General features: G+C 41.9%; 4 protein-coding genes across 8 annotated transcripts; 3 read left to right on the plus strand and 1 right to left on the minus strand.

Moving 5' to 3' along the window:
- The first annotated feature begins 17,138 nt into the window (after positions 1 to 17,138).
- On the plus strand, positions 17,139 to 23,035 carry katnbl1 (katanin p80 subunit B-like 1). 2 transcript variants are annotated; one of them, XM_034527559.1, is made up of 10 exons: positions 17,139 to 17,352; positions 17,923 to 18,036; positions 18,181 to 18,218; positions 18,422 to 18,704; positions 18,793 to 18,908; positions 19,003 to 19,053; positions 19,653 to 19,742; positions 19,987 to 20,091; positions 20,698 to 20,791; positions 22,445 to 23,035. In XM_034527559.1, the coding sequence occupies exons 2-10, from the start codon at positions 18,028 to 18,030 to the stop codon at positions 22,475 to 22,477; spliced, it is 819 nt and encodes a 272-aa protein (XP_034383450.1). In that variant the 5' UTR covers positions 17,139 to 17,352; positions 17,923 to 18,027; the 3' UTR covers positions 22,478 to 23,035. The 2 variants fall into 2 exon arrangements, with proteins under 2 accessions (XP_034383450.1, XP_034383449.1); XM_034527558.1 differs by having other exon boundaries at positions 17,191 to 17,352; positions 18,181 to 18,704.
- A 555-nt stretch (positions 23,036 to 23,590) lies between these two features.
- On the plus strand, positions 23,591 to 25,957 carry emc7 (ER membrane protein complex subunit 7). The gene is made up of 5 exons (XM_034527560.1): positions 23,591 to 23,951; positions 24,585 to 24,704; positions 24,825 to 24,963; positions 25,121 to 25,201; positions 25,361 to 25,957. The coding sequence occupies exons 1-5, from the start codon at positions 23,710 to 23,712 to the stop codon at positions 25,508 to 25,510; spliced, it is 732 nt and encodes a 243-aa protein (XP_034383451.1). The 5' UTR covers positions 23,591 to 23,709; the 3' UTR covers positions 25,511 to 25,957.
- Positions 25,958 to 32,305: 6,348 nt separating this feature from the next.
- On the minus strand, positions 32,306 to 33,847 carry LOC117727897 (muscarinic acetylcholine receptor M5-like). The gene has a single exon (XM_034528447.1). It carries the CDS (start codon positions 33,845 to 33,847, stop codon positions 32,306 to 32,308), a length of 1,542 nt encoding a protein of 513 aa, XP_034384338.1.
- Positions 33,848 to 34,142: 295 nt separating this feature from the next.
- On the plus strand, positions 34,143 to 58,504 carry aven (apoptosis, caspase activation inhibitor). 4 transcript variants are annotated; one of them, XM_034528450.1, is made up of 7 exons: positions 34,271 to 34,384; positions 34,728 to 34,911; positions 35,765 to 35,936; positions 55,799 to 55,869; positions 56,623 to 56,718; positions 56,822 to 57,146; positions 58,022 to 58,504. In XM_034528450.1, exons 2-7 carry the CDS (start codon positions 34,909 to 34,911, stop codon positions 58,177 to 58,179), a joined length of 825 nt encoding a protein of 274 aa, XP_034384341.1. In that variant the 5' UTR covers positions 34,271 to 34,384; positions 34,728 to 34,908; the 3' UTR covers positions 58,180 to 58,504. The 4 variants fall into 4 exon arrangements, with proteins under 4 accessions (XP_034384340.1, XP_034384341.1, XP_034384343.1 ...); XM_034528452.1 differs by lacking the exons at positions 34,271 to 34,384; positions 34,728 to 34,911 and adding exons at positions 53,114 to 53,651; positions 55,136 to 55,230 and having other exon boundaries at positions 35,830 to 35,936; XM_034528451.1 differs by lacking the exons at positions 34,271 to 34,384; positions 34,728 to 34,911; positions 35,765 to 35,936 and adding exons at positions 50,418 to 50,570; positions 53,114 to 53,651; positions 55,136 to 55,230.
- Positions 58,505 to 71,257: the final 12,753 nt, after the last annotated feature.

Here is a 71,257-nt window from a genome sequence, read left to right on the forward strand (position 1 = left end):
AGTGTTGTTATTATGCAGTTTGTCTGATTTTAGTGCCCATGAGTGACAACTGTGGTCTTGCATGTGCACGTGTTTTTCTTTGCACGTGTGCAAGTCTGTAGCATCTGTTTGAGGCAACAATGAGGAACTGTCAGTGTGCACAATCATACTGTCAGTCAATCTTAGGCCAGTTAATTATAAGTACTGTAATTAAGGGATGGACTCACAAGGGTAGACGATTGCACCGGGAGGAATTTGGAGGCTTTAAACGAGCTGTTAACTTGTTTACTGGTGACTAAATTAACCAAAACATCACGAAACATGTGTGAAATTGCTAAAACGGATACGTCTTTGATCCAAGTTTGGCATTTTAATAATTCATTGGACGTTCATTGAGTCATCAGTGGACAGCAAGAGGAATATTTCTACAATGAGCCTTTGTGTGAATTCATGGCACATTTTCACACTACGAGTTCCAGGAAAACTCTAAACGTCCAATTAAAACCACAAATAACTTTTGGGGATCAAGTAAATATGGATTTCAAATCAGCATTAAATCCCAGATTGTTTCGACACACCACGATCCAAAATTCCACCAGGCTGCAAAACGTTGCTCTGCCAATCACATATAAATGATGTATTATTTAATCGCAGCCTGTAAACCACAGACTGCAGCCGTCCAACGACCATTCTTCTCATGGCTTGGTGATTCACGGCATTAACATACAGAAGCGAACAGAGGGGACGACGGGGGATCCAGAGGGCAGGAATTTGCTCAAGTCTCAAGACCTGAGATACTCTTGCAATAATAACAGAGTGAAAGGCTTAGTGACTAATCAGGGCCAGCAGGAATGTAGGACAGCTAAAGTGTGAGAAGGGGGAAGTGTTGGCAGGTCTGTAAATATAATTCACCACGATGGATGCAGTTGTGATGTAAACAATGGCTCATTAATATATTCCTCATTATCATCGAGATCAGATCTGTGTGTTTGTATTTTATTAGAAGCAGGTTTTCCACTCGCTAATGGTGAATTTTGAGTGATTCTTAAGATGATGAACACATAGATGAGGAGGCATTAAATCTCCTGAACAGACGGAGGGGGCGCTTACGTGTTCACTACCCAGTGAGGATATAAACCCTCTAAACACACATGCTGACCAACACATAGGTGGTTTGTTTCACTCCTGGGGGGTTCTGATGCTGAGAGATTAACTTGTGCAACAGTTCTAACAGTTCTGTTTATTTCTATACTGGGTCACCAACAGTGTGGAAACATTTTCCCAGTAAATGAATCATCTCTTTAGGACTGGAATTCTTTCCACTGGGTGATTAAATTTCTCTGGCTTTTTAAAAATTGTGATTTTTTGCTGATAGTCTCCAACTACCCATCACCTTTAATTCCAATGGAAATAGTCCCAAATCTTTCCAATGACTTTTTCTTTTTTTTTCCCTGCTTACCTGTCGTTCCCCACCATTGCCATTAGTGTGTCGCCGACAATCCCAGTAACAAGTACACCTGTTGCCCATTCCCTCATCATGTCACCTGCAATAGCAGCTCCCTTTCAAACAACTGCTCTTCCTCTGAGTTACTGTGTTCCCCCCAAATGTCTGTACACAATATGAGCTCCACTGGTACAAATGCTCCCTGCCTGAGCAGGAAGGCTTCAAATGCCACATCCTAACCTCATAGAACAGTCAAAATATGCCACATGATGCAGCTTTTTTGAATGGATTTTGTTATCTCCTGCTTCTTTTCAGGCAAAATTGCTATTTGTATAGTCACTACTTCTGTGCTTGCATCAACATGAAAATCAGCGACATTTGAGCTTGATTTTTGTATAAAAACAGTCATTTATTTCTCTACATTGAAACGCGGCCCAACAGAGAGGCAAGAAACGCAAATGTGTTTGCGCCTTAATGTGTTGATGCTGCATTAAATCCACCGGAATTTGCCATGAATCATAATTTGTTCTCAAATGTAATGGGGCCTGTTATCACTCAACATAGTTATTGCGAAACAGTCCGCACTCTGTACTGCAACTTCTGGAAGCATAATGTGCTGTACGCTGGGCCCAAAAAGCAGTTTTCCACACGCGATAATTAGAAAAATAGTAACTGTAAAACGTTTTTTATCGTTCCAAACACCCCCAAAATGAATCTATTATCAAAACGTGTCTCTTTTCAGATGGAGGTGTCTGTGTTCTCAACAGGTCATGTAACCAAGAGGACAACCCAGTAGAAACCTGTCATTCTGCTCGTGAAGAATCCGGGTTTAAAGGGACCGCCAGATGCTTTCACTACCTCAGCCTGACTTTCTCCCAGCATGCATTTCCACGCCGTGGGACAGGAGCTCGGCATGCTGCGGAGAACGTGATTGGGCGAGTGTTGTTTTCTTCTTCACATGGCGGTGTGCTGAGGTGCAGAGTGTTATTCCTGCAGCACGGGGAGCCACAGACGGGTTTCTCACATCAGCTCAGCATGTTGCTGTGTGCTCAGTTCCAGTTGGAGTCTGGGCTGTCCTCTCACTAGTATATACTGCATGTCGAAATACTTTTTTCTATTTTTCATCCGACAAAAGTAAAGCTGCAATCTGTTCCTGGTATTTCCGTGTGGCTCATTGACAGAGCTGTATAGTTCTGCATGGGAAGTTGTATTCGCTGTGTGTTCCCCCTCTCCCCTCAGCTATTTATTCTCTTTATATCTGCCTTTTGGCTCAAATTGTAGTTTGTAGTGTATATTTTTGGGTTGAATGGTCAGTGATTTGTGCTCTCTCAAGGTTTGTCCAATTACTTCTCATTGAGCGTTGAAGGGTGAGTAAGAGAGCAGTGGAACTTGTTATAGTCCAGATGTGGTCGGGTGGTACATTGGAAAGAGGGAGGAGGAGGAGGAGGAGGAGGAGGAGGAGGAGGAGGAGGAGGAGGAGGAGAGTTTGTAAGTCCGTCATCCATCAAAACTAATTTGGAGCTCCTAATGACACACAGGTAATATGCAGAAAGTTAGTGCAGTGAATATGTAAATGTTGTCTGTGTGGTTTATGGGCAGTTCCCTATAACATAATGAATTTGTTATGAAAAAACTGCAAAGTACTAGTCTATTCCTGCTCAAAATGGGAAAATTAGCTATTTGTCATGTTACTAAAAACTGAATATAAATTATAGTCTGACAAAACAGTCTCGTTTCAATCTGGCACATTGAAATTGTGAGGCGTATGATAAATGACTTGTGTCCATCTCTTCTGACTTCGGTCTTTGAGAAATAAAGCAGCAGTTGATGACACTTTTATTTTTATTTGAACGCATATAGCTTCAGCTTCACAGCTTCGATAGAGACATTACACCAGAAAGTTGTGTAACATCACATCTTGAATGTAAAAAAAACTTTTTTTAAGGATATTTCCTAGATCCCCAAACAGCATGTTGCTCCTTCATAGTGACATGAACAGGAATCCGAGAATAGAATATGACATACACATGTGTTTTTCTTGTGTTGAGAAGTGATTTTCCATCAGGTTGAAGATTTGACTGGTTGCTGACTAGTATATCAGCCTTCCATGGCTCCCGTTTGGACCTCAGTGCTCAAAACTCTCGTGGAGTTTGAGAATAAACTCAGCCAAAGAAATTGGCTCTTGAACATGCAGAAGGTAGCTCCCCCCAGAGACCCGGTGGAGCTGTCAGGCAAGGCACGTAGCACCATGGGGGTATCCATAAAGTGGTAACACTTTATAATAACTGCACAGTATAAAGCATTTAGGCTATTAAGTATGAGCAAACACTTCATCCATCATTTAGAATATATATATATATATTCAGATCATTGAGGAACAAGTACTAATTCCTATTAAACTAACACATCAGGGGGCAACCGCATAAGATAAAACAAAAATAGAAAGAAATAGGAAAATATCTCAGGCAGACATTTCTAATTGTTAAATACAGTTCACAAGCATTGAATGTCTTTTCAGTTTTTATTGCCTTTTTGTGAGTATAGCATTTAATAGTTCTTATGGACAGTTTAACATCTTTGTATAAAACACTAAAAAGGGTCACTTTGCTTGTAAACTTAGACATATGACTTATAGATACACTTATATAGATTTTCGTGAGAATAAACTGTAAACAATCAATAACATATTCATTAAAAAAATGCAAGATATCGATAATATATTTTAGAACTTCTTCCCATAACAAGTACTTACAATGCCAGAAAATGAGGAACAGTTTCAGGTTGAGCTGTGGAAAAAGTTCACATTCAGAGCACTGGACACAAATACCATCGCGTCAGCTGTTTCAAAGGGTTGCACCGTGCGACGCATGTTTGCTACATCCATCAGAAGGAATGCAAACAGCAGCAACTAGCAGGGTGATCTGCCCCTGAGGATGTAGACTGCCTTTCTTTTAACTTAACCGTAAACCAAGTGTTCACCCTAAAAGGAAGGCGAGTCCCCACAATATGACTGTGTCAACAGATTTATGTCCCCACGACTTGATTAATACATGTACTGAGTAACTGGCTGACAGACTCACTCACTCACACTCCCAAACATGTTCTGGCTCTGGACGAGTGTCTGGACTTGGAATAAGAGCGGTCATGGCTCAGGCACGCTTTTACTTCCTTTCATAACATTTTTTTCTTTGTGCTCTCTTCTCTTTTTTTTACTGAGGTCTGTACTCTATCCTTTCTCCACCTATGCTTCTCTTTTTTTCATTTTTTTTCTCCCTTCTTTCAGTGTCTGCATATTAATCAAACTGTCCTTAGCACACTCGTTGTTTCTGAGTGACAAGATGTGACCGGCTGTTCCTGGACGTGACTTTGGTCGGCATCCTTCTGAGAGCCGAGTGGAGATCAAAGTTCCGCTTATCACCATAAACTGACAGCGTCCAGTATTGTTTTGTCTTCATGATTAATGGACAGTTAACATCTCAGATGTTTCTCTCGGTTTGTTTCATTACATCAGGTTGCGTTAATCACATCTTTAAAGTATACAACCTGAAGCTGATAAAGTGGCTTCATATTTATAAATGCTTTGTAAGGCTCACTTTAGATGAGGTCACACAAAATACTTAACTAACGACTAGTAACTAGCTGAATTAATTATGAATTGCAGTATTAATACACGTTTATAAAGCACATAGTACCTAACCATTAGTGCATTTCTAAATCATATGTAGAAATGCATGAATCATTTACATTGAAATAATTTCTTAATCATTTACTAACACTTTATAAATTATCTTTTTAATCATCTACAAGTCCTTAATAATGGGTTTGTAATATATATAGTACTTTATTTACAAATGGGGAATCCATAATTTATCACATTATAGACCTGCTCGTTAATCAAGAATAAAACATTTCTAATGAGTTTACGAATTGCATACGAATGAGTTTTAATGTTGGTACAATGCTTTATAAATGATGAATTAAGTGTTTACTCATACTTAACTAATGCTTCATAGCGTGGATCTATTATAAAGTGTTACCCATAAAGTAGGCAAATGGAAACTTTTATCAATTAGCTAGCAATGTTTTGTGACACACACACACACACTCACACTCACACTCACACTCACATTCACACACACACACACACTCACACACTTAGGCCACATGGTGAGGGGTGTAATGTGACATGGAGGTGAGACCCCTGACGGTGCCAGGCTCTACTTAAAACATCTTCAGCTCAACATGAATCTTCTTTATTGCTTTTACATACCTCCACTCGCAGCAAATTATCCAGCTGTGCATGACTCCCGTGAACATTATATGCAAGTCATATTTCATTTTGTAGAGTATAAATGCATAAAGTTTGGGTTGCTTTTAAAAATAAGAATGGCATTTTTGAGTCGATTTTTGAGTTTCTGTTTGTTCTTTAGGGCTGCAAGAATGATCATTTTCTTCCTCAATTTATTTTATTAATATTAAAACAATAGTACAAGTATTATCAGATCAGTACAATATACCTCATCTAGCACTTCTAAATGTTCTACTCTTAAAATGTCTTCTTTTGAATAACAAATTAACAAACTAAATACAACCCGCTGAACGAAACCCTAATATAATCAATGTATCAGTTACATTGTTGTTAATTGAATGAATAATTGATCATCAAAATTGTTGCTCAATCATTTACTGTAAAAGCTTGTTTTCCTTACTTTTGTTTTGGATGGAGTGCATGTTGAGTTTCAAAATGCACTTCATAAATATAGTTTTGCATGTACTTAACGTTATTGTGAGGAACTTTTTAATTTGATACTGATGTCCCCTTAATATGTAAACAAGACCATCTTTGTTGTTATTCTTAATGCTTATTATTTGTGCCACAGGGTCGGATTCCTCTCAAAATCAGATGAAACCATGCAGGTTCACCAGAAGGACTCCAGCGGGGTCTCAGGCTGCGACCGGCCCACCACGGACAGACCCAGATCCGGCTTCGCCGACACCTTCAACTTACTCTTGGAAGCTCTGGCGGGAGGAGGAGACCCTCTGCAGCAGGAGACCCAGGCCGTATTGCTGGACTCACTGGAGGGAAGGAGGGCATGGTAGAACCAGAACCAGGACTGAGCGGGGCTACTGTCCGACCCTGCTGCAGTACAATGAGAAGTTTTCAAATGGGACTTTGAAACAATCCCACTTTGTACCACAAGGGAGGCCAAAATCAACACAAAGTTTCTAGTAGCTTTAAGCTCACGGCTAGAAAAAAAAGGAACAAATGATTGCATTGCAAACTGGTGAGCTATGAAAGTATCATGCCTCAAATATGGCAACGTGTACCACCTGGCCACATCCCGGTAGACTGCAACGCAATACATAGACGTCTTCCTGCAGGAACCATACTCGGCCTTTGTACAGGACCTCGATGCCATTGTGTAAAGCTCTTAATACTGTGTACTGTGTGTGTGTCAGGCTTCTGACAGGGAGCCATTCCAGAAGGGGTTAAGCTGCACAATAAACTACTCTTGTAAATTGCTAAAGAGCAAAAGGTAGCTGGTTCATCCTGGGTGACAACAAGTTGCTCCTTCACCTCAGCTCTGTGTTTGAAATGCACAGTGGAAAACTTTGAGCGACAGATTATATTCAAACTTTGAGGATGTCGGACTTCAAGCGATGTGTATGTAAACTCTGAGCTGCAGATTGTTCATGCTGTCAAATCTCCGTCTGGTTGGGAACCTCTTGTGTCAAGTGACAACCTCAAGATTGAGGTGAAGGACAGAGGAGTCCTAACGAATGCCATGCTATTCACCAAATTTCCAAATGAATTGAATGCAAATTAGCTTCTTTTTTTAAATTTTTATTAAATGTCTTAATTGAGAAATACAGATTTAACAGACAAGGTAAATTCAGTCGTATTACCTTATTCCTTGAAGCGTGAGATCTATCACATCTGTCCTTTACATCTGGATATATTTCAGTCCGCCAGACTTTAAAGAAATGTGGTCAGGTAACATTGCATTCTAATTACAACCCCTAGCTTGAAGAAGTCACATCTTTTGGTAAATGCAAAACTGGTGATGTGGAAGGTCTGCCATAGATTAGCAAAAGTCTCCAACCTCTTGGGTTGATTAAACCCTCGAGGTACAGGAAATAAAAGCAAATAATATTCAAAGGAATCAAAGAAAATCTATGTTTTATGTTACAATGTTATTGTAGACCAATACAACCTCTGACCAGAGTTATGAAAATAAAAAGCCCATGTGTAATAAATGAATGATTTCCTGAAAAAAGTGGATTTATTTCCAGCCATATCCTCTCACACAGCTCAACTCTGGTCCCTGTTCAAAATGAGTGTCGAAGCACGAAGGTCAATCTGCAATCCAAATAGACCTGCCCTTTCCAGACATTCCCGAGGTGCAGCACAGAGATGCATCTATTTCCTGTCAATTTCGTGTGCTCTGCTATGAACGGCCAAAGTGGAGAACATTTCAAAAGACCTCAAGCCAAAACATATCGTTCAACCAATTTGATCCATAAATCTCTGGCTGACAAAATATATAAATCTCACGAGAAACTTCCATACATGCTGAGAAACGTGGTCTGCAGTCTCCAGTTTGAAAGCACTTTATCATCATTGGGTTTGTGCGCCTGTCGTGAGGTTGCACAAGTGTATTTTGACTGGCGTGGCTTGAGTTTTACATCCTGAATTCAAATGATTATAGTGACTAATGTCAACGTTTGATAGTGGTATACTCCCCGGTAGCACTCGGGCAAGTGCTCAAAGTGAGATGTGTTAGCATAGAATAATAAGCAGATGTAGCAGCTCCCTAAAAAAATGGAACATGTAAAAGTTATAGACTTGAATGACAGCTCAAGGTCAAAGGTCAAATGTGAAGGGGGCAGCTGAGAATCAGGGTTAATATGCCAGAGTCAGGATGCCTGTGATGGTTTGACGGAGGTTAGGCTCTGAGTTATCACTTGTCAGGAGTTGTTCTCATGTTGTGTTTTGATGTGATTTTAATTGTTGTGCTGCAGTCTAATTCAATTACTGAAACCTTTGCCCTTTGCCTGGTTGTAAATTATAATGTGAGACATCCGCTTCCTAAAGGACATTTCACACATGCCTGATTAATGGCTTCTTATTCTTTCAAATACTGAGAAGTGCAAATGTAGCTCTGAGGGAAAGTACACCTGATGCTTTGTTGCTGAGCACATGTTCTTTCTATAGTTAGCAAAGGAAAAGTTGTTTATATAGGAGGATAACGGTGCACTTTTTCAGACATTCTTTCCTGCAAGGCAAAAACATGAAAAGTGCCAGAAATGGTTGTGTCAAGAATGTGAAAAAAAGCAATTAAAAGATAAGGCCGAAGTCTGGCTTCTTTCTTTTTGTTGTCAGGTTTGGAGATTTACAAAAGTTGTCTGAAACCATTCTTTGTCAGAGAAGTGTGGGGGGTTTCCCTAGCTACTCGACTATCTTCTGAGAGCTTCACTCCAGTTTGTTTTGTTCTCCGAGATGTCACCAATAGGTTTCCGAAAATCAAAATTAGCCAAAATGAATACCAACACAGCCTGACTCCTGGGCCGGCTGATCTGAGGATGGGCACAGAATTGGAGCTCAGACGGGCCAAGTGAAGCCTGGTTGCTAAATCCCGCCACGCCCACCTAGCGCGAAGCTACCCAGCTATGTTAAGGCTAACAAAGCTAGGCTGTTGCTAACCGGCTAACTATGTGAACGTGTTGCTCACGGTCTACATATAAATAAAACAATCCTAATGTTAATATATAACTCATTAATAAAAAGAAAACTGGAGCACATGACTTCACCATTCAATCAATCAATTTCACAACCATTAAAGCTCTTGATATCCCGTTGATTGAGGGTGGTCATCCAGAAATATTCAAATATCATAAAGAATCTTAGACCCGTGAGAGAACAAACCACACACCACCTTTTTCCTGCCATGTCTTTCACTCTGTACACTCAGTGTGTGATTTTATTTGCGTAATCTTTCTGGCTTCTTGGGGATAGAGACTTTGGCAGCCCTGCAAAAGGTGTAAAAAGACCATCCGAGGCAGACTGAAGGGCTAGATCCTGCAGCCGCTGGCATCAAACCCGTCTGTCTAGACAGCCGGCCAGATGTCCAGCCGCTACAGACACACACTGCCATCTAGTGTTGCAATGAACTCTGAAAGGATGTCTGGGTTCATATCAGCATCTGTTTGCTGTAAAGGGCCACCTACAAGAAGATCTGTATGTCCTGACTTAGAGAAACAAAAGGAATCTGCCACTTATCCAAACGTGCCTTCTCGGCCGACTCGCGGCTCAAATTAATCAGCACTTCGGCCTGAAATTGTAAACAGGCCTGGCAGATCCAGACAAGCTGGATAACCAGCCACTCTTACGGCATGAAATAAACATACAAACTGTACTTTGTGGCCTTGCTATGGATGTTTTGAAGCTGCGTGTACTTGCTTTCTCGATGAAATGATTGCGGTTGGTTGAAATCTTTAGAACATGACGGACTGTGTGGTCAAAAGTACATATAAATCTGTCAGATAACAACACAGTGTTTGTATTTAATAAACAAATGCCAAAATAGATTTTTGAATAAATCAAACACAAATCCAGATTGTGTGAGGTTCTGAGAACACTGCAGAGTGACAATTATTTTTCTTTCCCAAACAATAGCCCTTCTTTGCCATGAGGTAACACAACTCAGAGGACGGGGTAATGCTTAGAAAGAGAGAGACGGTGCTTGAAATCTGTGAGATAAAATCTGATTCCAAAGAACTCCCCGAAGGCCTCGGTTATTTAACAACGTATAGACTTATTCCTAGTCAGCCATACAGCTGACGCGTGTTAGATGTCATCACTTCATTTAAATGACATAAGCATGTCTCCTGCTGGTCCTCTGTGGAAGGCCGTACGATGTACATACTACAGAGGCTGAGGTGCAGTGATATGGTTAGTGGGGTTATTAGACGATTCCCCAGGAATTATGAATCAAAACACGAGCTTGGTTTGAGAAACCCATGAATCCTATGACAGGAATGCTCAAATCGCTGCCACCTCTCTCTTCCTGACATCTTTGCCATCCCTTTGATTTTATTTGGTTTGCGGCTTGTGAACGAGAAGCTCAAATCATTCGTCGTGGCAGAGAGCCGCTCTGAGAACAGAGATGCTGTGTGTGAAGCACCTCTCAAAACAGTCTTACATAATGTCAACACAATTACCCACATTAAGCTCTAGTGGCTACAAGTAGATTCAAGGGCATCAGGCCAGAGCTTTTTATGAAGGGGAAGGGGAGGGGGGGCAGGAAAAGACAGATTAGGGTGAAAAGTTGATTGGTCTTCAGTACCGTGTCCTCTCCCCCTCTTGATAAAAGAAATAGCAGATTATTTTTCTTATTTGCTGTCGATCCCGAGGGAAGGTGCTCTTTGCTTAAAGTAGGTAATGGCTTCCACACCGTTTCACACTTTGCAAAGCACTTTATGCTGACTTAAGATCCGAGATCTGGTTGTATATAAGCAGGACTTTGACCTGCAGGGAAATCTCAGAGCAATGAGTTAACAGCCTTAATGACTGGTGAGTTATTGCTTATTAACAAAGCACACAACAGCATCTGATAGGTCACTTGAATTAATTAACTTGAATAACACTGATTGAGAGTCTTGAGCTGACCATGCTGATGTGGAAGCAGGTTTTGTTTACTATCTTCAACATCTTGGTTTTAGCGCACATGCAAACATTTGGTAATAAGCAGTACAGCTGAGGCTAATGGGAATGTCATTTGTTTTGCAGGTAAATATTGAACAAATCCAAATTTGACTCAGACGTTGGTTCTCCATGAAAAGAGATCTCCCAAGTTACTACGATGTATCCTGAGGGGTAAATGTCCCACATTTAATGACAGCAAAATCCAATAGTTGCCGAGACATTTCCCTCAAAGTCACTGTGGTGGCTGGGGCGTGGTTAGGCTCAGCTGCAGGGGGGGAGCGGGGGAGTGGCTCAGGGAACCGGTGCCGGGAAGAGGCTTAATTAGCCTCAGCTGCATTAGATCAGAGGGAATGCGTCTTGGACCCTATATCAGGGTGTGTTGCAGATGGAGCAGGAGACCGGCAGAGCAGGATCACAATAAAGAATATTGCCAAACGTTACACAACGTGTGCTCATTCCTTGGTGCAGGGGGGGGGAAACCCGGGGATTGTGACAGGACTTGTTACAATCACAAATGTCAACATCATGGTGGCACAATCGTAAGATTCTTAAAAGGTCACGAGAATTCACTGTCCATACGGGAACGTCCGTATGAAAATGTGTGCCATTCCGTCTTGGAGATGTTTCACTGGATATATGAACACTTTGACCCACTTGTTGCTTTAGATGAGATCTCAGTGCGACACTAAAGTCGTTAGGACTCATCCTTTAGGAACCACAAATGTTTATAGGATATTTCACAATCCAATAGTTGGTGTGGTCAATCAACTAAATGAGTCCAAAATCCCTCTTGCTTCCACTTTCACACTTCTGTGATGATTCTAGGGGATTATTTGGCATGTTGTATGCTAAAGAATTAACACGAGCTCTTGAGTTTCATGCCAGACCCCCTGAAAGTTGGACCGGCTCATGGACTGGATTGGATTTATTTATAAAACAAAAAACGATTTGGCTGAATAACACAGTTTCATTCATGTTTCACTGCAAACAAAAGCTTTTCTATCATCGCAAGTCATGCTGCTTCTTAGCAATAAGCACATCCTGCTTCAAGAGACTTAACCTTTTATGAATATGAAGAGAATTTTCCTTTCACCTCAAAGTAATTCCAGCTTAAATTTTTAACAAGCACTATGTTTTCATCTGCAGGAAACCTTGTCATATTAATCCTACCTCGCTAATGTAAATCTCCTAATACTCTTACTGACTTTGTGGGTGGTTGCTTTTGTCTGAGAAATGCAGATTTAGCAGTTCATGTTTATCTTTAAAGAGGAAATATGTTTACAAAAAGGCCCCAGATGACTGAAATGGACACAGTCTGTGGCTTCTCAAGTTTTTTTGAGAGCTGATATATGATTAGTTTCAATTCATCAAACACATTCTAAATATGTATCCAATTAACATATTCAGTAGTTATCTGACCGAACCCTCTGTGCAATTAGTAAATATTTTTGCGTTGTATAATTTTTTACAACTTGGACAGATGTATTAATAATCCATCTCAAATGGACCATAAAGTATGACTAATGTTTGAATGTGCATATTAGAATGTACTTTTAGTCTATACAAGATATAAGACCTTTTATTGTCTTATACATATTGTTCTACTCTCAAATTCAAAAGGCATGCCCTTCTACATTGCTGAGGGTCACGAAGATTACATCTGCCTCAATTTCAAGCTAAAACATCCGTGTGCTAATTTGTTTTAAAGCAAAACGATGCATTGTGTAATAACTAACACATGCTATATGTCAAATAACCCCTCCTCCCCCACTGTGAAGTATACAATGGGTGGACACAATATTATGAACACCTGCACATCAAATGCAACAGCGGTGGGCTTTCTAATGCCGTGTCATGTGGGCTGGACGAGAAAGAGTTTACATCATCAGAAAACTCGAGAGTTGTTTTATGATTGCAGTGTTGGTGGCGTGAAAGTTAAAATCCTTAAAAATGTTGGTTTAATTACCTTAAACTGCAGACTTAGGCTGTATTAATTACCATATCATTTGTGATAGTTTCCCACTGGTCATGTTGGTATCTCCCTACATGACATGAGCGCAACATAGCACACTAGCATAGCATAGCATAGCTTCAGCATGTTAGCATTGTGAGCATGTTAGCATTCAGCTCAAAGGCTGTAGCCTCTGGGCCTGTGTACTGACGGTGAACCACAGTACAGCAAAGATAATGCCATTTGTGTGACCACATCAGATGGTATAATCTCTCTCCAGACCTAACTTGTTTTTGGAGTCTGAATGTGTAGTAGCATGCCTGTAGAAGCAGTGTAGTCTCAAATATCCACAGCATTTGATGGCGGCTTGAATGTGATTTAGTTTCTAGACTGCCATTGCACAACACAATTCACCAAAGATTGACCAAAATCTAATTACGCTTCCATCAAACGACTGGTACATTTTGTTTGTCTGTTGTTCACATACACCACAATGATTTGAATTAATATTTGGTTTATTTTAACATATGCATTGGTATGTTTGGGTTGGTACATGCAACTACACTCTGATTTGTAGACGTAAACAAAAACAGCCACCAGGCCTTTTCATTTCTGTGACAGCCATGATTACAAAGGTAATCGCAGGTAACTGTCAAATCAAGAAAACATCATCATTAAGTCTTTGAGTAGTGTTGGACCACGAAGGACGTCTTCTCCACGCTATATGGCACGGATTCTAGAAGTTTCACAATTGCTTTAACACCAATACACTTTGTAGGAAATCATATTTTTCAGTGTTTGGCTTGTAATTATGAAGCATTCTGTTTTCCATTGATGCTGAACTGAGTAGAGACGGGGTGATTCGCGTTGTTTTCATTGTCATCCTCCTCTCAATGACCACTCACAGCCTGAAAAGACAATATCACCCTGAGAACATTCCACTTCCATCAGGAAAGAAATAATTCACCATAAGGTGATGAACGCAATCACTCCAAATTGCTTTGTATTTTTTGGCATCTAAGGTTTTCAGTCTACCTAAAACGTGCCAGGAAGTGTTCCTCCTTTGTAACATAACAGAGCAGCCAGAAACCACTCACTCAGCCTTGTGAAATCAAAGATATTGTGAAATGGATCTTCAAATAAATAGCGCTGGATCAAGGTTGTGCAGCTCCAGCAACTTATTTACCTTACAGACTTATCTTATGTCCCAAAATGGAAATTATTACTTTAAGAAATCACAATGCACACCTCTTGCGGTGCCTGAGATACCCAGGTCCTGGAGGGAGGACATGAGGATCTGGTGGTTCACTGTGTCAAAGGCAGCGGAAAGATCTAGAAGGATAAGGACAGAGGAGAGAGAGGCTGCTCTAGCAGTGTGAAGCTGCTCAGAGACAGCAAGGAGGGCAGTCTCTGTTGAGTGGCCGGCCTTGAATCCAGACTGGTGGGGGTCTAGAAGGTTGTTGCTGTGGAGATAGGAGGAGACTTGGTTAAAGATAGCTCGCTCTAGAGTTTTGGAAAGGAAGGGAAGGAGAGAGACAGGTCTGTAGTTGTTGACTTCAGATGGGTCGAGAGTGGGTTTCTTCAGGAGAGGGTTGACTCTTGCCTCCTTCAGAGAGTTAGGGAAACAGCCGGTTGAGAGGGAGGGGTTAATAAGATGGGTGAGAAAGGGAAGAAGGTCAGGAGCAATAGGCTGGAGAATATGAGACGGGATGGGGTCAAGGGGGCAGGTGGTTGGGCGGGCAGAGGTTACCAAGGTAAGAACTTGATTAGGAGACAGGAGGATGAAAGAGGAAAACGAGGGGGAAGAAGATGAAGTTACTGGAGGTGTAGTTATGGAAGATGGATTAGTAAATGAGGAGCGTATGTCGTCTATCTTTTTTGTAAAGTAGTCAACAAAGTGGCTTGGTAGAAGGGTGGAGGGGGGGGGGGGGGGGGGGGGGACCAGGGGGGTCAAGGAGGTTGGAAAAAATAGAGAAGAGCTTTTGGGGGTTAGACAAAGAGGATTCGATTCTGGATTGGTAATATATTTCCAAAACAAAATACTGCCCACAGCAGATTTAACTCATTTTTGAAGAATAGCACTCAGATAAATTCATAAGCTCTGTCAATATCTATTTACGATTTAAACTCTGCTCAGGGAAGTTGATGACTTAATAAAGCAAAGAAGATTAAACCAGACCACCTCGAAGGTGAGATGCTGAAAAGATGATGTTGCCATGGCTCCGTATTTGATCTGTTGTGTAACTTGTGTTTCCTTTTCAAGGAATATTGTTTTGGGTGCTGTATTGTTTGCAAAAAAGACCGGATCATTCAATTGTGAATATTCAAATATGAATGATCCGTACGGAAAAAACGTTGTCAACAGCAGAAATTAAATTCTGTGCGTATGACATGAAACAGGCCAATGCAGTCGTGGGGTTGAAGAGGCAGGTAAGTTTGAGCACGCTTAAAACTGAATGTTAATGCAACCTTTTAATTCTCTACTCAACACTGTCATGCTTAATATATATTGTGCAGACAATATACGTTATGCTTTTCAACTTTCATACATGTTCCGCTGCCCTTTAAGGGGGAAGTCAATCAGGGGTGGAAAAATAAACTGTAGTTTTTCAATATTTGTTTAATAGAGTTTTTAAAGAAGAAAACAGGTAGAAGACAAGAAGGAGGCTGGCTGCATTATCGTGTTCAATTCTGAGATCTTTTGTGCAGTACCTGCACTGTCTAATGTAACTGCTGCTGTATATATATCTTGATGTACTCCTCTACCCCTTACTATAAATGATATTACACCATATATGTACACCCCTCGGCACTAAAAGGCTTTTTTGCACTTCTGGTTCGATTATTTAATCTAATCTGAAAAAAAGAAAATCGCTCAAAATGATTAATGAACTAATTATTGCAGCTCCAACATAGCATCTAAATTATTTTAAGACCACATTCATTGGAATGAAAGAAATAGGAGATATCCACTGACACGAGAGACCATAGGAAAGAATCAGGTTGTTTGTGACCCTGATTCCCAGGGATTTAAAACTGCTCCCTTGCTCCACCTGCGCTCCATCGATGTAGACAGAGGTGTGTGTCCCTGAGGGTGGAGGACGTGTGGCTGTCAATCCGAGCTGCCTGAGGTCTGTTTGTGAGGAAGTCTAATAACCAGTGGGAGGTACCCAAGCCCAACGTGTTACCAATCAGTCTCATGGCGGGGAGATTGTGTTCAATGCTGAATACAGTGGATTGACAGTGGACGGTCCTCTGTAGAAAGGGCCGACTACATCTCAATGGAACACATTGTACTTTTTACTACATTACATTTTCTGAACAGCGCTACTTGCCAGATTGTAATTCCTCATACCGTTCTTGTCCCGTGAAAGACATGCGTCTTCAAAGTTGGCCATTTTGAATTTGAATATTCCTGATGAACTGAAAGATGAAGCATATAGTAGTTCAAATTTATAAAAAAACTTTAAAATGCGACGTATAAGCCGGTCTCTTTAGGTGTTTTTAAAAATAGATTGAAAGAGTTGGAGGAAGGTTCATCTGGTAGTAGATGTTTTTTTTGACTGAGCTCTATGATCCTGTTCCCGCTAAGGTTGAGGTATGGTCAGGTTGTGAACTGGGATGTGATGACTTGAGTCTTCGTTTTGGTTTTACTCATTTCTTATTTATTTTTTATTGTATGTGACTGTTTTATGTTGTATGTCTGAAACTGTGTTTAATGTGCTACTGCTGTCTTGGTCAGGACACTCTTGTAAAGGAGATTTTTTTTCCTGGTTAAATTAAAAATGACAAATGGAGCAGTCTCATTAATCCCAAAACATAATGTCTATTTTAAGAACATTTTGCTGATACATAATTGTACTCAAGTAAGGTTTTGAATGTAGGACTTGTACTTGTAGTGGAGTATTTTCTCAGTGTGGTATAAGTATTAATACTTCTCCCTCTCCACTGGAAGCCTGTCAGCTTTCTCGAATTAAAACGTGACCGCATAACGCAGCACGCCTTTCTGCGATACAGCCTTCTCGACACCAGATGGCGATACCGGTGCTCTTTGGGTTTAAATTTCCTTTCGTAATGTCCAGCAGTCGTCGCTAAATATCAATCCCACAATCCCCACACACCGGGCGGTGTATTCATTTGAATGGTGTGACTCTCAAACGCCAGCGGGACCGACACAGAGAAGAGTGCTCCTGGGTTGGACCAGTTTTTCACGTTTTGGATTTACAAACCCGAGGAGACCCGGTGGGTCTTCACAAAAAAACACACGAACAGGTTTGTATGCAACCTTCGTGATTTAAACGGTGACCACGAGCGGCACTTTGCGAAGCCATATGTTCCCCGAGTTGAGAGGGCTAACTAGCTCAGTTAGCTCGCGCTAGCGGCCCAGCTCGTCACTTCTTGTGTCTCCTTGCCTCCTTGTCAGCGGAGCTACACGCTAACAGTTCCGGCTAACCACTTGGTTGCGAGCTAACTAGCGAGGAGCAGACGCTACCTTTCAGCTAACGGACTGCTCAGTTCGTTAGTTGTCCACTTTGTTGCCAGACGCAATACCGTCAACTTTGTGGGACATTTGACGTTTGTTGTCGCCCACCTAACTGCCGTCAACTCTCGCACCGCAGCAGCCGACGCCTTTGTAGCTCAAACATAGCGTGTTTTGTTTATCTAACTTGAACCTCTGCTTTTTAGTCTTTTTTTTTAATTCTTTTTTTTTTTTAATCGCACTACTGCAGGTTAAGTCCCATGTTGAAATGAAGGAGGCCAACCTGTTAGAGGTTCTGCCACTCGGTGACTTTGACTCCTGAGTTGTTCCCTTCTGTTTTCCCACAATTGTTTATCCAACAGTGTCTGCTGGTCAGCGTGTGTGACCACGAGACGTCTTCGAGACCAACCACAATACATCCATATGGCTTTCTGCAATCCTGCCTGCATTTTTCTCCTCAAAAGAACATGAAGCAGGTATGGAGACGCGAGGGCAAATGTCACATCTTATTGTGTAAATAATGATGTTTCTTAAATCCTTGTGACTGTGAAGTACAGTTCAGTGGTGTTTTAGAAGTAGATATTGTAGTAGTGGCTTCACCCCCTATCCTTTCGTTTTAGGTGGATATTATAAATAAGGAAGAATTAGATAAAGAAAGGTGAGTCTCTGATCCACATCTGTGGGATTCATCTAATTACGATCACTCACTCGCTCTCTGTCCGACAGATCCTCTCCCTCAGTCACTGGACCATTAAGGCACCTTTACTTAACCATTATCACCATGTCTGTGGCTATGAATTTAATGGATTTCCAGACTGTGACAGCTTTGCATCGGATCCATGACATCTTTGCTCTTGGCAGATTTCAAGTCCATTACGGAGTACAGAGCCCAAGCAAAGCAAAGCGATTGTCATCTTGCAAGAGGAAGGGTTGTCCATTGGTGGAGGTGGGCTTAAAGCTGCACCGCAAAACCTCAGATGTAGGTCGTGCCCGTGAACCCGGCATGGCCAACAAAGAAAATGAGCTGACATGCACCGATGACGTGCGGGGCACGCACTACAATGACCTCCGCGGGCTCCCTATAAACTCTACAGAGGCCTCCAAGATGGCAGAGGCCAGCTCCAAGTACAGAGACTTCACTGAGGTGAGTTACAACTGATGCGCCGTTCATACAATTTGCAACACTTTTGCAGACTAAATACCTGTTGTGCATTGTTTGTCTTTACATACAGCTATCAAAGGACCATGAAGCCATGACTCACGTCCTTTTCGGAAGGAACCTGCGACTAAAAGTGGCCCAAACACTATGGCGAAAAAATGCCAGTGAATTAGTGGCCTACCTAATAAGGTAAATCAGTGACTGATGATACTGCCTGATTGTAGTTTGTGTAAATCCCTCAATCACATGACATGCATCTTTTAATCATTTGTTGGTTTTACAGAATTGAAGACACAGGTGTGCTGCTTGACTGCTTACCTGTCTTCACCAATAAGTGAGTCTCATCTGGGTGTTTCAAATATTCATTAAAAAAAATATTCAGCTTTGCCTGCAATGACTCTATTGATTGATAGCTCCGACCTGTATTAAACAATATCATTTTATTGATTAATCTTATTCTTAATTAATCTGAAAGTCTGTAGACTGGCTGTGCAGCATATGGTTTTTCTTAGTCTAGGGTCACGTCTCAAATTACAACAATATCAAACAGAGAAAAGCAGCAATTCCTCACTTTTGAGAAACTATTTATTTAGTATTTTTGCTTGCTAAACTATGAATTTTTCTGTTAATCAATTGTTTTACCTCCAAGCAAGATAATCATGTCTTTTGGAAGTATGTTCTTATGAATACATATAAAATACAAATACACAATTGATCATATGAAAAAAACACCAACCAGTCCAAAGTGAGTTTGAAGTTGCAAAACTTTTAGTTCACAGAAAGGAAAATCCCAAGTCCCAAATACCCTCTTGTATCTGTCTTTTGTATGCTTACTTGAATTAAGACGGTTGCAGCCTTGGTTTTTTCTGTGCCTACATTACTGACAATCAGCTCACTTTCTTTCATCTTGTGTTTTCTTGTTTTCTTTGTCAGCCTTCAAACTGAAGCACCATGTTTGTCACTTGGCTGCTGCGTTGACCTCATGCCCCTAGTGAAAGTGATTCTTGCCAGTAAATATGAAGAGTAAGTGTCACTGAGTACATTTTCTTTTTTTTACTATTTTAGTCTTGAAGACAATTTTCCATTCGTTGAAGATATTTTAGCCATTGATATGAATAAGTAATAAACTGAAGTGAGAACTAATGAAGCCTCTCAGCTGAGTCACGACATCTCTTTAACTTAGCACTTGTGACCTACGACCTGGGGAAGTTTAAATTATATCTTTTGACTTTATGATTTGACTAACTTCCTCCTTCTTTCTTTCCAGGAACATTATGGTGGCTTTACACTGGGTTCAATCCGTCATCAGGAAATGGTGGCCAGAACTTTCTAAGAATGAGAAAAGACTGCAGGACAGTTGTTCAGAAGACAGGTGGGCAGTGCTCTCTTAAATACAACACATATATATATATATATATATATATATATATATATATATATATATATTTATTTATTTATTTATTTATTTTACAGGTTGTGTTACATGCATAACTTTCGCAGAACAGTTTACAATCACTTGCTGTGTCTTGTCAAAGACGGAAAAATAAAACTCAAAATGACACCAAAGCAGTTTATTCATATCCTCCATGGTTTGTCTAGTGATTTGACTATTGTGCACTTCTGAACAAAGTTTTCAGTGTTATCCTCATTGAACTTTGTAAAAGACGTTCATGTGCCTCGCATGTGAACTGAATATTGATGCTGGGATCATAATGGGTACAAAATGGTCGCGAACACTCTTAGTCGTACAGTAGGTATTCATTAACTCAAGCATTTGAGTTAATTCATATTTGAGTAATATCCAAGTTTGTAAACTCGGAAGCACTACACCATCAACTCTAACCAGAAAAATCACCATGTACCTGTTTTGAGTTTGTGAATCAAAGTCTTGGCTCCGTGTGTTGGTGTGTCTACGGTCGCTTCCTCTGGGCTTTGTGTGCAGTCACCACATGTGTGTGTGTGTGTGTGTTTATTGCAGGAATATTGAAGTCATGAAGCAGAGGCTTCAGGACTTGTGGAAGGAAGGGGCCCGGTTATGTTCGGTTCCAGGATCTACAGGAGTACTGGCAAAGGTGAGAAGTATGACATGGTAGTACATATCAGGGATTTCTTTTACGAGTGCCCGTTCAGAACAGGCTGCTCGGCCGAAGCTTTCTAGAGAACCCTTCATACACACAACTTAACGCTCGAGGCTTTGCTTCCTTGGGGTCCTGAGATATACACCTGACACGACAGAGTTGGGTCACACACCCAGGTTCCTACTACTCGTGGTTAAGAACACTGGTGAAATACTCTCTGGATCAGGATAAAATACCAGGGTCAGTCTTTACCGTTAACCAAGGTAGGCACCCTCTGCCTGGGGCCCCAAACAGCTATAGACTTAATATAAGATATGAAAGATACCAAAAGATGTTACTATTCTAAGTCATTGTGCTTTGAAATAACTTACAAAAGGCCCCCAAAGAACTTCAAAGATATGGAAGCTACTGTCTGTATTTCTTCAATGCACAGAGAAATGCTGCTGATAACGCTGATAACCGTTAACGCTGATGCATTATTTATTGAACTATCCAGCATTATATTTTACTCCACCTTGAACAGATGTTAAGTCCCTTGTGGTAATCATTTGAATACAGGACATTTACTGTGTGGTATTGATAGTTGTACTCTTTATGGTTCATAAATAACATTTTGAGTAGCCCATTTCTTTTACCAATACCAACATTCCCAGTTAGAGAATGGGTGAAAAGTAGAGCAAGACCATGTTTGCGTACGGCCCCCAAACTGGGGGCACGCCCAAGTCGTGGCTTACGCCCCGTAACACCGGGGAAATGCACTCGGGTTTGATTCTGCCATCTGGTCGCGTTGACTCCCAGCGGACAATATGCTGGACTCGTAGCCCTGAAGCCCCGCCCCCACTGCTGAACGCAGTGCTGTTTGTTAAAATGTTAGTAATACAGAATGTCTTTCGTGTCTTGGTTGCACCAAATGTGACAAAAGTACTTCCCCTGAGTCCCCAGCAAAACAGACGGATTACTTGCTTTAGAGTTGGATCCAGTAGTTGTTAAATGTAATAATGAAAAAAAGCCACACATGTCAAGTTTCATTTGATCTTCACCATATGAATTATTGGCTTTCTCTAGGTTGCTTGTTTGATGGTTTCATGAAAAGTGCTTGTTCTGTTTGTTTGTTTGTTTGTTTGTTTTTTTAGCTTTAGCACACGTTGTTTTCCTGTTATGGGCAATACTAAAAGAAAACAATTGTAAATGGTTTTAGATGAACATTGTGGTACACATGCGCCTTCTGTTTTGTTTTTTCCCCACCCTCTGTTTACTTTGGGTGGACACTCAACCACTCCCATAGAAAAAAATCTATGTCCACCGTAAACTGACGCATAAGCCTTTTGTATGAGTTGAATTTGTTTTGTGGTTGCGGTTCATTTGTTATCGTCACATCCTGCTTCCTCCTGCCATTTCATGATGTTTTTAAAAGGAATTACTGATTTGTACGTTTTAAGTATTCGTTGCAGAAAGCCAAATCACAGTCTGTGTTTTATAAATGTGTAATCCAGTATGCTGTGATGTTTGTAATGGGGAACTCATGGATGGTTTTAGCGGTTGATGCAATGTAAACCAAAGATGAGTTTAATGTATGCAGAGTACTGTTTCACTGGCTGCTACAACAACTTATGTCTTGTTTTTTTTCTTCTCCACATCATGTTGCAGGCCATCGAGTCTTATCTATCGCAGCTGCCCTGACGGTCGTCAATGTGGCTGCCTGAGGATGTGACCACTACTGCCGGATCATGGCTGTGTTTTGAACTGATAATGACGCCCAAGAGCGATGGACTGGTTCATTCTGTCACCTTAAACTCCACCCCTTACCAGGGCTGAACTTGACAATTCAGACAACTCCCTCAGTTGGAGCTGGAGATGGGGCAGAGAGTCACAGAGAAACACACACAGCAAATGACTGCTTCACATTGAAGTGGACCTTGTGAAGGGGCATATTTAGTGGACCTCCATGAGACTGGGTGTAACGTCGCTCTATGAAGTGCCAAGCTCTTCGTCTCTCACTACATCACTCTTTGCCATGGAATTTAAATGCACTTGTGGAAGTAATGAATGCTCGGCTGTTTTAATGTTTTTTGCGACTGGGTTCTCTGGAATCATGAACATAAATCTGCAACAGTCTTAAGTTATTAGAACTCATCTTGTTTTCACTTTGCCTCTTCATATTGTATTTGATTGTATAATATAAATTGTAAAAACAAGTGATTCTTTTAATCTTCTTTTAAATAAATTTGATAAAAATCAGATTTGTGTGTGTGCGTGCGCAAAAAGGTACACTTAAGAATAGAGTAATTGCTATTCTCTTATGATCTAGCTTAATTGTAAAGTAATTCAAAGTGGCCTACTACTTCTTAAAAAACTACTTTTTTAAAAAAAAGCGTTTTCTTTATGTAGTTAGTGCCAAAGCCATGTACTCTGGTGCGCTTCCTTTTTTAAATAACTATTAATCAAATTATGTTCCGTTTTGCAAAACTAAAGTTTCTATAGTTGCATTAATGGAAGGCCCAGTTATTAAATAAAATAAGACAAAAGTAGTAAGGGATACAGCTAAAGGCAGATTAAATTATAGGAGTAAATAAAACGTGGGTATTCCTCATTGTTAGTCCTAGAAAAACTGCATTTGGAAATTAAAGAAACATTACAAAATCATAAAAATGTACCACAAAATACTTAATTAGATCATCTCTAACTCACAGCTTTAAATTGTGTTTATAATTACCACGGGGAAAATGTACTGTACGTCAGACAACCGAGTGCGACTGTCGATTTGTACAATAAAGTTGTGCTTTTTTTTCTCAATGTGACGTCATTTCCGTCGCCACAGCTGATGTGCTGAGTCCGCTCCTTCTCCAAACGGCTCTTGAATATCTCTTGGCCGTACAGTTAGACCTCCTTTTACCTCGATAACGACAGACGAGATGATTTACAGGGACAGGATGCCGCTGTTACGGGTGTTCGTGCAGGCCGCCCTTGTCGCAGCAGCGTGGTGTTTCATCGACATCGAAACCGGGCCTGGCGCAGGTGTAACGCTATCGACGCAGGCGAACGGAGATCGGTTCAAAATCGAGGGAAGGGCGATAGTTCCGGGGGTGAAAACACAAGACTGGGTCTCCGAGGCCAGAATCCTCGTAGAAGGCGAAGAGTACGTGGGATTTGTGAGGTAAGAAACCAAAGAAACGGCAGCGGTTGTACCGGCTAGCCTGTTAGCGAGGACCGGCAGCATTAGCATGGATAGCTAGCGCGAGCGGTTGCCTGACGTGACAGTGACCGCGAGGCGGCTGCTGTCGGCAGTTGGCACGTCCTGACTAATTAACAGCTTAATAACCGTGGACGTGACTCGTGCCAACCGAGAGAACAACACGGTTCTTTCGTTATGAACTTAATTACCTGTCACTGAACGTACCTGTCGTCTTCAGCCAGGCCTGTCGCTCTCATGGTAACTTGCGTTAGCTGTGATCATAACAAACCTGGGCCACAGGAGACTCGTCTGTTGTGGTTGCAGTCTAAAAAGCACTGAGTTACTTGACAGGAATTTGGGAGATGGGTGGTCCCATTTCCTAAGGCAGAGCCTCAAATGTTAACCTAGATAAACGCAATCAGTTGCTAGTTTATTATGTACACCGATCTTTATATATAATGTATATAAACGGGCTGGACAAAATACACACTTTATTATGCAATCTATTTCAATAGCTCCACATACGACACTGTCAAACATGTAAATAAAGTCAAATTAACTCCTCTCTTTCTCCCTAAACCTACTAAACTATACAAAATCCTATTCGTGTTCCAGAACTGATGGAAGTTTTGCTGTGAATGACGTCCCTTCAGGATCCTACGTTGTGGAAGTTGTCACCCCGACCTATAGATTTGAGCCAGTACGTGTTGATATCACATCCAAGGGCAAAATGAGGTAAGACTATTCTTTAAAAAAAAACAAAAGGCATACTAAAATGTGTCACATTGGCCAGCATTGCATACTTTTCAGTTTACGGTTTAGAGTCATCTCTAACCCCAGTGTGTCCTTTCACAGGGCACGTCTTGTGAACTACATCAAGACTTCAGAAGTAATTCGCCAGGCATATCCTCTTCAAATGAGAGCTAATGGCCCCCACACCTACTTCATGAAGAGAGAAACTTGGGGCTGGACAGATTTTCTCATGAACCCAATGGTAAAAAAAAAATGTTTTAACTAGGAATTAATCTGTATAATGTAACCCCCACTTTTTAGCAGACTTTTTCAGTTCAGACTACTCTATACAATATGTAAACGTTAGGTCTCTTGTCACGATCTCTTGTTTAAATGTGTTGTCTGTGTTGCTCCTCCAGGTCATGATGATGGTTCTGCCCCTGCTGATCATTGTTCTACTGCCCAAGGTGGTCAACACTAATGACCCAGAGATGAGAAAGGTAAAGAATCTATTTAATTATAGCATCAAGGAACACGTGTATTAAATTCATAATGCCTTGTCCTGGCCTCAACTTGGAGTGTGAGTGTATCTTAACGCTGAGAAATCAGTCGGTCCCACTTCATCTCCAGCTGTTTTCATTTCACTGCCGTTTTTACAGGAAATGGAGCAGTCCATGAACATGCTGAACCCCAACCCCGAGCTTCCAGACGTCTCTGAGCTCATGACCAAGCTCTTCTCCGGCTCCAAGGGCTCTAGCAAGGCAGGCAGCAGCAGCAAGGGCACCAGGCCGGCCGTCAAGAGGAGGTAGTACTGTACGCGTCCCTTCGATCTGCCTAAGGAAGCTCCAGTTATGCCATGGAAGCAAGATTTTTAAGTGTAATTTTTCTCCCCTGGGTCTATTGTACAGTTTTTCTTTATTAGATGTTTTAAGCACATCTTGATTTCTAATATGCTATTGGAAACGTTCTTACTGCACTGATAGACATTTCTTAACCCCTGCTAAAGCTCCTTCATTTGCTCTATACTTTCTACCTGTGGCTCCTCTACTCCATCTTTTCTGTGCTAACCCTCCGGTGTGCATTTTTCCACTGCTGCTAATTCCACTACCTGAAAGAGAAAATATATACAGAGATTCTTTTTTTTTTTCGTCTTTTCTTTTCAGTAATATGACTGTGAATGAAGATTAATTGAATTTTAAGACTGATAAATTCTTATTTAAAAACCTAGATGAATAAATTGCAATGGTATATAACAACTGTGTTTTTATTTCCATTTTATTTATTTTGTGAGTGAACACATGGTCTTTTCCTTTCTTTTTTTTTTTTTTTTATCATTGTGTGGCTACTGTGTGACCAGGATTCACATACTGTAAATTACAATGGTAATGATTGGCAGTTCAAAGGAAGAAAGAGCTGTGTGGTTGCTTCAAGATCTCTAGAGTGTAACTTAACTTTTAATAAAGCGGACAGTAAAGTCCATATTGAAATAATAATAACATGTGTTTGTGATAAATGTTCTCACGGCATGCCAAATCACACTTAGTTGCTGATACGACAGATATAAGTTAAGTTCAATTATAATATTTCACAAACAAGCCCAACTCCAGCTTCTTATTTTTCCAGAGATTTCAGTGACATTATCAACGTCCTCATCAGCAACGGGTTGTCATGGAGTGTAATCTGTTGTCATGTGGTCACAATAGCTGTTGTGATTTTTGGAGTTAAAGTTACATTTTAACGGACCAATCATTAAAGTGGATGTAATCATAATTGCAACTGAGCTGACACGTCAAGATATTAATCTCCATTACAACTGAGCAAACTCCAATTTGCTGATGAAGACCCGGTTTTGAGGTGGCTGTAGCTCAGTGGGGAGAGTGGTCGTCCCGTAACCACAAGGTAGCCGGTTCGATCCCCGCTAGTTCATGTTGAAGTGTCCTTGAGCAAGGCACTGAACCCCCAGTTGCTCCCTGGGCGCTTCACTGCAGCCCACTGCTCCTTAATAACTAAGGATGGGTCAAATGCAGAGAACAATTTCCCCACTGTAGAATCAATAAAGGATATACTATTATTATTATTATTTTTAATTTTATATGGTAGACATCTCAGGAAAAAGCTAGGAAGTGGACATTGAGTTGGGATTTTTTTGTTGTGGCTAAGAATGAACTTTGATGGTTTGATACCTGTTGCAGGGTCCCCAGACTAAGATAAGTCTTTTTTTACTTACTTCTTATGAAAGGGATAAGAAACATTTTTCACTTCTTCAGGCTTCTAAAAATCCATTAAATCAAACAATCTGAAAAATCTCTTTTTGGTTGACCTGCTCCAAACTGATGTCCTCAGTAAGACGAGCAGAGTGCACAACCAACAATACTTACGCTGCTGCTTCAACAAACAAACCAGGCAGACAAAAGAGCTACACTCTGTAAAGATCTTATTTTACAGATCTCCGTCAAGCAACCTGTGACGAGGCGGTCATTTTAAAGGGCCAATGCATAGGATTTAGGGACCTCTGGCTGCGAGGTTGCAGACTTCCACCATGTGAATACCCCTCCGCTCACTGCTCCCTTTCCGAGGCTGCAGCCACGGGAGCAGCAGAATGCTAAACTGAGCAACTGAAACCACAATCTTGCACTCTGCGGATCACGTTACCGCAGTAGAAAGGGAGGAGGGAGCGCGGGGGTATTTACGGAAAGCATACATTTGTTAGGATTGTCCGGACTACTGGAGAAACATGGCGGTGCAACATTGTGGACTCCCGTGAAAAGGACACACTCACTATGTAGATATTTATGAAAACACCATTTTTAGTTACAGGTTGATTACACACTAATGAACAAGTAGATACATTACATTCATTTTCTGCCAATAGATTCTACTAAATGCTACGTACTGTCCCTTTAAAAGGTCGCGATCCAAAAAGGTTGGGAACCACTGCTTTAAGCAAGGATGCTGGCGATTATAGTTCATATCGTCAACAAATCCTATAATAAGACCAAAGCTTTCTCAATATGTTATATTTCTCAGCTCCAAGCCCACTCGATACATGACGATATAGATCTTTTAAAACAATGGATCATGAAAATATATATGGACTTGACATTTTGTTTTTCAAGCTGAATAATTTATTGAAAGTGGATTGTAGTTTTCAGTACACACGACTCAAACATGAGAAAATTGACTATTTTCAATTGTGTGCAGGTTAACATTCACAGCAGCAGGACTGTGAGTGCCCATTTTCATAATAATGGAGGAATACTTCCCCCGGTGGACCTGTGTGGTCTATTCAAGAGTTTATTCAAGGATGGTGGTATGACAGAGGAATACATTATATCAAGTTTTGACTACCCAGCTTGTTTCTGGGATTGACTTGCTGTAGATTTAGGTCTTTTCACAGTTTTTGTTGACAATAAGAAAAACTATAGAATACCACCAGACTGATCCTTTAATAATTAAGACTGAAGTAGCATTACATCTGCAATAACATGGAGTTTTGGGAACAGTGAGACCTCTGATGACCTCCGGGAGGTCTGAGCTCTGTTCTGCACTCGGCAACAGTCATATTTGTACATGTCATCCATGGCACGTTTGAATGGGTGATGATTGGCATAATTTAATGAGAACCAAATCACATCAGATTCAACACATATGATGTTCAAAATGTTCATGCTGACAAAAGTATAATTCTGCCTTTGAGTTTGTATTTCACTGTTCAAATCAGTACACACAGACTCACTTTCACATAACTGCACAGACGGACAATGAGCAAAAATGCATTCACAACGCTCTTTTGCCTCTGAGCAGAACAAAAGGCACAGAGTTCAGGGAAACAACATTTGACATTACATCGTTAAAAGACAAAGAAGAGCAATAATTTACAATAGGATCACTCATCCATTAGAAAGACAGGTTGGTAGTCAGGCTTCATTATGTTGAAATACCATGTGTCCCTATTCTCTAGTTTTTTTTTGGTGCAGTATTATGAAAAGTGACAGGAATAAAGATGTGATCCATAAATGATCTCATGTGTCATGTTACCACCGTGAAACTAATTCAGCTTTAAATGCACATGTACAGATTAGCCCTTCAACACAAGATCAAACGTCAATTTCAAGAGCCAAGATAGAAAACTAAAACATTCACTATACACTGATATACACTAAGCAATTTACATTTACTATTTGAGAGGCGTAAAATCCAACAGAATAAATGAAATATAATTGTTATACTATAGACTACTTTGGAATGTGTATGCCTACAATATGTCTTTCATATACAGTGCAAGTGAACAATACAAATAGGATTTGTACTGTAGGAGATTTAAAGGACTGGTTCCTGTGTTTTTATCCACATGCTTACACAAAAATGCTCACGTACGTTAAAAGTATGTTGTTAATAATTCCTCCTTTTCACATTTGTGAAGAAGTGATTCCTTCATAGTGACTAAAACTAGAATATGGCTTCAACAAATGTGCAGTGTTTTTAGGGGGGAAAAAAAGCCATTGTCTCTCAGAATGTAGATTCAAGAAAATGAGCCCGACTATATTAGAAATGTGCTGACATGGCTGCGGTGGGTTTGGTCAGCTCGTTCTCATTTCCAGGCAACAAATAGCAACACTTTGCCACGCCCCTTTGTCTGTTCCCACCACACGAGGCACCTTGAAGCGCCTGTATGAGACGCGCGGGGCAATATAAACCCAGCCATAGCATTATTAAACACTCAAAGTGCAGCTCATATTAACCCCTTCAGACAATAAATAATGGTTGGTTTTAGTTAAGATTTTTGCACCAAAAAAGTTAAATGACCCCTTCAAAAATTCTTGAAATGACATGTACTCCTCCCTCATTAGGAAAAAAAAGAGACATAATCTATGAACATGCTAATATGTCTTTTAATTTGAGTCATGACATAGATTTAAAGAGATTACTTGTTTGCCACTAGGGAGAAGAGGACAGCTACAAATAACTCCTTCAACGTACATATTGGCATGTAAGTGTTGTATTAAAGGAGTACTCCATCTATTTGGTGTGGCACTCCTCTGTGACATCGTTGATGATGGACAGTTTCAATATTGATACAGCAGAACCAGATATATCAACCTTTTCTAACGTAACCTGGTGCCTACATTACCCACAATGCAACTTGACCCTGTGTGTTATGCTAGTAGCTGCTAACGTAGCCTGAAGCCGCTATAGCCTGTAGCTGAGATCAGGAGCGAGCCACAGACGTCTGATAAGATCACTTCTTTCTCACAGCACACCCGCAAATCTTTTTTCATTTCCAAACTTGCAGTCTTCAGTACCTAATTGCTGACCCGAGTGACATCATTTGAGGCAGTTTACAAGCCTTTGTGCAGCTTCGTATGCAGCGACGACACACTTTATACAACTTCTTTGACATGTAATACTGCAATTTTTTTTAAACCATTGAAGAATTTGTCGCCACCTTTGTCAGGTTTCTTTTCTGTAATTATCTGCAACAGGCTCTGCTCATTTTCCACGACATGTACTCCTCCTATGAATCGCCACCTTAACGTGGTGGAGGAGTTTGAGTGGCTCAGTGATCCTGGGAGCTATATTGTCCGGGGCATCAGCCCCTGGTAGGGTCTCCCAAGGCAAACAGGTCTCAGGGGAGAGCCCAGACTAAGAGCGGTTCAATAAACCCTGATGATAAGCAGCCCACGGACTGAAGCTACCTTGCCCGGACAAGGGAAACCGGGGCACCCTCCCGGAGCCAGATCCAGGAGGGGAGCTCGTCGGCGAGCGTCTGGTGGCCAGGCTTTCGCCCATGGGGCCCGGTCGGGCTCAGCCCGAAAAAACATCATGGAGCAGCAGTCATCCTGTGGACCCACCACCCGCAGGGAGAATTATCGGGGTCGGGTGCTATGTAGACCGGGCGGCAGGCCAGGCGGGAGACCTGGGCGAGCCGATCGCCGGCGGCATAGACTAGCTCTAGGGACGTGGAACGTCACCTCACTAGCGGGGAAAGAGCCGGAGCTGGTGCAGGAGGTGGAGCGGTACCAGCTAAATATAGTTGGGCTCACCTCCACGCACAGCATGGGCTCTGGAACTAAGCTCCTGGAGAAGGGTTGGACTTTGTCCTTTTCTGGAGTTGCCCAGGGTGAGAGGCGCCGGGCGGGAGTGTGGATACTCACGAGCCCCCGGCTGAGCGCCGCTGTGTTGGAGTTTTTCCCCGGGGAACGAGAGGGTCGCCTCCCTGCGCCTACGGGTTGCGGGGAGTAAGGCTCTGACTGTTGTTTGTGCTTATGCACCGAACAGCATAATGTGGAACAGTGGACCAGCTCTTTACCCTTGCAAGATTACTGGAGGGGTCCTGGGAGTTTGCCCAACCAGTTTACATGTGCTTTGTAGACCAGGAGAAGGCTTTCGACCGGGTCCCTCGGGGGTTTTTGTGGGGGGTGCTGCGGGAGTATGGGGTGCCGGACCCGTTGGCACGGGCCATCCGGTCTCTGTACGCCTGCAGTAGGAGCTGTGTTCGTCTCCTCGGTAGTAAGTCAGACACGTTCCCGGTGGGTGTTGGCCTCCGCCAGGGCTGCCCTTTATCACCGGTCCTGTTCGTGACCTTCATGGACAGGATATCTAGGCGCAGCCAGGGGGCGGAGAGGATCCGGTTCGGGAGTCTCGGGATCGCCTCTCTGCTGTTTGCAGATGATGTGGTCCTGTTTGCCTCCTCGGACCGTGACCTCCAGCATTCACTGGGGCGTTTTGCAGCCGAGTGCAAAGCGGCAGGGATGAGAGTTAGCACCTCCAAATCTGAGGCCATGGTGCTCTGCCGGAAACCGGCGGATTGCTCCCTCCAGGTGGGGGCAAACTGCCTACCCCAAGCGAAGGAGTTCAAGTATCTCGGGGTCTTGTTCACGAGTGAGGGTAAGGTGGAGCGGGAGATCGACAGGCGGATCGGTGCGGCTGCAGCAGTAAAACAGGCGCTGTACCGGTCCGTCTTGGTGAAGAGGGAGCTGAGCCGGAAGGCAAAGCTCTCCATTTACTGGTCAGTCTACGTTCCAACCCTCACCTATGGTCACGAACTCTGGGTCGTGACCGAAAGAACGAGATCTCGGATACAAGCGGCCGAAATGAGCTTCCTCCGTAGGGTGGCCGGGCTCAGCCTTAGAGATAGGGTAAGGAGCTCGGACATCAGGGGGGAGCTTGGAGTCGAGTCGCTGCTCCTTCGTGTCGAAAGGAGTCAGCTGAGGTGGTTCGGACATCTAGTCAGGATGCCTCCTGGACGCCTCCCATTAGAGGTTTTCCGGGCACGTCCAACTGGTAGGAGGCCCCGGGGAAGACCGAGGACACGCTGGAGGGATTATATCTCCCGGCTGGCCTTGGAACGCCTCGGGATCCCCCAGAATGAGCTGGAAAGTGTTGCGGTTGAGAGGGAAGCCTGGGTCGGCCTGTTGAACCTGCTGCCACCGCGACCCGACCCCGGATAAGCGGGTGATAATGGATGGATGGATGGATGTACTTTAACACAAAAAAAAGGACATGCAGCACTTCATGCTGAAGACACTGACTACAGTATATATCAAGAAAATCCACATGTGGGCAAATGCAATACATCCGTTCTATAATAGCCTTTTGCCACATCAAGTCATTTTATTGTTGACATTTGGGTTTTGTCCACCCCAGTACAGCTTGTCGTCACCTCTCCTCCTTCTCCTCCACTGGCAGAGCAGAAGCATGCGGAAGGTCTTCTGAAAGGTCTTGTTGCAGAGTGCGTAGCACATGGGGTTGATGGTGCTGTTGACGTAGCAAAGCCAGTAGCCCAGGTGCCACAGGGACATGGGGATGCACTCGGTACAGAAAATGGAGATGAGCACCATGATGTTGTAAGGCGTCCATGTGAGGATGAACGCCAGCAGGATGGCACTGAGAGTCTGGGCCGCCTTCTTCTCTGTCACAAGCACCATCCTCTTCCTCTTGGTGATCTGGTTCTTCAGGACGGGGTCAATGGGTTTGGAGGTGGTGGAGGAGGAAGGGGAGGCGTTTTTGGTGGGCTCTTCTGCTTTCGGCAGGCTGGGTGTGGCAGTCATTGGTTTGCCGTTTTTATCCTTCGAGCTCGAGCCGGGTTTAAATTTATTAGAGATGTGTTTTTTACTGCTCTTCTTTTGAGGAGTGGAAAAGTACAGATCTTCTGTATAATCACTCACCTGTCCATTCTTATTACTTTGTTCACTACCTTGCTCTTTGAAAGACCCCTGTGGGGTTTCTATTGAAACATGCTGCTCCTCTTCTTCAGATGAGGAGTAGCTATTAAAGGAAGTGATCTGATCTGCTTTCACCCACGCCTCATCTGATCTTGTGGTAGTTTTAGTGGCATTACTTTGGTTAGATGAGGACCAGGAGGCCTGACTGAGGTCTCTCCTCTCTCTTGTGAAATGAAAGCAAGAATGAATGATAGTTTTCTGTGGTTTCGTCCCTTCTAGAACATTTTCAGTAGCCAGGCCTCGCAGCTCTGCCAAATCTTTGGTGCGCCTCTGTGTCTCCTTGTAGATTCTACAATAGAGGATGGTCATAACCGAGACAGGGATGTAGAAAGCAGCAATGGCTGTACCAGATGTCATCACTGGCTCTTTTAAAAACTGGATCTTGCACTGGTTAGGAGGCACGTTTCTCTCTCCTACAATGTATTGCCAGCACAGAATGGGTGGCGCCCAAAGGACAAAAGACACCAGCCATGCAAGGCCAATCATGATGGCAGCTCTCTTTGGAGTCCTTTTAGCCCTGTAAGTTAGCGGCCTTGTGATCGAGAAGTACCTGTCAAAGCTGATGACGAGTAAGTTCATAACTGAAGCATTGCTGGCAACATAATCCACTGCTAGCCAGAGATCACATGCAAGGTTCCCCAAGGACCAGTAACCCATCAGGATATATGTGGTGTATAGGTTCATTGACAACACTCCAATGATGAGGTCAGCGAAAGCCAGACTCAGTAGGTAGTAGTTGTTTACAGTCTTCAGCTGGCTGTTGACTTTGAAGGACAGCAACACTAACACGTTACCAACAATAGTTATCAAGCTGACAATGGCTGACACTGTAGCGATGGTAATAACCTCCCAGACGTTGTGGGGAGCCGCCTGGACATGTGATGTGTTGGCAAAAGTGCTGTTTGAAGGGTCTACTTCCATGTTGTTATTTGTCTGTGTTACTGTTGACAGGTCAGAGAGAGGTGCCGGGTTGTTGCTCCATTAAGAGTTTTCCTGAAATAAAAAGAGAAACATTAATTAAATCTTTCTCTCTCTCTCATATATATATATATATATATATATATATATATATATATAATATATACACAATAAAAAAAACCTTGATTATGTTTCAATTCGATTCTGAAATGTAAAAGTTATTATAGTCTAATTGACGCGGAAACATCAAGCGCCGAGTTGTCGTGGGACAACATTCAATGTAACACAGATTCCCTTCGAGTTTAAGGTGCCACATGCTAAACTGTCCGGCCAACATTGACAGCAATGGAGGCTCGACCGAGCGGAGGCAGAGGGGGCAGTTGGAAAAAAAGCGGCCGAGGTGGAAACAACAGCGACAGCGTCGGTGGCGAACACCGGGGCCGAGGGAGAGGAGCCCACCACCGCGGCCGAGGGAAAAGGGACCACTACCGCGGCCGTGGACGGGGGGCAAGCGGCCACTCAGCGGAGTTCCACCACCGGGTGAGAGAGAGAGCATGGAAGTTTACGTTATGTCCCATAGGCTGTCCGCGTTACCAAACCGCATTCAACAAAATAGTAATGTTGTCGTTGCGTCACCAAGAAAAACGCACAATGTTCTGGTAGGAAGACGTAAAACTCAATAAGACCTCTTTCTTTCTCTTTTTTAATGAGAGTTGTTTTTTTGGGAGGGATTAACATGAATGCCAAGTGAGGGAAAGTGATCACGTCAACGTGTGACGTTTCCAGTCAAAGCACAGCCTCTGGAGCTGCTATACAGCTGTGCGCCATATTCAATATAAATAGCCACAGCACGCACATTGTTTGATCGCTCTCTCCATTACAGAAGTGGGTTTGCGTCATCGTGATTACAGCACAATGCTCCACTGTTCGTGCTCAATACACATAACGAGTTCCTGTCAGCATGTGTAGAGTTCTGGTCTTCCACAACACTTCACCATCATCACGGGGCCTCGGATGCGACACTGGAGAGGTGCTGGGATGCTCTGTCAGCTTCGGCTCCTGCCATGGTAACTACAGAACTAGAAGGGAAACAATAGGGGCTCTTTGATTGCAATCACACAAATCTCCTTTGAAACAGGGGCTCCTTGATTGCAATCATGAGAAGAAACAAATCCCCCATTAATGGTTCCATAGCTACCATGGGGTCTTTGATGATATTGTTGGAGCCAACGATTAGCTCAGTTTAATTTTTTTTGTGTGTGGTGATTATGTTTTTGACAGGGCACCGTTTAAAAAACAAAAAACAACCTGAGCATGATAAATCTATGACAAATTTCCGTTCAGTTTTGGTCTATTCTTTATCACATAGTGGGACATTTACCGTGACCCGTTTTGTTAGGCTCAGCTACCAATCATGAATATGAGCTATGTGGTTGTGAAATACTCTTTGAATTCTACTTTCTGGAGCTTTGTCAGAGGAAGTGTTATTGGGAAATATGTTGTCACTTTACCCATGGCTAGCTGGCTTTGGAAATATGACTCTTTGTCAAGTTTGTAAAAATGAAGCAAACTTTTCTCTAGTATCTGCCTTGTTTGTATGTTCTGTATGATCTGCTCCAACGGAGTGATGTCTGAACGACACCAAAATGCAGTCCTTTCAGTTTATGGAAAAGATGGCGTATTTTAGAGGCATTATTTTTAGGCATTACTTGAACGGCAAAACACCAACTAAGTTTCTGTCAATCAATGAAATGACTAATCTACATCTTCATCTCTTGATTTGATTGTGGGCAAAAGCTTTTTGAACTTTCTGTCCTGTACCTATATTAGACTGTTGGAAAGGGTGCACTATTAAATCCCATGTGTTGCCTCAGTCACCCATTCCTCACCATGTACCCTGCCATGTTCCTCTTCTTTCAGGATCAAGATGAGGGGGAGAACTTTCAGGAGGAAGGCGAGAGGATGGAGGTTTTCTCCAGGAGGAAACTGGCTTCAAACTGGGACCGTTATGAGGCCTCAGAGAGGCAGGAGCCCGATGACGACTTGCCCACTCGGAGGGGAACCGACTACCACATCCTGCTGGAGTCCGCAGGTAAGAGCTGACCATTTAAAACATTTTTAAAAAATGCACCCGTAGTGTTCAGTCAGCCATTGACGGGGGAGACAAGTCAGACGTCTGATCTTCCCAAAAACTTGTTATGAAATATTCCGACAAAATAAAGCCAACTAGCACAAAGACAAATTCTCTGTCCATTACTCATGGATACTTGCTTGTATTTGCTGATACACCATTTTGCTTATGTGTGCACAAATAAATGTGGTTGCAATTAAAACTTTTCTTTTCACCAATAATTAAGAACGGTACACACGTTTGTGTATTAGCCTTTCTGAAATAACGACATGTACAACTCACACTCTGTCAAATACTCCACTGAGTCTAATTGTACTTTTCTAAGCTTGTCTCTAATTAGTCCAAATGAAATGTCTGCGTTGGACACTGCTGTCAAACCGCTGCATACATCCTCGTTTGGCTTTGTTTGCTCATTTCTGCCTCAGCGCTCCGTGTTTTAGCCCCCTGGGCTCTCAACAGTCTCTCATCCCTGTTTTTGTTGATATTTCTTTCCCAGAGGGAGCAAGTAGAAAGCTCAGTGTCGTCTTATTAGAGCGGAGCTCGAGATTTCTTCATATTTAGGACATTTTTTCAGTTAGCACACCACAATGAGTCACATTTTGCAATATTGCTTTGGCTGTTAGTTTTCTAGCATAGGACTTTTACAGTATTTAAAAGTCTAGAAATGTTAAGAACGGTTTCATATTATCTGCTGCTGGGTAATTAGAATGTTATAAATCAACAGGATGTGATATGGGTATTAAGATGCCATTATTTAAATTAGTGTGTCACCAGCACATTGACCTTTTTAGTTATTAATTAACGAACTTCCACCAGTTTATACATTTTTTTTATGATGACATAGAAATTAACTTTTTAGTATAACAATTTTCTTTTACTTTCTTTGCATATATAATTTTTTCTTTTACTATCCATTTATAATTTGGGTATTTTTAAAATGCTTGTGGCTTTTGTAATGGTATGAAGCTGTGCTAATCAAACGCACAGATAATTTACGGCCGACTTTGCGGTTTCCCTCAGATTTTATGGGTCATTTTAGTGTTTTTTTTTGGTGTTTTGGTTCAGTCTCACATCTCAATGTTATTTTCAGCAGCTGCGTTTAGTGCAAAAGCTCCAACAACCCTCTGTGTGCTACAACTATTTTGTGAAAACAATGGAGCCTGTAGCACCTATTAATGCAGTTTGATGTCTAGTTTCAGAGACTTGGCGTTACGGAATCATCATAAAGTTCTGGGAGGAACACTTTATTTAAATACAATTTCTGGCAATAAAATGAATACATGAACAAAATATATCTTCAACTATTGGTTTTATTAACAGCTTTGAATATAAACCCCACATTTGTGAGTTAATCACTGCTGATGAATGTTAAAAGTTAAATGGGCCATATTTTGACCAAAGCTCTAGTTTATTGAATACAACATGCTACAAATACTGTTTAATATTCAGATCTGGCTCTCCGATCAGTTTTCTTTGATCTGATCAAGTTTGCTAAATATCCAGAAGTTGACTCCTATATTCTTTGCCAGACGTGCTTGTGTTTTTTGCATGACATTATGAGGCTAATTCTAACTCAGGACGAGTGTTCAAGCAGCTAAATGTTTTCACAGGATTCTTTTTTTTGTGTGTGTTTTTTTTCTCACGCCATTAGAGAGTTGGAGAGTGTTGCAGCGCCGTGTCTCTCCCCCCCTTCTCTTGTAGCGTAAATGCCAAAGGTTCTCCAGTGAGTTGTTTGACTCGTATCTCTCGTCTCTGTGTTTTGCCCACATTGTCAGATTAGTCATGCCGTACAGCAAGAGGCTGCCGCTCTCTAGAGGATACTTAATTGTATGTGGGAGGCGATGCTTTCAAGAGTCGTTTTCCGGGCCAATTAAGGTAGCTGTTGAATCCGGAATCTGCTGCAGAAACCTCCCTTTTCCTCTTGGCTTAAGTTATTATAAAATACTTCTTAGTGGTGGAGCTTACGGTATTTCTACGTCATTTTGTTGTATGTGTTGGAGAGTATTCTGGTTGTTGCTTTGGCAAGACTGGGCAGGGTGTACAGGTCCGAAGTCTGTGCAGATGTTCAGTTTTTTACAATGGAAATGATTTACAGTGCTTTTCAATCTCTGTAATGCACAGTGAAGTTCTTACAGGATTCAGAATCCCAGAGCAGAGCAGGTTTGGATATCAGTGAGATTAAGCGCTGACTTTCCAAGATTTTAATCAAATAAATATATTTTTTTCTATGCAACAAAGCAGTATGTCATAAGGATGGTGCCGAAGAAGAGCCTTTATTATCTGATGCTGTTGTCGTCCACTGTTGTGCGAGCTGAGCACATGTGAACAACCTAAAACAAAACTCTATAAATATACATGTGTGTGGGTGGGGATTGTTTTGTTCTACCTGACATTAAAGGCCAGGAAGCATTGAAGTTGTCAAAGTGAGACCATGCAACTTTTTTTAAGGTGATTTTCAAAGCTGAAACAATCGGTTGATTAATTGATTGACAGAAAATTGATCTTAAAAAAATGTTAATATTTTTACCATTTAAAAATAAAAATACTGAATATCTGAAATCAAAATATAACAAGTTCATGTAGTTTTTCACTATTTTCTGACATTTAAATTAGGAATTAATTGAGAAAATTAGCAGGTTAATTGATCAAGAAAATAATTTGTAGTTTCGACCGAAAAAGAGAAATCAGAATCAGCTTTATTGTGAAATCAGCTTTAATGGGAAATCTGCCATCTCCCATTTCAAATTAAAAGTTACATTAATAATCATCTTTGCTTGATTGAATGTAATTAGGGGTTGACATTACCGACTCGGTGCATTGACTAGAAGACTCTTTAGTACTCGCGATGTGCTATAAATACACTTAACATTATCATATTGTCATTGCGGCTGCCTTTTTAGCAAAAGTTCCAAAGGATCTGAAACTTTCAGAGGTTCTGGCTGAGTTCTAAGGCTGAAGAGGTAATTAATCAAATCCCTATCATTAGCTCCCCTTCCTGCACAGTGAAGGGGAGATACACCTGTCAACACCTGCAAACACTTGCCGTGTTCAAGACCTCTAATTTTTTTGATCTTATGAAGATGTGAAAATGAAGTGGAACGTAAACATGACGATTGTGTCTGATTACAGAGAAATGCTTAAAGTTTCCTTTTGACTGGGAGGAGCTGCTGTTGCTTCACAACTCCAGATGGAGAGTGATGTCTTAATGCAAAGCTTACTGAGGCTCAGATGCTAAAATCATGATTCAATCTTCACCACTTTTACTTAAATTATTAAAAACAAATATGTAATTCTAATATAATCAGAATGTGCCATTATTGTACAGTCTAAACACTACATATAGGTGCTCAGATGAAGTTGAAATGTGGACGTGCACCAGGTCTGATCTGCTAATCGGATCATGTGATGTGGCTGAACACCTACTAAATGGAAGTTAATGTGAGATTGTTTTGTTAACTTTTGAAATGATCATAATCCTAATTTGGGATGAAGGGGACGTGTTGAAGATTGTAACAGTTGAAATCCTTTGATCAACTTAATCCAATGTGAGTTTAATTCGCGCTTCAGGCAAAAGTTGTGTTTTTGGTGTATTTTCTCTGCACTTGATAACTTTTCCATTTTCCATTCTGTTGCTGTAATATTAACACATATTCAACATATTATCAATAAATAGATTGTGATGTATTATTGTAGGTTTAAAACAATAAGTTAATTGAGTAATTAACATAAACTCCACCTTTTACCAGCAGCATCATTTGAAGTGATGAACACATTAATGCATACATATTCATAACTCAAGAATATCAAACTTGTGCTGAATAAGACATTTAGCATAATGGGTATTTATACTTTTTGTACCTAAAGTATATTCTGATGGTAATACTTGAATACAAATGATGGAGAGAGTATTTTCACACAAATTAAAGAAAATTAGTTTTTACTAGTTTTATTTCCGTAAAACACGAGTACATCTTCCATAATAAATTCTATAATAATGCAGTCCATGCATCCCACTCCTTTCATTCTTACATTCTATCTAAGATGGTCGAGTGCAGATTCTGTCACTGCTGTTTATATAATCTCCATTTATATAACCTCAGTTGGCTTATATTTCACTTTGACGTCTGTATCCAAAATGTATTGGCTGCTGCAGTGAATCCCTCAAAGAGCATTGGCGATCTTATCTTTTCATGTATTAATTATGTCGTACAATGCAAATGGTAGCACAAAAAGGGCAAACCTAAGCTCAAGGTCTATAAAGACGTCTGTCTACGTTTTCATTGAACTTTGCCTTGACGATCGATTTCAAAAAAATATAATGAAGCCGTCAGAACAATCAGTGGCCGACTTTGTATTTGCAAAGGCTTCATTGAAGGCTCTACTGTACTCGGTGTGATTAGGACAAATGGAGCCCGACGGGGAAATAATGTAAACAGTCAGTTTGATTTGAATTGAAGGTCATGTTGATTTCCGTTGTCTTGTCGTCTCGTAGATGGCGATTATGTGGCCCCACTGCTTGTCCAAACATCCCAAGTGCTTTTAGCATTCATGTGCTTGGATTGGATCCGATGATTAGTTTTCAAGGATGAAACCCTGGCGCTTTTGATTCTCAAAATATTTCCGGACCGGTGCTTTTTATACAAGCTGCTTTTGTGCAGGAAGCTTTTCATCTGAGAGGAATTTCGGCAAAAACAGTGGATTGAATGAATGACAACGCATCAAGTTGCCACCAAGCCTTTAGGAATTAATCGCTGTCGACGGTTTTGTAACCCAAAGGTGATTTAAAAAAAATATATATATTTTGTCATGTCTCGTCTCAGTCCTCGCATTGTTGGGGGTTGATTGTGCTGTTGCCAGGGGTAATGAGCACACGTGTGTGTGTGTGTGTGTGTCCATTTGACTTGGGGGACTTGCCGGGCAGTTATTTACATCCTAACACGGTCATCTATCTGTACACATTAACACAAGGATCAATCCTCTTCCCCCGCAGCCGTAGTTTACCAAGGCTGCTAATGGGCACCTATCAAGGCTCAATCATAATAAGACAAAAGGAAATCACATTAGAGCTTCAGTGGTTCAGCTAACCAGATTGACAAACACAAGGACGTTTTCCTAACTGAGATGAATAGTCCCAATCATGGCAATAATTTATATGTTCCGGCGTTGTTATGGATACTTGATTACCCATCGAGACTGGAGGAGATTGGCGTAAAAGCAGAGGAATGAGGCTGTTCATGGACTGCCTGTTCGGCAAAAACAGGAAACAACGCATCGCTTGTGGTTCGTTTCCCTGCAATTGCTGATTATGATGAAGCCGGTGGAGGATAGTGTGAGGTCAAATAAAGCAGCAGGTGGATCATCGACCCTTTCACTGAGATCATCCCACAAAACCTTCTTCCCACTTTTCATCCTTCTACACTACTTTAGTACTTCAGTCAGTACTTTAACAAATGAGGCAATCATTTCATTTTTTTTACGATAACCTTCAGATGAACAAATCTCAATTATTTAAATTGTCTCATAGTTTAAAAATACAAAAAATAAATAAAAAATCCCAGAATAATTTACATATATAATATAAAATTATTGCTGTATCTTTATTTTTCTTTTAAAGATGAGCTTTATATATTTTTTAATTTTTGACATGTCTGTCATGACCATGGAGAATGGTGATAGACCTTTTCACGGTTTTCTGACATTCTATTAACCAATCGATTTAATTGAGAAAATTATCTGCAAATTAATCAATAATGAAAAGGGCAATCATCAACTGCAGAAAATCTGCTAATCTTAACATTTCACGATCTCAAACAAGTGTGTTTTTGTGAAATAGTCTAATAAATTACATTATCATTATCGACTAATCTCTTGTTTCAGTTCAGCTTTAAAACTTTCTTGGATAAACGTCACATTGGTTATACCTCTGAGGATGCAGTGGTACAAGTGTTTGGATGCCGGTCATGTGACTTTTCATCACCGGGTTTTTAATGATGCCTTAAATCAAATCATCTTACTCCTCGTGCCTCCCACTTTTCCTGAGCACCTCTCCACGGCCAGACCCAGACTTTCAAAGTATACGGAAAATCCGGGTCAATTTTAATTACCTTTTGTGGGTGTCAAAGTTTTAAATTCACATTGAACAAAATGTACTGTAGACTTCCGAACTATAAAAGCACCAGTGACAACTTATCCCATTATTCATTATTATCGTAATTCGGGTCATATTTACGATTCAGTAGTACAAATTTAACGACTCTAGAATTTATAAGAGGATTCTACTGAACATTAAGTTAACAGCTGCTCCTGTGCGCGGTTTAATTTCCTGTCATAATAGCCACATCAAACGGAATATATACTCACCCTGTATGGCTCTGACAAAACACAATCCTGCAGCGTTAAATGGGCGTTTGGCCAGGTCTTTGATACGCTGGTTCTCCTCAGGCTGGCAGACTTTCTCTCTCTCCCTCTGTGTCTTTCCCAGCTTCTCTAGTTCTGTCGTTCACAGCGTTGGCTTCACACCTTCCCTCACTGGCTCGCTCTTCCCCTCCCCTGTTCCCCCTCGCCGACTTTTTTCCCTCTGTGCTCCTTTCTCCAACGAGGTGAAAAACAGACTTGTCAAATACAGGTAGGTCATCACACCGTCTCTCATCCTCACCAGTTGCTAAGTACGAGGCGCCTTGATGCAAACAAGTTGTTCTGCATCGTCGTGTAGTAGCTGTATAGCTCCTGGTTTGTCTCTGAGAAAAGATGGCAAATGCAACAGCTGGTCAGCGTCAGTGTCCATGTGACCGGGCAGCTTCGGTGCCTCGCTGGTGCTGTATAGACCTGTACAGGGTGAATTACTAGAACTCCCGGTCCTCAGCATTAATCAAGTGAAGATCTCATCGAAGCCTTTTCTCTTTCACCGAAGATAAACTCATCATCTTCTGGGAAACTGACGAAAGCAGCAAAAGTCCCAGTTTCTTACTCTTTCTGCAAAATTTGAGCAGCTCCACTGGCATGGAAAGCGGAGTTGAGCGTCCTCGATCCTCAAGGCTGCACAGATTGAATGACTTTTTTTTCTTCTTTTTTTTACCCTCCTGCTCGCCACGTCTGATAACGCTGCTGCACTAACGTCCGTACCGACATTGCAGATCTAACCGTGAGCCACTATTAGGAGAAATTCCCACATGGCCGGAAGCCTCATCCTGTGTACGAGCACTGGGCAACATGCAAGAGGAGGGAGGGAAAGCTGAGGAGGTAGAGGAGTAGGTTGAAGCAGAGCGGAGGAGAGGAGGAGCTGGAGGAGCTGGAGGAGGAGTCGATGTGGATGTCAGCAGCGGTTCAGAAAGGGCCGCCGTGTGCTTTTATGCTTACAGCTGTTTGTCTTCATCAGAGAGGCACTTCATGGTGAATTAGTCCCCAAAGTGTTGATCCCCTCTTTAAAAGTAGCGTGAGTGACTGTGGATGCAGCCATTGGTGACTTCAGTTTGCCAGCTATTCTCAAGTGCCTCCATTGGCCTCGCCTTGAGTGCTTTTCAGTGTTTCCTTTCTGTTTCTGTTGGTGTGACCTTCGCTGTTCACATAAGCTCATGGCTGTAGAAGCAGCTGTAGCGGGAGCAAACGCATGTTCTTTTTCTTCATACGTAGCTGCACTGAAGTAAGATATTCATTTTCTCAGTGGCTGAAAATTGAAGTTTAGTGAAAAGCAGAAAGGAAGAGATGATAAATGTTGCATAGCCCAGAATATTATCATCATATTTCTGGGACTCGTATTGATACGGATCCCTTTGAATTTCCATTGTGACTGCGATGCATACGGAGCAGGATGTTTTACAATTGAAACAAAAAAATGCTCTCGGGTGGACAAATGGAATTATAATTGTTTCTAAATGACCACAAACCTACTTTGGCATGTACTGCAATGTGTTACTCATCGGCCCGTAAAAACACTTATATTATTGGTATTAATATAATACCAATATATCGACAATACGCTGATATCAGCCCATGTGTCGACGCAGCTGGTCTAGCTAATAGCATATTAGCATATTCTCTCTTAGTATCACAATTAACCTCACTAAAGATTAATTAATGACATCTTATGTGATACACCTGTGCACTCAGTACCCATAGTGGAGCTCTTATACATTGTTTTCACTGAACACTAAGCAAAAGACAATGGATTATGACTGAGTAATATTTAACATATTCAGTAGTTAACACTATGCTAATATGCTATTCAGCTATATCACCACCACAGCAACCACACTATCCATCTTTTTGGGAGAAAGAATCTGACTTAATCCTCTTCAGAACCAATGTTAAAATGTAATGAGTTAGTGTCACTATAATCACCCATCAATAATACGAAATGTATCTACTCTTTGCAAGAGACTAGTCGAGCATATTGGCTCCTTAAACTCCCAAGCTAATTATTAACTTGCTCTGAAGCAATACTTTGGGCTATTTGCTGTTGTTGGTGATTTCCTTTTCCTCCACCTCCCCACTTGTTGCTGAATCCACGAGCAGTCGTTCATAACAGCGTGCACTCCGGTGGAGAACAGCTGGGTGACGGTTGCTGACGCAATGAGGCCGGCCCGTCGTCACGTGTTGTGGAGCATGCCATCGGCACCCGCCGTGCCACTGACATGCAGGTGAGCGGCAGTGATGACGACGTAGAAAGTTATTTATGAACCGTACCACAGTCGTATTTAGAACAGATTTTTCAAAATGTTCCGGTCCATGTAAGGCCCACAATTCTGCCTACCAGGATGGGTTTGTGCCAACCAAAGCAAATGATCTGGTTTGTGTTTGTACCATACGTCATACTGTTTACTGTCCTATTAATACTAATTAGAACACACTATGAACACCAGTCTTGATATTGATTTAACTTTCGAAAAAAGTTTATATACTGTGTGTGTGTGTGTATATATATATATATATATATATATATATATATATATATATATATATATATATATATATATATATATATATATATATATATATATATATATATATATATATATATATATTTTTTTTTTATTGATGAAACTAATATTGATATTGCTCCTCGTTGGACACTGCCATAGAATTAATGAAGCTCTCTTTACTCTAAATAATACAATTAAAAATCCATAAAACCCTAACCCACTACAAAGGTATTAGCTTTGAAAATTGTCTCATACTGCACTGAAGAGCCACCATTTTTTCAGGCTCCTTCAGAAATCACACCTACTCCTGAAAGGACCAGAGCTTTTCATCCTCACTCTGTGAGGGGTTGAATAGACCGGATGCATTTCTTTGAAACCATTTTGCTTTCATGTTAATATATTATGTATGTTCCTGTGTAGCAATTGATGATTGTAAAGCCCTCTGAGGCAAATTTGTGATATTGGGCTATACAAAATAAACTGAATTGAATTATCAGGAGTATGCAATACAAAGGATGTGAGGCACACATTTATACGGTGATTGCTAGATTTCTGTAGATTGGGAGCATCACAGGCCTCCGTCAACACAGTTGACCCCTGTGACATCATCACTGTGTCCCGCTGCTGTTAACCATCAATATTTGTTGAGAATAGAGGTTATCATAAGTCATTTACATAAGTCTGCAATTACGAGCACAAAAGGCTAATAATCAATATGGCGGATTTATGTTGTTATGACATTTTATGAATGGTTTTAGTTTAGTCCGTTTGTTTTTTTTTTTTAAAGAGAGAAAAGAAGGCCAAAAGAGAAAGAAAGTAGCTTCTTTTAAAATTATATCCATGGCATTTTTTCTTCTTGAAGATTTGGAGTGTGGTCTTTCCAAGAATGGTCTTGACCACAGGTTTTCGTCTCGTTGACATGTATATGATATCCAAGAAGCAAAAAAAATTGGTCGGTTTGAGACAGACCACATTGGTGGTTCCCATTATTTAAAATGAAAGCTTGTGCTATGGAGCTGGAAAGAAGGCGTCGACCGATGGTTGAACCTTTTTAAGAGCAATGTGGTTTGTGGCTTCCACCTGACTGGAGCCGTCAGTGAAGAGCACGAGTTCATGTGTGAAACGAGTATAAACTTTCCATGAAACCAAAGTCAATTCTAGCTTCCTCTTTTGACAGGCATAGATATGTAATTGTGTCAGAGCTGCAGTCTCAAATAACCATTAATTCCCAAAAGCTGAGCCAATTATTTAAAGAGGTTTAAAAAGAAAAAAACAAATTAGTAATTTAATGGTGTGTTTCTGTGCCTCCAATTAAAGATAATTGCTTTGTGTGCTTCCCACCTCCCACACTGTGTTGCTTGTCTTGTGGTAAATAACAATGGAGGTGCTGACAATAATGGCACATAAAGCTTTCCACCAGATGTGTCCTCCTCCTGTCTGAGCGTTTTTTTTCATTGTCAACTCGGGCTGTTCATTAGCTGTGACTAACCAAACGTAACATTTGTCACCAGTCAAACGGTCGTTATTGGAACACAAAAAACAAACGGCGTGCGCCTGATTCTGTCAACAGGCGTTGGTGTCTCTAGCAAACCAAGATGACCCTCGCTTCAAGTAGCATGTGAACGAGTTCCAACTCCTTTTAGTTTATCCCCTCCAATGTAGATAATGAGGGGTCAATAGCACGATTGGCTTCTGCAATGGTGCCATCGTGATTGGGCCCCATTACTCCCATCTGAGAGCTTGTCTTTCTCCTCCAAAGTCCCTCTCAGCCTTTTGAATATGAATGTGATCTCAGGCTGCAGTCGGGGAGGAGGTGGGGGGACCAAGATGAACGATGGTCATTAAAAGCTGCAACAAAAACACAAGCAGAGGTCACTCCGGGGCATTTGTGCCTCACAACATCGAGGCAGACTATAAAATATGTCACATTAATTGTCAACGGACACACTAGTGGAGCAAGTTCGCGCCACCGACCCCTGATGTCCAAAATTCAATTCTTGATTATATTGATATCAATAATAGTTATGTATCACTCTTACTGTCCCCAACATTGATACAGATTCCAGGCTCCAATAGCAAGAGCCCATCACAGTTGAGGAGATTTCACATGGTGCAATGTTTCAAGTATCCTTGGCAACAAGATGTTTCCTGTCGAATTTCCACAGGAATTTAATGCTGAAGAATCCCTTCTCCTGATCAGCATACTCACCTTTACCTTGGGCACCACTTCTCTCCTCCAAGCTTCCATTAATACTAAAAATAATAAAGACCCCCCCCCCCCCCCCTCGACTATGAAATATTAGCTATGCTGCTGGCTGTGCGTTTGGAAACAGTCCTGCCATCTTTAATTTCCCCTTCCCACACAGGCTTTATTAACAATAGCTTATTTAATATTGTGTACAACCCCTCGAACTCATAGGACCCCACATCTCTTCGGACGCTGAGAAGGCTTTGGACAGAGTGGAATCTTATGCACATATATATATATATATATATATATATATATGCGCAAAGTGGAATAAAGTGCCTATTCATATGTACTGCTTATTCTAGATTTATCCTGTATATTACATATAAATTTATTTATTTATATACATTGTATTTATTTTATAGTTTAGAATGTAGTAGATGTTTACTGTTGACCACAGTATGGCTTTCACTGTTTCACTGAACAAGCAATTTGAAGACGTCACTATGAACTCACAGGAATCGACTGGGTACAATATTTAGTTCATAAGTTTCAAAGCATCTGGTGAAAAGAACTCTTCCACATTGTGCTTGTCCATATTGTCCACGAGCACAATTAATGTTCCTCCAACCTCTATTTGTCTTGTACGTCTGAACAGAGTGCAGAGGGTGCTGTGTGTGTTTAGTGTCTTTGAGACTGCAGCATCATGACTCAGTCCGACTCAGACAGTTATGAGTGTCTCCTGATGAATTTACTACAAAAATGCAGGAACTCTGGATTTCTGGAGTGAATAGATCAAACTGGGGTGGCTGCTCAGGATGTCTTGTTTGGATTTTAGCACTGCGATGTCCGTCACATTTCATCCGCTCAAGTCTTCAAAGGATTGAAACATTCACGCTTTCTGTCAGTTTCGTGCTTATTTAAGGCGATCTCCAGGTCTTTATTTAGCAGCCTGTGGGTGCATTGTTCTTATCTTCCTGTGGCCTTTGAGGCCTTTTTGTAGGCTTTGCCTGTGAAAACAAAAACACAGTTCTCCAATCAATTTCACAAATAAAATGCACCAGGTGTGTGCATGGAGCAATTTCTCAGCTTTCATCTTGTAAGGTGAATAATGACAATTCAATTTCAATTCAATTCAATTCAGTTTATTTTGGATAGCCCAATATCACAAATTACAAATTTGCCTCAGAGGGCTTTACAATCTGTACACATACGACATCCCTGACAGATGGCTAAAATAACTCAAATGTCCTCTCTGTTCCTGTCGGATCTATGTTCAGACAATTCAGTGGTGCCTGCTAGATTCACGCTATTGATCCATTTTCAGCGTGGTATTGATCAGTATTAGCTGTTTACTAATCTATTCAGCTAACCTAATAGCTGAGGCTCCTTGCATCTTCATAATGAGGTACCCAGATGTCCCAGCCGATGGTCTGCCATAGGGACCAGCGCCGGGAGGCTACTGTCAGCCTACATCACACACTCGTTCTTAGCCGATTTGCCTCCTGCGTAGCGACTCGTAAGCCTGGAGCGAGATGACGTCTGCTGGCACGAAGAGAATGTCTTCGAGGCGACGCGTTTCCTATAAGCGAGTGACAATAGGCTACCTCGTGCTGGAATTGATGTTTTCTATCGCATCTCAAGATCAGCTGCGTTGCATGGTTTCCCTCTGACTGTCACTGTTACACACACGTCCTGTTTATTATGACGCGTGCCACACAGGTCAGTTTGTGTCTCGTTCTCATTTCATTTCTGCGTCACTGTTGCAGTCAGGTTTGTTTTGTTTCCAACCGCAGTCTACATCATTTGGGAGTGAAAGTGTTTTTATTAGTTATGATGCACTGTTGGTGAAGTTAAAGTTTGGTTTCTAATCACAATAGATTTGGTCATTTTCACCCGTGGAAACAATGTGGCTCCAGGTGTGGACCACTTTGGTCAAGACTGAAACGTCTGCATTGCCATAAAATGATGTTCAGAATGTTGAATCCCAATGACTTTGGTGATCCCCTTTAGCACCACGGTTACCCTTACCCCTTAAAGTGAAACTGATGCAACCGGAGTACTTTCTCCATTGTTACCATTCCAGTGTTAGGTTCTCTATCCGTGGTAATGTTGGTTGACTGAAAAACTGAAAGAAATATAATTATAAACAGATTTCAACGTTTAATTTTTTTTTTTATTTGATCATTTCCTTTTGTCAATATTACTTTAGATGTCCATCAGATTCAGGCTTACAATGCCGTTTAGATTACTCTGGGAATGCTCCTGGTGTTATATCATATGTCAACATGACGGGGCATGGATCAAAGTACTGCCTCCACATATTTCTTGTCGACACTATTGATCTCGGTCGTCCGTACATTCATATAAAACATGAAAGGCAACACGGATTGTAGCCTAATAATATCCAGCAAAGCAATGCACGGTCTGAGTCACCCGTTTGATTATGATTTATTAGATCCCAGGTATCCCGGCATCTTGGCTCTAAACAAGCCGGACGTCCATACACAACACGTCTAACGGGAACGAGGCCTCGAGTTGAATGGAGCTCTTCTGATACGACTTTGTCACCAACGCAGCCTCGTGCAATAGCCATTAAAAGTTAAGAGTAAATAGCTTCGGCCCTCTTTATTGTCTCGCCTGGTTTGCTCGGGATTTTAATTGCATTTAGGGCAGACAGTGATTTATCGATGCGTAGTGGGTTTCAGCACTGTGCCGTGTTCGGATAATTGGTTTGGTTAAAAAGGCGTGACAGGGAGCACGCTGGAGGTACTGTAGCTCTCGGATGGCGGATCGCTCCATAGATTGCAACAAGTTCCTCCGAACGGTCTTCCCTGCATGCTTTCTTCGGTCTGTAAATGCTCTTTCTTGCTTTATCCTCTTCCATTTTCCCTCAATCTTTTACACTTATCTTTCCCTTCATGTTTCTCTCACACTTTCCATCCTGCCCCTCCCCTTAGTGCTAGCAAACCCCTTTCAGACGGGATTTGTCACAGAAGTAATAACTCTCAGTTGTTGTTTTTTTTTTTCTCGCTCCATCCCTTATCAAGTGAGGATCTGCCGCGACAGCCGGTTTAAAAGAGAAGTAATCCTTCACGGATCACATGAATGTATTCCCCCTTCCACTCAGGGAAAATGTCAACATTTCACTGCAGGTGTTAGTGGAGACTGAGCAGCGGTACTGTTGCTCCTCGCAGGTCCGTCCTGCTGCCATTCAACCGGTCGCTGCTCCAAGAAAAGAAGGCGAATCGAGGTTGAGCCCCGGCCGCAGCTGTACAGGGCGAGTGGACCGAGTCTGCAGGGCTGTATACTAAAGGTGTGGCTCACTCAACAAGGATGTGCGTGTGTGGGGCTGTCGGCACCACAACCAACAGGGCAACAGCGACATGTTCTGGCAAACAGGACACGGGGACACGCCCACAAACCCAGTTCTTTGTTTAGGATGACAACACAGAGTTGCTGCCCCATATTGAGTGTCACGCTCCACATGTAAGTTATCTTACAGCTTTCATACGTCTTCTCTAACCGAGGCTCCGGAGCTATTCGATCTATAACGCGACAATCAAATTGTCACTTTTAAGGAAGCTTTTATTGTAAAATTACTGAAATGATTCATTGATTCTCGAAATGGTTTCGAATGCTTTTTTTTTCTGCCCATTGGCTAATTGTTTGTGCTCAGCTACAGAACTCAAATACAGGATAAAAGACGACTCCACAGTATAAATGCTGTTGGCATTCATGCACTTGTTAGGTCCACATTGCGGTGAAGAGAAAAGTCAAATAACAACACCGCTATCTTCTCGCTACATCTCCTATGTGTTTCCTCCGTTCATCAGCCTGTCCACAGCAGAGCGATCCTCATCCAGCTCGTCTTATCTTCGCCCTGACTCGGTGCCAGTGCTCGACAGTCTTACAAAGCAGAACTAGGGAAGGGAAGGGGGGGGGCGGGTGAAGATGAACAGCGCGGCAGGGTGAGAGCAGAGTGGAGTTGAGTGGAGCAGGAAAAGAGCAGAGCGGAACAGAAAGGCAGCAGCGAGGCCACAACACATCCCGAATATAAAAGATGAGAGCGGGACGAGCCATAGATGGCTCGGGTTGCGAGCAAAAAAAATAAAAGAAGCCACATTTGTTCATGTGGGGTTCAGCCAGCAAGATGTCAAGAGACAGGATACCACATCATACAGAAGTTACACAATGCCAGCCCAGCCACTTAGAACAAAGCATGAGTAATGCAGTGTTTATTCACTGTGGAATAACTCGCCACCCCAACTGACGCACTCAGACAATCATTTGAGTTGTGAATTGATCTTTAATCCGTTGTGTAGTGTGACGCCAGGAGCTTTACCGGCATTCTAGTTACTTATCGCAGTCATATTTAACCAAATTCCTTCCGCGGGACGGGGACAAGCTGCTGGAGGTATTTTAATAATGTTGAATAATGTGGGAATGACAGAAAAAGCAATACATGCATAACTTTATGTTTGTAGCCGTGGATCTTTCAGTCTGACACACGAGAGACATATATTATTTGGTATCAAAGATAAATGCACAATATTTTCTGGTAGACAGTTTTATTTGATTATTAGAATATCTTATATATTATTATAGTTAAAGATTTTACAGATTCGACAGAACAAAATATGAATCGAATGATCTGCGTGTCATCCAAAGGTGTTCTGCAATGCAGCCTGCAGAAACCGCTTTTGATTTGTATCATTTCTAACATGAAGAAGAATGATCCAATAAGCAGAACAGCATTTTCTGTTAAAGAAGCTGCATTTGAGCATGTTTTCATAAATGAAAACACGACACAAGTCAAACTGCCGAGTGTTTAGATACAAAATGCTTTGGGCTCTCTTACGATAATAACGGTGTTGAAAGTTGTCTTTTCGTTTCTTTCTTTCTGTCCATCTTGTTCCTTCCATGACTTTTTTGCTTTCTGGAGCCACGATGCTGATGTGACCTTTGATCAGACCACTCCTGTATTTTTATTTAACTTCTCTCATGTTCCTCTCATCAACACAGCAGAATTACTCAGACGGAGGAAGACAGCTTGTCAAGTGTTTGTCAAATTAAAATGAAGACATTAACTCCGGAAGAGAAAGTAAAGTAAACACTATTAAACACATACTCTATCATAGCCTGGACCAGTGGCGGACATTTCTTCATAAATACTTCTTTTATCTTTGTTCTCCGTGGCATACATTAACTTATTTTGAGGCCGAGGTTTTTACAATGACGGTAATCAATGTTTAAGGGCACTCGTGTTTTAATCATATTTCCTGCATACGTCGATATTTTGCTCTTGTCATGTGCTCCTCCCTTTTTAGATTTATCAATAATAACACACAGTAGATTGCAGTTTTAGCTGACATGAAGACATCTTGAGTCTAATATTAAATACTAACATGATTCTGTTGGCATGGGTATCCCTTTAAAGGTACTGATATCTTGTTTTTAAAGCAATACCCAGCTGTAGTCAGTGGGGTTCATCCTCCGGGGACCATGAATGTCTGAACATGATTGTATGGTAATCCAGATGTTTTCTCAATGAATCCTTGTGGGATGTTTGAAATAAGAAGTGACGTGACGACCTCCAGTGTCTCGTTTGATTCAAAACCCATGCTCTAAAACCAAAGATATTCTACAATAACGCGAAGCAGAGGAAAGTCAGACACCTCCACGTTTGAGAAGCTGAAACAAGTTGTTGATGTTTGGTATTCTTGCTATTTCTTTTCTCGCGATGAATCAGCGGGTCGTTGTAGCTCTTGGTCCAGTTGTGATGTTCAGGTTTGATATGAGGTCTTTGTTTGGTTCAGAGCGCGGTGACACACGTGAGACTTCAGGTGAAGCTCTGCACTTAAAACAGTGTCATCTTTGATCTGTTTGGACGAGCAGGAATGAACCGTTGGCTTCACGCTCTATCATTTTCTTCATTCGTTCCTTTTTCCTCCTCCACACACACACACACACGCACACACACACCCTCGTCCTCCTCCAATCGTCTCTCTTTCTCTTTCTGTCTTCTGGAGGTTTGACTGAAGTTTTCCCTCATCCTCACCGGCAGCCGTTGCCATGGTTGTGTCAGCGCTCTCCGAACTACCTGGGATGGTATTTCCATGGACACAGATCAGGATGACACTGGGCTGTGGGAGGGAGGCGTCAGCAGTTCTGTGTGTTGGAGACAGACTGGAGGAGACAGAGGAGGACGAGGAGGACGAGGAGGACGAGGAGGACGAGGAGGACGAGGAGGATGAGGAGGAGGAGGAGGATTAGTGTCTGCAAAGATATTAAACAGAGGAGCAGTAGTTTAAAAAAGAGGAAACGCAAGAGTGAGAGGTCACTGCTGAAGGGCCGTTGCTACTCGATGCAGATAACATTTTTAACACCGTCGTTCAGATCTGTGAACAACAACACAAGAGGAATGGATCCCGGTGACGTCTGAAGCTGTTGCATTAACACAAGTTGGAAATATGAACATTTGAAAGACATGATTATACAGCTTTTCATGCACTTACGGCTGAATTCATCATTCTGTGTTTCCATGAAAGGAAATTGCATTGTTTTAAGGTAATTTACTGACATTGATATATGAGAATAAGAGGAATCGGTCAACAAGTTATCGACTTTGTTTAAAAAAAATAATAGTAATAATTCTTGTAGTTCATAAGAATTGAGGTAAAATATTACTATAATACAGCTGTCACTTTTCATCTGCAGATACCAATATTTTCTTATGACATGCCAATAATATCAGCTAAGATGATATATTATTATATATGTTGATCAGGTCCTAGTTTTCATTCTTGGATTGATATATTTTTGAAAATATGGGATTGGGATGTTTTTTTTTTTGACATTTCTATTCTGACAATTCTTGTTGTTCATTTAGATTTCGGGCAAAAGATTCTTTGGGTGACAACATAGGACACACATTTACAAATGGTTCCAGCTTGTTTGACCTCTTGTTTGACCTCTATTCAAACAACACACTCTGACCGTCTTGGCTATTGTGCTGCTCTTTGCTAATATGCTCATAAACCCCCCAAAAAGATGGATTAAAATATAGATATATTAGCGTTTCCCAAGTGAACGTGAACGACTATATTCACAAAGACATATCGGCTCTCTAATGCTGTAATAGTTTCCTCAGGTATGTGCTAAGTGGTGATTTATTTTAGGAGGGGAGTAAAATATTGTTTCCTGTCATATTTATTCAACGGGCTTCATCGTGTCGACCTTATCGAATCTTTCTCACTCAGTTTTTGATAGCGAGGCGCTCGGAATATTGTTTCCGAACAATCTTCCCAAGTAAACCACAACCAGGTTAATATGCCCAGCTTTATCTCCTCCAGGGGGAACATCGGTCCATCTCCCCGTGTGGCCCGTCAGCCGTCACATAAAGCTGACATTCCCATCATCTTCCCTTAACCGCCCGCCTCGCAGCCATTGTAACCTTGATCATGCTTCAATTCATAAATCATGCTTCCTCGGCCTGTCTGGCAGCGGGGAGCCGGGCCGCCCGGCAGCCTCTCCTACTTGCCCCCCCCCCCCCCCCTTCCCCGTGCAGCCAAGCAATCAAGGACGACCGCAGATGGCGCCGAGCGTCTCTCATGCAACAAAACAAGAGGCTGCCTCCGTCAGGCCTCCCACTGACTTCCCATCTGTGTGTGGCAGCCTGAGCCGAGTCTGCCGCTTCACCTGCACGCTGTTCAGCTCCAGCATCCTTTGATTTGAGCGAGCGAGCGTCGCGCATCCTCACCCTGGGGGGGAGGGGGAGGGGGGGGGCGAGGCGGCGAGGCTTCAGAAAGTCTGTTTTCTGACTGCAAACCGCTGCTGGATCTAAACCGATGCACCAGAAAGAATCCTGCAGGAGACGGTAGACTGATTCATGCTGTGTATGCATTTTTTTAACGTACGGTCTTGTATGCCAAATATGAAGCTACAGCTTGGAGTAAAGGAAATGGACTTTAGGTGACCCCCGATTTTAAAAAGGGCCTCAAACAGCTACAGATTTGTTTTGATGTGTCGATGTTTTTTCTCTCCCCCTCAAGTATTCAAGTACTTCTTCCGTCTATGTTTGACCAGAGATGCCCTTCCTCTACTTCATCTACAAGTATTCACATTCTGCCTGCTATTCCACCCAGAGGTACAACAGTCCCGCTGGTTTGTGGCGAACATCCACAACATGATGAGTTTTATTCTTCGTAGTGGTGCTTCACGTGTGCATCGTTGCTGAGCGGTTTGCGTTGGTCGTGTTGTGACTGAGCACCGACAACTTGTTCGTCTGATTTCTTGATTTAAAAACAAACTCGACAGCTCTGAAAATCCTCCACTTGTGTGTTACTGCTGCTGCCGTTTGTGATTATTAATAATACAAGCCCGGGGCCTTTTTTGTAGTTCCTGAGAGCCCTCAGCCTGTCGGTGTTCGGGCAGCAAAGTGGCGTCACATGCTCGCTCTGCTTTAACTCTCATGCTGATCAACACTTTACACAAAGCTGTTAACTGCTTTCCAGAGAAGCACTGCCGGAGCATTTCAGACATTCTCGGTGTGAAGGCCACTCCCCCGGCTTCCATGAGCCTGGAGTTGTTGTTGTATTACAGAGAAATGAATAAAACCAAAGAAGTGTTTAATTGAAACTGCAGCAGACGGCCGTCCTCTTGGACGTTGACTGCAGCAGGTCAAAGTCAAACGCTGGTCTGTTTCTCTCTCTCAGGGGATTCCTTCACTCAATTCCGATTTTCAGAAGAGATGGACTGGGAGATGGACTCGTCTTCAGCCAGTCAGGTAAATCTATATCCCACACGATCCTCAGCGTTCTGCTTCTTTGTCTTTCATGGATTAATCCCACTCTGTCAGGTATGGATCCTTCAGACAGACATTACCTTTGGACCGGCAGAAAGAGACGAAAAGTAAAAAGTAGCATTGTTGGCTCATGTCGGTCGGTACACTGGTACGACTGGTAACACTGGTAACACTGGTACGACTGGTAACACTGGTAACACTGGTACGGTCCACACTGAAATATCTCAACAACTATCGGGTGGATTGGTGCAGACATGCATGATATGATGAATCTCACTGACTTTTGGGGAGTCCCTGACTTTTCCCTCCTTTGAGTGAAACGTCTCGACACTTACTGCACTTATACCTGCTAGTTTATCGAGACTTCCAGTTGCACATATTTTTTCACTCAAAAGTAGTTTCAAGTCCGATTCCTCCTCATGCGTTACGGTGCCTCGTTAATATCGAGTTTGCCGAAAAAGCTGAAGCGATAATAATTAGACTCGAATGTTTCAAAGTGCATTTAGTCTTTGAATCCTCATTCAGAAGACAGTCAGAGCTACACTGCTTAGTACAGAGTAGTGACCTGCACTTGTAATATAAGTACAATATAAAGTATAACCGTGTTGCACAGAATAGACCTCCCAATACTTTAATTGTCGTTTTACTTCATGGGCTGTGGCTGTGGCTTGTAAACTGTCAGTGTTCTCTAAACAGCTGCTGGATTGTGGCTGATTTGACCTGTTCCCTCTCTAGATGTCTGCGGTGTTTGTGGACCTCCCAGCGCTCGCCCAGAGCCTTCAACAAGTGCCTCTCCACCAGAGACTCAACCTTGAGGCGGAGCTGCTTCAGGTCGGCTGTCTGACTAAATATCCCGCACTGGGAAATCGTCTCGGCAATGTTGGACTTGCAGTTTTAATATTCGCAGTCATCTTTTACGCTTCTCCTGTTTCAGGTCTCGACCCCAGTAGAACTGCCCACTCTGACCCTCGCACTGAAACAGGCGAAGCCCAAAGCGGCCACGCTCACGCCTCCGTCTGCGGCTTTGAAAATCGTCACCACCGACCAGAAAGTCCCCGTGGCTACAAACCCAGCGTCAAGCTCAGACTCACCGGGTTCCTCCAGTGCTGCAGAGCCTCCGGTGGATGACGTTGATGATGATGATGATGATGGTGATGAGGAGCTGGACCAGCTGCTCAGTTTACAGAAACCAGTCTGGGATGTTTCAGGAAGCCAATCTGTCAGTGTTGCAGATGAGGAGAGTGCGCCTCCAAAGAAAAGTGAGTATATTCAGCTTGTTTTATGATCAAAGGTCTACGGTATTTTGATTGAATATTTTTGGAAGTGTGCTTATTCGCTTTCTGTGGTGGAGTTATGAGGATTGATACCACTCAATACCCATGTCCGTACAGTAAGTATGACCTCTAAGTTTAGCTTAGCATAAAGACTGAACACAGCTGTCAAAAGGTCACAGCGACTTGAAATAGACCAATTAACCAGTTATCTTCTGTTACTATGACACGTGACATACTATACCGTGAATTCTATACTTTTCCTTTTTAAATTATATTTTTATGCCATACATACAAATGTGACTTTTAATGACGTATTTTACTATGACACTATTTAATGTTTTAGTGACATAAATGCATGACATACAATAATATTCCTTTTCATTTATATTTTATTACAGACTATACTATAACTTTTTCTGACTTTTCTGACTTCACTATAAAGATTTTTGACATACAACACTGCCATTTATGTCACCAAAACTATACAACAACGTTCGTCAAGTTACTCTTAAATGGGTTTTTATACTTTTTCAAAATATTATACTATGACTTTTTATGTAAGTGTCCACATGGCATACCATGACTTTTTTAAATTGTTTTCGACACTGTATTATGACCATTTTCTCAGTTACTTTCAACATTCTACAATACCATACTTCCTTTTTTCACAATTGTTTTCAACATATTTACTATGACTTTTGTATGACATTTTCATCTCGGAGAATCTCACTAACACTATATCTATCTTCAGAACTTAATATTCAGCACTGAAGGGTGCTGAAGCACAAAAATATTTCATGTCCAAAACTAATAATTTGGTAAGTCACATTTTTTGCACTGTGTGTTCTTTCATTATGCAGCGTGTGAGCAAGTGGAGGAGATGGAGCCTGCGGTGACGGAGGAGAAGATGGATGAAGTGAAAGACAAAGATGTCCGTACACCACCAGAGTCGGCTTCTGCCAGACAGGAAGTGACAGAGGAAGACCTGGAGGACTGGCTGGACAGCATGATCGCCTGACCAGCAGTTGATTAAAGACTCGACATGTATATAAGGAGGAATGTGTGTGTGGAAATGTTCATGTTGCATTTCATTTTTTTACATTTTTTTTTATAGAATAATTTGTTCCTTGTGAAAGTTACACTTTGCAGGATTGTCGCGGTTCGAGGAATCTCAGTTGCAAAAAGGGACGGAGAGAAAGTGAAATGTTGCTTTATTGCGTCAATTGCTTTTATTCATATCCTCCCCCTCATCAAAAGAAATGCAGTTTACCAAAGCTCCTACATACAAACAAAGAGCCATACAATAGCAGTGAACCATTTTGTCAATAAATCTTTGAACTGTGTTTTTTTTCTTTTTTTTCTTTCTTCTACTGTGGACAGAAGAGCAGGCGGCAAGACGCAGTTTAGAAATAACCAAGCTAAGCTACATGTACACAAGTTATATTTATACAACAAATGTTTTTCTCTTTTTATCATTTAAAAGCTGCAAAAACTATCTTGAGCTAAATCTGCTTGTCAGGAGGGACAAAAATGCTAAATGTTTTTGCATAGTTTCTCATAAGGCACGCCGGCACTTGATGACACCTAAAGTGAGTCGTCTCTGGTCCTGGAAGAACCGTGTTCTGTAACGCCTCATTTCATCTGACACATTTCAAAAGGCAGATTGGGTTTCAATACTGATCAATACTCTTGCACACATCCATTCAGTGGGCTTGTTAAAACGTGACACGAGCATCCCGCCGTTAAACAAGTACACTGTGCATTTACAGACATTCAGTTGTCATGCTGTAACCCGTCTCGCGTATCAAACGTCCACGCACGACAAACGGTGCAACAGGTGTGTGTGGGGGGGTGTGTCGGGTGGGGGGCGGTAAGCAAGTGAAAAGGCAACGTGAATCAAAGAGGACTTTGCATATAGGGCGACGGACTTGTTTTCGGTATCGAGGAAGAGGACTCGGATGCACAAATCCAAAATGTCCAATCATCAGTCATTCATCTTGAAATATTTTTGTTGTGTATCGCCATGGCAGCAGACAAAGTCCGGAGAGTGGTCAAGTTCACTGTCTCTTTCAAATAGAAGGCACAACACAAGCACCCTCTAACCCAGCTGGTCCTCGTACTGCTTACGGAAACAGTCTCCGGTGGGGAAGAAGTCCCAGCATCTCTCCTGGTACAACTTCCACACATACGACTCCTGCAGAGGAAACGTGAACATGTGGAGTCACAGTAGCACCATCAATATCACATATTAGGCTGAGGTTACTAGTTATGGGAGCACCACGATGTGACTGAGGACTACTATGTTCAAAAATGTAAAAGTGTGTATGCCAACAACAACGTTTTAGGTTTAATCAATATATAGGATCAATATTTACCATTTAATAGGACATTGTGACATGAGCGAGGACCGTAATGTGTCACAAATGTGGAAATAGCATATTCATACCCGGATCAAGAAGCACTGCATGTGGTTTGATTAGTGCCACATGTCCAAATGAGCAACAGGAAATGTGATATTGCATGTTGCACATATAGTGAAACAGGCAAGGGGATTTAGAAATAAGCCACATACATAATGTGTGATACTGTAAGAAGATTCCATAGTAGTAATGCATCATTAGTATTATTTGTAAACTGAGTGATCCATAAGGCCAGCCTTTTATTTTCTGCAGAAAAACAAAAAGTGTGTTCACAACATTAAAGCTAGAGTTTTATTTGTTCCTACTAAATGTGTGACATAAGAACAGTGCATACATATAAAATCAAAACAACTTGAATCGGAGGTGCGCCACAATAACAAGTGGCAAAGTGAACCCACGCATTGCCTCTTCCTCCTGCTGAGCCGTACTTATGCAACATCACAAGTGGGTTGAAATGCTGCACAAGTAAAACCTACTGAAGTTACTGTAACCTTCCTTTGGTCTTAAGATTGATCCGATGGAACACATCACAGAATAATAAGCGCATCTAGCAGGTTATGAGCGCCGTCACGTACCTGCCCCGTGTGTTCAGTCTCGTCCTTGTTAATCAGGTACATCAGGAAGAACCTGCACACGCGGGAGGAGCAGCAGGTGTGAGAAAACATTGGAGATCATAACTACGTCGTGACTGATTGGTCGCTGCACTCACAGGTAGTTGGCGAGGTTGTGCTCTTGCAAGGTGTGGGTTTCAAACCCGTGAGGCGTCCGGTCAAAGTAGTCGTTCCCGATGCCACAGATGAAGCATTTGGTCTGAAAGAGGAATGAGACGGGATGTTTACATTTTGATACGGGCGACACTCGGAAATATTCTCTTCCGTTTCTTTACGGCAGGACATAACAGAGGTTTGTTTTCCGTTATCGTACAGGAGAAGATGGTTACCGTCGTAGGTTTATTTCACGCTGTTCCTCACTTTTAAATGAGGAACCACAACAACAGTCCGCATATTTTCCGTTTGACGTTTTTCACATCAGCCAAAAATGAACCGGGCCAAATGCACCAGAACCGTTTAAATATGAAATCATAAAAACACACTCACCGCCATGTCCTCGTTCACCTGCTCCTGCTGGTCTCTCAACTCGCCAAAGGCATCGATGATCAAACCTGGAGGAGGGGTGCAACGGGTGGTCGTTGAGCATGACTTATTACACATTCGTGTATTTACGCTTCAGCGAGCGGAACACGGAACACGCGACAACGTGAAGAGCGTGTACCCTGAATGATGGCCAGCAGGATGACGATGACGAAGAAGAAGAAGGTGATGTCAAACAGGATGCGGTAGAGCTCATAGGCGTCTCCAGCCGGGTCCTCCAACTCGTCTCCGATCCCACCGCCAGCTCTCACGCCCACGTACATGTGGAACAGATAGCACTGAGGAACAGGAAACAGCTTTGAGCTTCACTTTTTGAGATGAAATCGGGAGGAGAGAATTAAAAAAGGCAGTTGTGTCTTCTTCTGTGGTGGCTTTCATTTCCGTCCTTCATTTCAGACACAAAAAAAAGTAAATTCACTGAGGATTCAGATTGCGACTGGTAATTTGGCGTCATCTATTGCGGGAAGATAAGAAGAAGAATAAAGCTTGAAGAAGCAAAATATATGTCTAAAAAAAGTTTATGAAAATGACTAAAGAGAGAGAAAATATATTTAATTCACCAGTTATGTATTAAATCATTTGTGATGTTTTTCAAAAAGAAGCCTGTCCAAAGTTCACTGAAGATAAATATTGTTTCATACCAAAATGAAGGACGGATGGCAAAGAATAATTGAGCCAAACATATAAAATTGAATCTCCAAACATGTGCCCTCGCTGAATGAAGGCCGCAGACATCCATCCATCCATCCATCCATCCATTTTCAATACCGCTTATCCTCATTAGGGTCGCGGGGCGCTGGAGCCTATCCCAGCTGACATAGGGCGAAGGCAGGGGACACCCTGGACAGGCCGCCAGTCCATCGAGGGCACATGTAGGGACATACAACCATTCACTCTCACATTCACACCTATGGGCAATTTAGAGATAAATTAACCTGCAGCATGTCTTTGGACTGTGGGAGGAAGCCGGAGAGCCCGGAGAGAACCCACGCTGCCACGGGGAGAACATGCAAACTCCACACAGAAGGACCGCTCCGACCCCGCGGCCCTCTTGCTGTGAGGCGACTGTGCTAGCCACTACACCACCGTGCAGCCCGGCCGCAGACATGGAAAGCCATTTTCTATTATGAATCTATCTTCCTATATGAATACACACCGTCATCATATCGTCACACTTCATGTCGGGCTGGTCTTCATCCTCGCTCTTATTGTAGAACTTCCTGAAGAAGTTAAAGGCGACCACGGTGTACAGATAGACGACCACGGCCAGCAAACCGACAGTCAGCATGAGCTAGAGGAGACGCACAGTATGAAAATACATCCAAGCACATACAATCACTGTAACCTATCATTTAGCCTTTATTTATTCCCAGTAATCATTTGAACTGAAGAGTTGAGGGGGCGGCAGTGCCTGTTCTTCTTTAAATGTAGATTGTGTAGTCATTTCTCCATCTTATGCCAGATAAATGAATTAACATGTCAATGTCTCTTTCATAGAGTTAGTGGAGCATAAAAGAACTGCAATAATCTTAGGCCTCATCAATATTCAGAGACCTTCAGCAATTCAGTAAATCAAATTCACAACATTACAGAATGTCTTTCTGAACAGAACTGCATTCATATGTGGATAATGGCCGATGAGAAAGAGAATAAAGACGTATAAAAGATGAAAAACCCTTGCAGGAGCACCACATCTCAACCCTTATTCCATTACTTTGAGCTATGTCAACCATGTATTCACTGCTTTTAGTCTATTACCCAACAGTCAAAGATGAATTGCTTTTAGCTGAGTATTTCAACATGTTATCCTTTGTAATTGTGTGTAAGTGTTTCAGCATTACCTTGAACAAGCTATTTGATTTATTCCAAGCTCTTTAGCCAACTGTTCAGACTTCCCAGCTTGAAGTTAATACACACTTTCAATCACAGTGAGAAGTAAATCAAATTATATCTCATCTTTAATTTGTTTGATAAACTGGTAAAAAGTACTCGGCATAACTTGTTCATACCAAACTAGACTGAAAACCCTTTACTCTTTTATTAATTCAAACCCCTCAGAAGCCTGGACCAGGGGAGGTTCTGCCACATGAGCGCTGCCCTTGCTTATCCGTGCTCTGGCGCCCCCTGCTGGTTGAGAGACGCACCTGCTTGCCATTGTGGGTAACGGAAGACAGGATGGTGCGAAGGGTCTTGAAGCCCATGGCGATGTCCAGCATATGGGCAGCAAAGAAGAAGTTGTTGAAGTGTCCGAAAATGGACATGGTGGTGTACCAGATCAGATACAGAAAGTACTGCAGGGAAATAAAGGCCATTCGTTAGTGACAGGTCTAATGAGGATTCAAAACATATTCGCATTGCTCTGGATATTCAAGCTTGCGACATATGTCGATTTTACATTATTAAATAAACATTAGTTTCCCGCAATTCTTATTTGTACTCATTTTCATTTCATTTTGTCGTTAGTTACAAACTAGTCTCTGAGCACATAGTATGCTACCCTGCATTTCACTACACAAATTGTGTGTGTGTGTGTGTATGTGTGACAAAATGTAAATCCTTTGAAAATCAAATCCAAGATGTCCAGGGTCACTCTCTAAAAATGTTCTTATTCATAAGGCTATTTATAAGGCTGCTATTATCTTACCTATGGAAAAATAGATATTTAATCTCAATGTCTCTCCTGGTTAAATTAAATTAAAAAAGAGAAATAGATCAAAAATAATGCTATCTAATCAAATTTAAATTGGTAAATGCATAAACCATAAATAACTTTAATTGCAAGAAGTCGAACATTGTATTTTATTTCACCGACAGTGCTTTGTAGTACACACATTAAATAAACTTACATTGTCAGTCAGAACCACGCCCATTTTCCAGATGTGGTACTTTGTATCAATGGAGCTCAGCCTGCCAACAAGAAGACAACATGTTGAATCCCTGTGGTGGCATTGCTGCACAGCTCCTATGCAAGCATAACGAAAACATATCAACTATACCTATGCATGAGGATTATAAGGTGTTTTCTATGAATCTGGTTCATTTTGAGTTCGGGGAATTTTAATCATTCTATCCATGTCCTGCTAATTATCAGTAAGAATGTGAAGCTGATGAATTGTGATTGGCTTTCATACCTGAATCCATCCAACAGCCCCAAACACCGTTATCGTCAGGTAACGTTCAAACGCTCATACTTTGAGACACGCCCTCATCTAAAAGCCCTTTGAGTACAATTTCAACGCTCCCTCAAGACAAAGAAGCTGCCGTCGACTTTCATTGGTTGTAAATAGAGGAAAGCAGGGTTGAGTTCTCACCAGGAGAGCAGGGACGCTTCCTTCTCTACCGTCTCCACTGTGGGGTCAAAGTCCAGAGCGCTCTTATCTAGGCCCAGGAGCTCAGCGATGCGCTCAGCTCCATAAAGGTAACCATATTTGTTGATCACCTACACATGCAGAGACAGAAGAGATCAGATGGGTCACCTACAATTAAACTGTGAAAAAGATGTGCAGCTGGTTTTAGAGACGATGCAGCAACGCAGGGTGCTCCAGAGTCTGAGTGCATATCAATATTACCCTCACAGAACATGAACTACTGAAGTCTGCCCGACAACAACAATCGACTAAAATGGATTCCTGGAAGTAATGTTATCTGTAATATTTCAAATAACGGGGTCTGGAGATGAAAACGTTCAAGAACCCCTCACCAGGTGACTCACTGGGAATGCAGATAGACAGATGCAATATTACTACATATCCACTCATTCATTTATTTAATTCTCGAGGAAACATTGAGGAATCATGGTTTTAAGTTAACCTTTATACGATTGTGTTTCATTTTAATGTGTGTTGTGAAATGTTCCACGTGTGTGCAGCTCAGCTGAAAGGAGTGCTTCAAGCTTTAGCCAATCACTTGAACAAGTCAAATAAAGACAATAAGACCAATTTAAATGTAATAAGGATGCGATATATGATGGCAAATTGACATTAAGGCCTTTTTAAATAAATAGAAAACAATGCCTGTCCCATTTTTACTGTAAGAGGTGCCCACCATATTTAGTTATGTATTCTATAATCTGGTTGATCAGTTGTCAGTAAGTATACGTGTTGTAACTTTGGCCTGAAATTCTTCTTGAATACTCACCTTGCGCTTGATAAACTTGTCCCAGTAGTTGTTGGGGAAAGATCTGTAAAAGAGAGGAAAGGTTGGACTCAGCAATAGTTTGATTAATCTGTTTAATGCCCTCCTAAAGTCTGATAGAACAACATGCATCCAAAATGTGTCAGCTAGGAATGATCATTATTTTCATTATTGATTATTGTTGAATGACTTTATATGAATTTATCAACAACGATAAAATCTTGATTAGTTAATTTAGCGATTAATCATCTAATAATTCTAAATATCCTCTAATCTAGAAGTGGTCAGCTTTGCATTTTGCATTAGAAATATTGCAGCGAGCGTTTCGAGCTGTTTGCACAGCTGACTGATTGAGGCCGCTGCAGGCCGACGGATTGGTACCTTTAAGTTGGGTACCCAACTCTAGTTCTGTGTGATCATCTGCGCTGGTTAGGAACAAATGAATCACATTTCCTTCGCAAAGACAAGTTGTCAAATGATCCATCTAAATGATTGAGTGGATCAGACTTGAGACTCATGGCAGGTGTGAACGAGGCCAGTGACCCACGGGGTGTTGATGACGAGTCGATCCCACTGGCCCTTGATGTCGTCGTCAGACGGCTGTTCGGTGATGTAGAGACCGTCGAATTCGAGCTTCCTGGCGATGTCTTTCTCCCTCTTGAACACCACCAAAGGAACCTGGTGGCAAACGTGTTAAAGATGGGTGACTCAAACTGAAAGCGTGCACACAGGAATCATCTGCAAATACAATATGATCGTCTCAGTGAAGACAGTCTGATTGTGCTGGCACGGTAAATACGCCCACCTTCAGACAGTAGTACCCGAACACACAGACGAGGGAGATGACCGTGTGGAATACAGCCAGGAAGCGCAGGGTTGGGAGCATGTAGCCGCTGCTCTCGTGCAGGACAAACTCATCCATGTCGAAGAACGTGTTCATACCATCATCTTCCTCGCCGTCCCACGTTTTCTCCTCATCTACTTCTTCACCGGCTTCACCAGTGACCTAAGAAGCAAAGAGTATATACCACGTAGCCAATGAACGGTGAGTGGCATTTACTTTTTTTATTTAATGGTAATATTAGTACTTTTTTCAACCTTACCCGACACACAAATTCAAAGCAGACACGTGCATATGGTACATATGGTACATATGGCTAAACGTCTTCTGAATTTTTTTTTATTTTTGTTGCCTAAACCAAAGTTTATATATTCACTTTCAGCCCAACCATATGATGTTTTTCCTAAACCTAAAGTTAGTTTTGTTGCCTTAACGTTAAATTGTTTCCGTGGTGCTGATGTGTCATTTTACGACCGCACAATGCACTGTTCACAGGTCGCGGTCATTTCACGGATCTCCGTAATATCTTGTTGACTTTGTTCTTCCCCCACTCCATATTTGTTTTTACTCTTTGTTCTTCAGATTTACGAACACGCTCGCTGAGATCAATGTTCACATAATGGTTTCAATGGAACTGGATAGGTCGAGGGAAAATACCCGTTTCAGGTAGCTACAGTAGACCAGACTGTTAAGCATCAGCTCTAGCTCAATTTAAGCATGCATATTTGTATGGAATGAGGATTATGAAAAACTTGAATGTCTAGTCTTTGTTTGGATAGAAATTTCCAACTGTATATATCCATATTTAGTTATTGTACATTTACTGTACATTTACTTGTGTTAAGACAACATTCGACATTTGAAAAGTTTGTCTTTTTTTGTTAAATAAAAAAAAGTAACTGAAGAAACAATCACAGTTTTAAAAAGAGACAGTTTTTTGGCTCTGGATACTAGAAAAACTTGAAAGAATTAGAGAATGAAATTCGTGCTTACGTTCCTCAAAAAAAAAAAGGCAGCAAATAAAAACATTAGATCTGTGTGGAATGAATATAAATGCCACATTCCCACATTTTCGAGTGTTTTCTGACCGGTGCTCTTTTAATTAGGCCATCCTGTTGCACCGTCTTCTTCTGAAATAGTTTAAAGTTTATCCTTATGAAACCAACTCCTACTACTAAACAGTAGTACAGAAAAATACAAATGACTTTGCATTTTCTTTTCCAATTTTCTGGAAATTCAGTTAAGATGTGCACTACATCTGGATGGAAACTGGAGTTACCTTGTAGAAGAGAAGAATGAAGTTGATGGCAAAACACACAAACAGAGCCAGGAAGCGCAGGTTGTAGAAGTTACGGGCCAGGTAGTTCTGGAGGGAAAAGGTCTGATTACCTGCTTTGTAATTCTTCGATGCACAAACAGGAATGAGTTCTGAAACACACAATACTGAGGAACAAGACATTTTTAAACTATTGAAAAGAAAGCACAAGTGTGGCTCACCAGCAACTTGGTGAGATAGACCTCCAGAACAGCAAAGATACACAACATGAAGGCCGGCGCGGCCTCTTTCGGCTGACTCGATCTGGTCTTGGGCTTCTCCTCCACCACCACTGGCTTCTTGGCCTCCTCCTCCTTCTTTGGCTTATCCTCCTTCTCTGTGCTATATTCAAAAAACAGTTAAGTGTTGTTTTATATGATAATAATTCATTTTCCTCACACTTCATTTTACTCACTCTGCTTTCTCAGGTTCGCTTTCGGGCTTTTCGACGGGCTTGGCAGCAGCTTTCTGGGAGGGGAGAATTATATTTTCATGAGCTGAACGACTGAATGGAGGTAATAATGAAAAGCAGATATATCTACAGGGTTTAAAATCAGGTTCTACAAACCTTCTTGTGATCAGAAGTGGAGATCTCTGCACTCAACTCAGAGACATCCCCCAGGCCCAGCTCCACATGTTTTCCTCCTTCCTTCTTGGGATTCGACATCATCTCCAACATGGCATCGACCTCTAACTCGCCTGCTGGTGCCATGGCTGTATCTAACCTTCCTGATGACTCTATGGCCTCCACTTTCTCTCCTTCAATCACATCTCCGTGGATACCGAACTGGGTCGGGTCAGGCATGTTTCCGAGGATGTCCGTCACCTTTATGTTCTTGGCTCCCTCAACGAGGCCACCGCCAAACATGGAGGACCAGATGATGTGGAAGAACCCAAAGATGAGGCCGTAGATTCCCTTGAAGAAGCCAGTGAAGAGCATCCAGAAGAAGGAGAAAAAGCCGGTAATAATCTCCTTGACGCTCAGCTTCTTGATTTTCTTGAACTGCTTGCGCACGTTTCTAACGGAAAAGATCTGGCGGACGTGGCCGATCTTCTTCTTGACTGAGCGGCACGCAGTGGTGAAGGCTGAGGCAGACTCCAGGGCGCCCTCTTCCTCTCCAGTCAGCTCGTCCAGGATACTGTGTGCCTCTTCCTCTTCCTCCGCCTCAGGTTGTTCAACCACATCTGGCTCGGAGATCTGCGAGGCCAGCTGCATCTCAAAGATGGTGTCCTCACAGAAGTTCACAAACATCTCCATCTTCTCGCTCTCCGTGCCCTCGTTGACCACGTCAAAGATGAACTGACGCTTGGACTCTTTGACCTGCGGCTTCTCCCACTGCTCACGGCTCGACTCACTGATCTCAAAGTACACCCTCTCTATTCGCTTCGCGCTGCCCATGATTTCAATGCGACCCAGATAAGGCTCAAAGTAGCTCAGTACACTCTCCGCCAGGTCTAAGAAGGTGGCGAGTCTGGAGTCGTGCGGCATGTGCTCAGACAGGTTGGTCAGCAGCACTGCCACGTTGAAGCCGATATCTTTGGCCGGCTCGTGGAACCGCTCCACAAAGTCCTTGTAATTAAACATGTCATTTTCATCAGCCTCTGCACACGAGAGCAAGAATTCAATCTCAGACTGGCTGTACTGCATCTGGCTCTCCATCGACTTCTGGAACTCCTTCTTTGAAATAATGCCTTTGCACTCCGGGTCGTACTCTCTGAAGTTTTCAGAGGACGTCAGGTCCTTCAGTTTGAGGAACATGTCAAAGAACTTGAGGATCATCTCCACATTGCTAGAAGACTCCACCAGGGTGTCGACCATCTGCTTTCCAATCGTTCCGTTCACCACATTACCTAATGACACGCAACCCACAATGCATTATGTACCACATGACGCTCGCTTGAACTGTGTCGACATGTTTGTGTTCTTTTGTGTTCTTGCTCATTTCTTTGACCGCTTCAGGCTCTTACCCTCTAGCAGAGACAGCAGCATGACAATCATGTCCTTCTGTAAATCCATCAGCTCCTTCAACAGCTCAATCTGACTGGCGTCCTACAGGGAGATTAGAGTCTTTCTGTTAAAGCTTTGCTCTGGAGGAGCTTTCCCAAAGGAAGAACAAAACAAAGTTGTTTAGACTCAAAATGTTCACCTCAGTAATGCCTTTACGACAGGATAATCATTAAAAAATGTATCAAATTACTAACCTGTCATAGGTGTATGTGTCATACTGTGTTATGCTTTAAAGCCGTGATGTGAGATGTATTGAGAAATGAGATAAATGTTTGGGGTCACCAGATGATAAAAAGGAGTACGCAGGAAGAGAATACTTCTATTGAGCAAAAGATTGGCTTGTTTTAGTGGTATCCTCTCATGCTGAACTATATTTTCCTTATAAAGGAGATGCTTTTCAAGTAGAAGAATTACAAGGTGTTTTGTACCTGAGACAGCTTCATTTGCATGTTGGCAAATACATGCAAGAAGCCAACAACTGCATCCCAAAGTCTGCTGTGAGCCAAACTCTGCTGGTTCCCAATACACGGGCCCTGTAGGGGAAACAATGATGGGAAAGAAAGGAAAGATCATATGATGAAATATTTGTAAAGGTCATTTCAACCCTTACATTGCGGATGTATCAGTGTTGACTGAGGGATCAGCTTCTCACCTGAATATACTCAGTCAGAGAGTTGAATATCTGCTTGGCAACAGATAAAGCTTTGGAGAAGTTGACTCTTCCAGTCTCATCAATGACATTCTTGCCAGAGTAGTACCAGTAGAAGTCACTGATAGATTCCTAGAGAGCAGTATCACATTCTTAGACAGCGAAAATAGCGGCGCAAGTACGTGTGTGGAAATGCTGCTGCCTAATATTTGTGTTTTACACACCTGGAGACGCAGCAGATAGTCCACGGTGCTGATGATGATGTTGACTGTGGTTGTGTTGCCAGTTTGGGTTCTCAGGAAGTTCTGGAAATCTGACAGAAAGATATATGTTCTCATCCATGTCCTTCCTCATTCTTATGGATCACCGTGCCATTATGGCACCGTTATACAAACAAAACAACGCTCCAGTTTTTGATGAAGATGCATGGAGTGCGTGCTCACCTCCATTGTGCCCCTCACACAGGAGTTGTAAAAACCGGAACAGATCTTTAGTAAATTCATCATTCTGTAGCACCTTGGAACCTTAGAAGAAAATACATATTGGTGACTACAACTATGTAACACAATGTAATTAAAGTATTTACTGAACATAACAAGGTCGAATAATATGTAAAAAAAATCAAAAGCAATTAATATAAGGCAAGCGGGACAGTTTCAATACATAATTGAAGTCCGGGGCCTTTAGATTGCAGGTTTAAAACTGAATCCAAAGTACTTTTTTGTAAAAATGCTCTTACATTAAACAACAATGAAACACTTGGACATTTCCATAAGCTCGAGGAAGCCTGACAACTTTCACATGTTGGCGTGGTTTGAGTCTGATGAAGGGTGTCATTTCGAGAAGAAAAGCAGTGGGCAGACGTGGTTACATAATTCACTTTAAAAAAAAAGGTACTAAATCAACCAGATAATCCAGTCAACAGAGCTAAACAAAAATAACCACCGTTACATTCTGTGAGCAGATAAGACCATGTGAAAGTTGGACATCTGTATGGAAACCAGCATTGTGAAATCCAAAGCAAGACAAAGCTTTGCTTGGGCTGAGTCCACAAACCTTCAGTCAAACCCTTGACATGTGGCACCTATCGCTTTAGAACCACAGCGTTGAGCATCAGTATTAGGATTTGCATTAGTAAATGTTAACATGAGATGAATGGGAACAAATAACACACAAAAGGACAAGCAACGGCTTCTTAAAGATCACCCTTTCGGTGTACACTCTGCATGCAGTTAGTTCCTCCACATCTGGGGAGGGAGAGACTGGCTACTGAATGAAGGAGCGAGTGTGAACCACAGATATGGAGGAGACATTCAGGGTGGAAGCATAGCCACATCAAGATGATCTCAGTTTGCTATTTACCCTTAGTGTTGGCTGCCATCGATGTTTTTTATAAAATGACAGGAAGGAGACAAACAATACACCAAGAAATAAGCAAAAAGAGAGGACATTGAATTACAATACAAAGAATTATGAATATATATATCGTCTATGAGTGAAAAACAAAGTCGTGCAGTTAAAAAGAATAGTTTTAGACGGGGGAGGGGGATCACAGGCCTGGGTTGTGTCAGTTTTCCT

The sequence above is a fragment of the Cyclopterus lumpus genome, chromosome 24, assembly GCF_009769545.1.
Source record: "Cyclopterus lumpus isolate fCycLum1 chromosome 24, fCycLum1.pri, whole genome shotgun sequence".
NCBI lineage: Eukaryota > Metazoa > Chordata > Actinopteri > Perciformes > Cyclopteridae > Cyclopterus > Cyclopterus lumpus.

What these genes read in the sequence shown, in the direction of transcription:
- emc7 (XM_034527560.1), top strand. Translation starts at nt 23,710, where the DNA reads ATGATTTACAGGGACAGGATGCCGCTGTTACGGGTGTTCGTGCAGGCC. An exon ending in ATTTTCTCATGAACCCAATG is followed by an intron (nt 24,964 to 25,120) that starts GTAAAAAAAAAA and finishes TTGCTCCTCCAG; the next exon opens with GTCATGATGATGGTTCTGCC. An exon ending in ATGACCCAGAGATGAGAAAG is followed by an intron (nt 25,202 to 25,360) that starts GTAAAGAATCTA and finishes CCGTTTTTACAG; the next exon opens with GAAATGGAGCAGTCCATGAA.
- katnbl1 (XM_034527558.1), top strand. Translation starts at nt 18,342, where the DNA reads ATGTCTGTGGCTATGAATTTAATGGATTTCCAGACTGTGACAGCTTTG. An exon ending in AGTACAGAGACTTCACTGAG is followed by an intron (nt 18,705 to 18,792) that starts GTGAGTTACAAC and finishes CTTTACATACAG; the next exon opens with CTATCAAAGGACCATGAAGC. An exon ending in TTACCTGTCTTCACCAATAA is followed by an intron (nt 19,054 to 19,652) that starts GTGAGTCTCATC and finishes TTTCTTTGTCAG; the next exon opens with CCTTCAAACTGAAGCACCAT.
- aven (XM_034528449.1), top strand. Translation starts at nt 34,190, where the DNA reads ATGGAGGCTCGACCGAGCGGAGGCAGAGGGGGCAGTTGGAAAAAAAGC. An exon ending in CATCCTGCTGGAGTCCGCAG is followed by an intron (nt 35,937 to 55,798) that starts GTAAGAGCTGAC and finishes TCTCTCTCTCAG; the next exon opens with GGGATTCCTTCACTCAATTC. An exon ending in ACTCGTCTTCAGCCAGTCAG is followed by an intron (nt 55,870 to 56,622) that starts GTAAATCTATAT and finishes TTCCCTCTCTAG; the next exon opens with ATGTCTGCGGTGTTTGTGGA.
- LOC117727897 (XM_034528447.1), bottom strand. Translation starts at nt 33,847, where the DNA reads ATGGAAGTAGACCCTTCAAACAGCACTTTTGCCAACACATCACATGTC.